The sequence below is a fragment of the Apium graveolens genome, chromosome 4, assembly GCF_009905375.1.
Source record: "Apium graveolens cultivar Ventura chromosome 4, ASM990537v1, whole genome shotgun sequence".
Taxonomy (NCBI): Eukaryota; Viridiplantae; Streptophyta; class Magnoliopsida; order Apiales; family Apiaceae; genus Apium; species Apium graveolens.
This window is the reverse complement of record NC_133650.1, coordinates 6353642-6424918: the sequence shown is the minus strand read 5'-3', so window position 1 is coordinate 6424918 and position 71277 is coordinate 6353642. Positions and strand designations below refer to the sequence as shown.

The 71277-nt window shown below is 35.2% G+C and overlaps 6 protein-coding genes across 7 annotated transcripts; 3 read left to right on the top strand and 3 right to left on the bottom strand.

The window, feature by feature from the left end:
- Positions 1 to 22152: 22152 nt before the first annotated feature.
- LOC141716620 (protein ROOT INITIATION DEFECTIVE 3-like) lies at positions 22153 to 26205 on the bottom strand. The gene is made up of 8 exons (XM_074518807.1): positions 25841 to 26205; positions 24819 to 24932; positions 24595 to 24728; positions 24334 to 24478; positions 24034 to 24236; positions 23481 to 23602; positions 22915 to 23135; positions 22153 to 22641 (listed from the first exon to the last, which is right to left on the bottom strand). Exons 1-8 carry the CDS (start codon positions 26096 to 26098, stop codon positions 22390 to 22392), a joined length of 1449 nt encoding a protein of 482 aa, XP_074374908.1. The 5' UTR covers positions 26099 to 26205; the 3' UTR covers positions 22153 to 22389.
- An 851-nt stretch (positions 26206 to 27056) lies between these two features.
- Positions 27057 to 31004, top strand: LOC141717604 (cycloeucalenol cycloisomerase-like). Its single transcript, XM_074519752.1, has 8 exons — positions 27057 to 27170; positions 27291 to 27463; positions 28260 to 28343; positions 28922 to 28963; positions 29328 to 29438; positions 29546 to 29737; positions 30134 to 30231; positions 30599 to 31004. The coding sequence occupies exons 1-8, from the start codon at positions 27164 to 27166 to the stop codon at positions 30783 to 30785; spliced, it is 894 nt and encodes a 297-aa protein (XP_074375853.1). The 5' UTR covers positions 27057 to 27163; the 3' UTR covers positions 30786 to 31004.
- An 898-nt stretch (positions 31005 to 31902) lies between these two features.
- Positions 31903 to 42112, top strand: LOC141717602 (ribonuclease J-like). The gene is made up of 17 exons (XM_074519750.1): positions 31903 to 32349; positions 33126 to 33354; positions 33723 to 33846; positions 34677 to 34733; positions 35423 to 35614; positions 35939 to 36016; positions 36376 to 36558; positions 36652 to 36732; positions 37117 to 37182; positions 37283 to 37375; positions 38678 to 38803; positions 38928 to 39041; positions 39930 to 40025; positions 40112 to 40209; positions 40291 to 40733; positions 41015 to 41448; positions 41682 to 42112. Exons 1-17 carry the CDS (start codon positions 32244 to 32246, stop codon positions 41775 to 41777), a joined length of 2616 nt encoding a protein of 871 aa, XP_074375851.1. The 5' UTR covers positions 31903 to 32243; the 3' UTR covers positions 41778 to 42112.
- Positions 42113 to 42737: 625 nt separating this feature from the next.
- LOC141717603 (F-box protein At3g07870-like) lies at positions 42738 to 44311 on the bottom strand. The gene has a single exon (XM_074519751.1). It carries the CDS (start codon positions 44005 to 44007, stop codon positions 42880 to 42882), a length of 1128 nt encoding a protein of 375 aa, XP_074375852.1. The 5' UTR covers positions 44008 to 44311; the 3' UTR covers positions 42738 to 42879.
- A 1402-nt stretch (positions 44312 to 45713) lies between these two features.
- On the bottom strand, positions 45714 to 60113 carry LOC141717601 (uncharacterized). Its single transcript, XM_074519749.1, has 28 exons — positions 59889 to 60113; positions 59594 to 59789; positions 58939 to 59054; positions 58640 to 58756; positions 58333 to 58479; positions 57834 to 58199; positions 57598 to 57752; positions 56527 to 56648; positions 56351 to 56442; positions 55693 to 55939; positions 55517 to 55580; positions 54425 to 54573; positions 54274 to 54344; positions 54014 to 54187; positions 53350 to 53421; positions 51332 to 51433; positions 51166 to 51255; positions 48699 to 48774; positions 48483 to 48576; positions 48327 to 48396; positions 48072 to 48251; positions 47268 to 47390; positions 47097 to 47180; positions 46828 to 47012; positions 46599 to 46737; positions 46450 to 46509; positions 46230 to 46334; positions 45714 to 46153 (listed from the first exon to the last, which is right to left on the bottom strand). The coding sequence occupies exons 1-28, from the start codon at positions 59982 to 59984 to the stop codon at positions 46040 to 46042; spliced, it is 3606 nt and encodes a 1201-aa protein (XP_074375850.1). The 5' UTR covers positions 59985 to 60113; the 3' UTR covers positions 45714 to 46039.
- Positions 60114 to 61090: 977 nt separating this feature from the next.
- On the top strand, positions 61091 to 63788 carry LOC141716619 (uncharacterized). 2 transcript variants are annotated; one of them, XM_074518806.1, is made up of 7 exons: positions 61091 to 61704; positions 61786 to 61964; positions 62062 to 62330; positions 62502 to 62739; positions 62844 to 63073; positions 63156 to 63275; positions 63358 to 63788. In XM_074518806.1, the coding sequence occupies exons 2-7, from the start codon at positions 61842 to 61844 to the stop codon at positions 63386 to 63388; spliced, it is 1011 nt and encodes a 336-aa protein (XP_074374907.1). In that variant the 5' UTR covers positions 61091 to 61704; positions 61786 to 61841; the 3' UTR covers positions 63389 to 63788. The 2 variants fall into 2 exon arrangements, with proteins under 2 accessions (XP_074374907.1, XP_074374906.1); XM_074518805.1 differs by having other exon boundaries at positions 63352 to 63788.
- The last annotated feature ends 7489 nt before the right edge of the window (positions 63789 to 71277 follow it).

The window sequence follows — 71277 nt, the reverse complement described above, 5'->3', positions numbered from 1 at the left end:
AACTTCTTTTCTCCCATCATCCCTTGATTGTTGGCGATGTTTCTTAATACTTTGCTGTTTCCGGAGCACGACAGCCTTTCTCTTGTTGTCTTGATGGGTCTCAACCATTACCAGAGCCTGGCTATAACATCTTTCAGCTACCTCATAGTCTCCCTTGATTTCTTCTACCCCGGTTGGGGTTGGGAACTTGATTTTCAAATGTGATATGGAGGTGATTGCTTGGATCCTGGTCAAGGCTGAGCGCCCGATTATGCCGTTGTAAGATGAGGGAGTATTGATCACGTAGAACTTAATCACATGGGTAACTTGGTTTGGGGCCGATCCAAATATCACTGGCAAGTACAAAGTTCCTTGGATCGGGACCAAGTTGTTCCCGAACCCATACAGAGGGTCCTCTCGGCATTCATTGAGCGCACGCTCCCTAGCTTCATCTGGTCCACAGTATGCTTGAAGAGTATGTTTACTGAAGATCCATTATCAATCAGCATCCTTCTCACTTCGTTGTCAAAGATATCAAGTGTTACCACCAAGGCTTCGTTGTGATTTGGGTTGACCCCTTCATAATCCTTGCTGCTGAATGAGATCATCATCTCCGGGTAGGATTGAATTGAGAATACCTCATCTCCTGAGCCCGGGCTCCTAGGGGGAGAGTGTGAGCCTCCCAGGACCACATTTACCACATTCTTACCTTTTCTTTGCCTTTCCTCTCTCTGATTTTTCTCCCTTGAGATGTATTGATTCAGGTTGCCTTTCTTGACTTGATCTTCAATGAAGTATTTTAAAGAGAGACAATTCTCAGTCTTGTGCCCATGGGTTTCATGATAGTCGCACTGCCTGTTGTAAGGCCTGCTCTCTAGGGGAGTCTGCATTGGCTTTAGAGGATAGTAGAATGGCTTTCCCTTGATCTCCTTCAGTATCTCTTCCCGGGTCCTGTTTAGTTGTGTCCACTCTGGCTCTTGCCTAGGCTCCCTTTGCTGCCTAGGGGGACCGGGATCACTTTTGGACTCTGTTTTAGGGCCCAATCTTTGGAATATTGGGGTATTTTGTACAACATTTGTTTGCTGGGTTTGGTTGCTTTGTTTGAACTTTTTCTCCTGATGGTAACCCCCTTTCGGTCGGTCATCAGAAGATTTGTTCCTGTTTCCTCCATTCCGAGAAATTCTCATTGCCTGAAGAACATCCGTTTCTTTTATGAACCGGGCTGCAATAGAATAAGCAGCGGCCAGGCTTTGGGGTTCCTTGTTTATCAATTCCACAATATATCTCTCGTTGTGTTCTGGATCCAGGTTTCTTCGAAATATGCTTAGAGCCTCCCTTTCATCGAGATTCGAAACTTTGTTGATGGCTTCCTGGAACCTCCGCATGTAGGCTGAGAGTGCTTCGTTATCATACTGGTGGATTGTCTCCAGGTGGCACATGTGCATTTCATGTGTTTTATTGGCTCTGAATCTTCTAAGGAAGGCTTCTCTGAATTCTTTCCAGGAGTGGATGCTTCTTGATGGGATTCTGCTGAACCATCTTTGAGCCCCCCCTTTGAGGGTCGAGGCGAAGAATCTGGATTTCGTCAAGTCATTGTAATAGTATATCTGAGCTATCTGTTCGAAGTAGTTGAGGTGCTCTTCCGGATCCCCCAGCCCATCGAAAGAATCGAAGTTGTAGTGTTTGAGATTTTTCTGTCGGGGGATGGCTTCTAGGGAGTGGCTGAAGGGCGTGAGGGTCTCCCCTACTTCCACCCCAGATTCTTTCTCCATTTTTCTCTGGAGCTCGTAGATCATTTCCTTGAGGTCTTTCTGACCCTCCTCTTCGTCATCAGAAATGAGTTCGGGGGTAGGGTCCCTCCGAATTCTTTTCCTCTTGTTTTAGCTAGGAGCCTCTCCTCCTCCATCTGCATTCTTTTCTGAATTTTTTGCTCCAGCTTTTCCTCCTCTTCTTTTCTTATCTTTTCTCTGATTTCTTCTAACTTTTTCTTTCTGGTTGCTTCTGTCTCCTTCTTACTAGGCTCTTTTTGATTCTTTTTTGCCTTAGCCCCAATTCGGTCGAAGACAGATCTCCTGGATTGCTGAGAGTCCCCGGACTCTTCTTGCTCATCATCTTGTTCAAATTCCATCTGAGCCCGGGCTTGTTCATCTCTGTAGAGACTGATTGCTTCAGCGAGTTCATGGCTTGTTAAGTTAGCCATATGCTCCTCTGCAACTGGAACATTGGTGTACTTGTAGTGATTTAGCTCTATGACATTTCTAGCATCCCTGATCGGGGTATGCTGTGTCAGTGGTTGCTCCTGGAAGGTCTCCCTGTCTCCTCTAGGTTCTTGAACTTGAGAGGGGTCTTGATCCTGAATATGGGTACTGGCGGAGGGCCTACCAGCTGTACTTTTTCCTGCTCTTGCCATCACCACGAATGTACAAACAACTGACCAAGATTTGAGGCTACAAATGTGGATCTGAGGTTGCTTTTTTGAAGATTACAAAAAAATTCCAGAATAACAGCAAGCAAATTTTCTGGGTTTTGCTAACAACAATACTAAACAAGAACAGCAGGCTCTTGAACACAAAAGAAAATATGCAAGCTAAAACAGTTCTGGGTTTTAAAATTACCAAGACTATCAAACCCCAGGCTTCAAGACTATCAAGATTATCAAACTCTAAACCAAAACTTAACAAGAGCGGGCTCACACAAACGTGACATAAAGTAATGAGTTCACACAAACGTGGCTAAAATGAACATTCATATTCAAGAAAGGGTTTGGTTGTTTATGTTCTTACAGTTTTGAAAGTGGACTCTCTCAAGAGTTTGCTGATGAAGATGAATCCAGGGGCACCGAGACCCAAGGATGGAGCGCCCCTCCTTCTAGCGCCAAATGATAACTCCGGTGAGCGGGCGGCTCCGTCCGACGGCGTTCCTGGACAATCTGCGCGGGGGTGAGGTGTAGCTGCTGGTTGGGCGCCTGCAAAATAACACCGGAAGGGGGGTTTGGCTCCCACGACGCCTCCGGTGTGAGAATAAGAACAGGCTTTGGAGAAGATGAAGGTATATATGTTTATGTAATTTAGAGGCTGCTATGTATGTGTGTCTATATGTGATGGCTGTTGTGTATTTTGAGTGTATGAGAGTGTGCGAGTGTAAGAGTGAAAATATTTTCCAACCCCTAAACCCTTCAGTCTTGGGGGTATATATAGCCCCAAGGTAGGGTTTAGGGGTAGTTACCTCTAAATCTGGGTCGTCGGATCTTGGGAGCGGAGGATGCCTGGCTTGGGCGAATTGCTTACACGTGTCCAGGGGAGGACCACCTCCAGAGTGTCCTAACGGCCTCTGACACGCGCCGTGCTTGTCTGGAGTGTTGGTTGTTGATAGCTGTCATAGTCACGTGCCCACGTACCCCTCCTTGGCGGGTTGTAGGATGTGCATGTATTTGTCGGGACCCCGCTCATGGCGGTCTGAATCTAGATCCGGATCCGGGTAGGCATTAGGTCCAGGCTCCCTGTTGGATCCGGATCCGGGTCATGGGATGGGCCCGAGCCTGGTCTCTCCATTTGATTGTTCTGAGAGAGGGGGGTCTCGGTCCATCGATCGAGCCTGGTATCATTTAGATCTAAGTTTAATCCTAGCCGGGTCTCTTATACCCTATCACTTTATTTAATAATCTAGCTTTTAATTGTCCCATTCCAGTTTATTATGATATTCAAGCGGCCATCCATATTTTCGAGAATCTCATTTTTCATGAACTCATTAAATATATTGAATTAGATTGTTATTTTGCCTAGAAAAAATTATCCCTGGACTTATTTCTCCTACAAGGCAATTTTTACAAAGTCATTGAGTGCGGATCATTTTCAATAACTTGTAAGCAAGTTGAGAGTGTGTCCAGGAAATTCTTGCTCACGAGGGGAAGTGTGCTAGCTAGACTATATCATTTAAATATAATATGATCCCTAAACTATAATTAGCAATTAATATAGTACATATATTAATATTTCTGATTTATAGATAACAAATTAGTATGAGAGAGATTTGGTCTCATACCTTAGCTACTGCTACAATCTATTCATGAATGTATCATTCTTATCCTATATAAGCAGCTCACTTGTAACAATTCTTACATTAATAAAAAATTTATTTTAATTATTTCACAGTCAGGGAGGACTCAGCCCAAGGCTGGGTCTTAGCCCAGGTAAGTTTTTGTAACGTTAAAAAATAATGTTATTTTTGTGTTGCAAATTTATTTAGCCAGGTTAAAAAGTTTAAAAAAATAACAAACAGATTAAGCTATCAAAATTCATAAATCTCTTTGGATTGAAGTTTGTTTGAGACTAAATGCTTCATATTTTCATTAAATATTAATGGTTCTTTTAAAGCTTTTTTTAATTGTTTTAAAAATAATTTAATAATTCCCTAAAATTCTATTTTCTACATAAGAAGTAACTTTTATTTTCAGAACTATAAATTTAAAATATTATTAAAGATTAAAGATTAAAATTATTTAAAATTATTTTTTTCTTGATAGTAATATCATTGTTAGAAAATGACTTGATAATCGTAGCCTTCTTATGCATTTATGATTAGATAATTTTTTTACCCCCCGATAATCTTAAATTTTTAGGCCGACCCCTCTTCCGAGTAACCTTATCTTTTTCTTCTTGGCCTCGAGCTTTTTTGGTTAATACTCTGCAATATCTAGTAACCTTACATGCTTGTTCATTTTATTCCGGGGCGGGTTGGAGACGGTTTAATGTCTAGAAGTTCGAACCCGTAATATATCCGAAAGCGGAGCGGGCTGTGCCGGGCCGGGCTTGAATTATGAAAAATGAATTCGTAAACAGCACTCCGGACAAGTCGGGTTGTGTTGTGTCTTTGCGGGCTCGTGGACTTCTTTTAAAATTTTTCAATATTAATTTGTTAGCCAACCATGCGGTCTATATATTCTCAATAGTTGTGCCAAAACTTTTTTATTAAATAAATCAATCAACCTTATTTTCAACCACCAACTTGCATGTACACGTACACATTTATGAGATACTTCATAAATAATATAGTATTAAATTAATAAAAAGGAAAATGAAAAAGCCAGAAGCCGCCTCCCTCCTCTGTCCCCTCTCCAACGGTTTGTAAATTTTCAAGTAAATCGAGGGGCTTCTACTGGTTTTCTCCAGTGGAAAGCCCCAATCCCTTCATTTTTTTATTCTCATTGATTTCTTTTCAATAAAACCCATTTTTTTTGGGTATTTGTGTGTCTCTCCTCTTGGAGTGTGTATCTGTCTCTCCTTTTGGAGTGTTTGTTATGTTTTTGCTTAGTCATGCTTGGGTTAATCTGGCTACTTTGAAAATGATTTATGTGGTTTTGTGGGAGATCTGTTTTTCGTGCATTAAATTTGGGCTGGTGCCGATTATTACAAGAGCTTACTTTTCACAACTAAAATGTGTTCATCTTTTGAGATCTTTCACCCTCGGCTTGTCTATAGCTGGTTTTTGGTATGTAGATAGCTTGGGTGCTTCTGAACATTGGGCTACATGTGGTGCGTATGTGAAGGTCATTTGTGATATTACTAGTTCCAGGATTGGTGCATGTATGATCGATCAGAAAACTATTTTAATCTTTTTTCATTCAAAGAATCGTGAGATTCATGATGTTAAACAGTCTGAAAACATAAGCGACTATTTGCTTAGCTCGTTTATTTGTTTAATCCTGGCTGTGTTTTTTTCGATGTGAGTTTTGTTCCTATTGAAATTAAGTTGTAATTTTGGTTGATGCAATTTATAAAAAGCATTTTGTCAAAAAAAAAATAAAAAGGAAAGAGAGATGGAAGAGCAATTCACGATCTCAATTGAGCCTAATCATTATTATATATTCAAATATAGTATTCAATTTAATACTATATTAAATTTTCGTAAATATAATATATTATTATATATTATTATATATTCATAAATAATATAGTATTCAAATATATTAAATTGAATTATTATTTAATACTATGAACAAGCCTGATTCCCCGTCCAAGTGGCCACCTCTGTTTGTCATTATGGTCATCCATGCTCGGATTCACTTTCATGTGCAGAGCTAGTCCCCCATGGTTATCGGATTTAAATTTAATCGCCTGATTTAACGTGAAATGTTAGAAAAGATGGGCTAAATTAGAAAAAAAAACAAATATTAAATTATCAACAAAATTACATGAAATAAGAAAGATTGAATATTAATTTATTTCTTTTATACGACTCTCATTGCCCGGCCTTGAATATCAGTTCCCTATATCAGTTCCTTTCTTTTTCTTTCTATACACAACTCTGATCAACCGACCATTCCAGCATTCATTCCAGCATGTAGAAGTATACATGACTTATATTTTTAAGGTTTATTATTTTAGTTTACTCTAATATCTTCATAATAGTATTATATGACAAATAAGCTAAATAATAATTAATATACATTGTGAAAAACATTTTTATTATATCTTATTACCCGTGCAAGTACAACCATAATAACAGACACCCGCACCTTTTTCTTTGAAAATCACACTCTCACTCTTATTATATCGTAATATTCATGCAAGTGCTGGGGAGATTTGTCATATAATTTGAACATTATTGTTATATCATGTTAATTGGTCAGAATTTTGTCATAAAAAAGTCATGCTTGATCAAAATCTGTTATATTCATCTTTATAAAAAGAATTCTTTAGGATATCATATTTGGTATTTTTAAAATTAGTCCTTAATTTTGATACATCTCTTCTATATATAATAGTATTTTGTGAGAATCGAACTCGAGTTGCATCATTTTTCTATACAACCTCGTACCACTATACCATATTGTCACATGTGTTTTTTATCATACACATAATATGTAAGTGTGCTAAAAGAATATTTTATTTACTTTAAAGATAGCTACTTGAATTCCGCAAAAAAATGATAGATACTTGAATATTTGTACAATTAATTTTAAATAACTGAATTCCAGATATAAAGTTAGGCATAGTACATTAATGGATTATTATCTTATTTATTATTATTTTTAGTTTCAAAATATATCTCATATATTTTTAACATGTTTTTTATTATGAAAAGTAATTAAAATGTACATATATAATTTTTAAAGAAAATATTGAAAATAGAATCGCCTATATATAAATAATCTAGATTGGTATTAAATATTTAGATAAGTTTGAATTATAATGAGTCAATGAATTTTAATTTATTTTGAATTTGAAATCAGAATTTGGCAAATTATTCAAAAAATACTCGAAATTTGACTACATGACTAGCCGAAACACATTGTCACATTTTACGTTTAGTAAATTTAAATTAGAAGTTCGACGAGAATATCTTACCAATAATGTAATTTTTTTTGATATCTTATATTAATATAAATTAATGTGTTTGAGGTATTTATAGGATCAAGTCAATTGTTTATTTGTATTAAAATTACTAACTTCACTAGTAGCGCAATATTGTTTTGGGACTTGTTCCGATTTTAAAAATATTTAAAATTTGATATTAGATAAACAATATTTATTGATCAAGATAATATTATACAATTATTTTGAATTATTCAAATAAAAGTTATATCTATACTATATTGTAGAATTTGATTCAATACATTTTATACTATTTTAAAAATATATATATTGTTCAATAATTTGAAGGAATTAACCAATTCAACTAATATTTATAAAACTTTATCGATTTGAAAAATATTTAATTTTCGGAGAATAGTATACAATATTATCAAATTATTATATGAAGAAATATTAGAGTTGTAATGAAAGAAATTTAAAAATAGTTTAAATAACAATATAATTACAATTTTTGCTTCAAATTCTTGAAAAAAAATCATGAAAATCAATAATAAGTCTTACAATATATAATTTATTTTTATGCTACATGATTGATACTCGGTCGCGTAAAAAACAGATATGGATTGTTTGTCAGTGATAATGTGAATACCATATATAAATTATTGCAATTTATTTATTACATAATTTTAATTTTTGAATAATTATAAATACATGTTATTTAAGTAATCAATTGCCTCACTAGATATTAATAATGATTATACATGTACATAAATAAGATATTTAGCATATAAACAATTGAAACCATCGTAATTTCCTAAGAAATGTAACATACGATAATTCACATGCTAATATAGACACATATAACTTAATCTTATTTTGTTAAGAGTAGTGTAAAAAACTAACATTTTTCCAAACATACATACGTTAAATTTCAAAAACTAACATTTTTCATTAAAATCAACTTTTATATTAACAATAGTGTAAATTTTATATTATTTTATATTATGATTGCAAATAATTCTGAATTCAGTTATTCATTTTTTATCTTTTTAAATTGAGTAAGTTAATTGTAAGTTAGTAGAGAACTCAATAATAATATAGACCAGATATATAGTTTATTTAAATAAAATTCAAATTTTTTGGTCAACTCTATATTCAACATATATGTTAATTTTTAAATTTTTCTTTGTAAACATACCAATGACATTCTACATACTAAGTTTATTTGTTTCATTTTAAACGTACACTGACTACCATGTTTATATTCATTCATTAAATACAATTATACAACAGAAATAAGAATATATATATATTTTTCTTAATGAGAAACGTTGTGTAATTTAGTAATGTCTTGTATGAAAATGATACACAGATAAATACGTTAGACATTATGCAATATTTACAAATAAGAATATAACTAAAAATATTATAATTGCATGCATAAAAAAACTCTAGAAAATAATCGGTGGCTCGCACGGGTTATTATGCTAGTTAATTGATAATGAATGACAATCCGTTTGTTTCATTTACTTTTGTGTCATAAATGTCTAAGCTAAACCCAAACTGTTAAGTATTCGTTTCGTTTTCTATTTGTATATCTTCATGTAATTTGAAATTAATAATAAATAAATAAATAAATATAGTATTATTTGAATATTAAATTTTTACTAGTCGAGTTTAAGTCATTAAGTCGTAAAAACTTAGAGCATTCAAGTCTAGTGAAATTTAAATATGAATAAATATTGTATCTATTTTTTTGTAAACATTATATATAAAATATTATTTTAAGATTTATATGTTTTCATATTATTTTGATAAATTTAGGGTGTAAATTCATTTCAGATTTTAAAAGATCGATAATAATCCATGAATTTAAAAAGATTTTCGTTGATTTTAATAATTCATGAATTTTGACGGAGTTGATAAAATAATATTGTAGAGTCATTTTATGAAAATTTTCAAAAATTCTTCAAATCTCTTGTATTTTAAAGAAATTTCAAAAGATTAAAAATGAACTAGCAAATCCATCAAAATCCACCACATTTCCAAATAAAAAAATATCACGATTTTTTGAATACATCATATTTTGATGTATTTTTAAAAATTCAAATTGAATTCCGCCAGGTTTTAGTAGAGTTTTTAAAATCTAAATTGAATACACTCAGATTTTAAAATACATTGTCTATTCTCTATTGAATACCATCAGATTTAAAAAAAAATTAAAATTCAAATTGAATACCTCTTGAAATAAAGAATCCAGAAAAATAATTTAAAATCGTGAATGAATGCACCCCTCTTATTTAAATATTTATTTATTTTGTTTACTTTCGTTTCATTCGTATACCGAAGGATAAATTCAAAACCGACACCAAATTTATCCGTGTACTTTCTGTTAGAAAATGAATAACACATGCGGGGGGAGGGGTGAATGTGTTTTACTGTTTCTAGGCTTTTCTTTGAAAGTTTTTGACTTGGTTGACCAAAGTAAATTTAATCTTGTAGAAATGTGTTACTGCAGGAATCTAAACATGCAAGAATAAGGAACACAAATCTTTTCAAAACTCACTTAATTTTGTATTAAAATTAAAAATATTTTGCTACAAAATTTCTAGGCTTTTTGATGTTAAAGAGCTTAGCTTCTCCTTGAGAGTGTTACAAGAAATTTTTATCTAAATTATTACAACTGACTAAGGACCAGTGTTAACTTTATAACTCAGTCAACTGCTGGTTTACACAGTGTGTAATACGACATGCTATTAGCTTTTCTAAACTGTCACTTATCATTTCTATTTATAGAAAAGCAGGTCTTCCATTTCTGGCTTAACATATCTTTAGCATCCCGTATTCACTTTAATCTTTCTTTGTCAGTTAATCTTTACCATTGATCTTGCACATTCTTCAAGCTGCTTTTTGTAGACTTGTCAATCCAGCTGTTGGATTGTTTATTGATTGTTTATCTTGGATATTGAACTGATCTGCAACCTTGTACTTTGAGATTTGTACATCGAGATCTCCAGTTTAGGTCTATTGAACACTTGACATCTCGATAAGTATATTGTCTTATCGAGATCTCTAGTACTCTATATTTAGTTTGGCTTGTAGATGTCTTCAGTTCTCTATAAGAGAATTTTGGATTGTCGAGATCTCTAGTCTTCACATTTTCACTTTGACTTATCGATAACTCTTAGTTCTCTAGTGGCTTCTTGACTTGTCGATTTCTCAGAGTTCTCAAGTCAAATTAACTTGTCGAAATCTCAGAGTCCTCTAGTGAATTTTAACTTGTCGATATCTCTGAGTTCTCTAGTGAATTTTGACTTATCGATATCTCTGAGTTCTCTAGTGGAACTTGACTTATCGATAACTCTGAGTTCTCTAATGAATGTACACTTGTCGATAACTCTGAGTTCTCTAGTGAAGAAATGACTTGTCGATATCTCCAATCTTCATGTCTTCAATTTGGCTTGTCGATATCTCACTGAGTTCTCTAGTAGCTTTCCTGACTTCTCGATAAATCATTTTGGAGTTCTTGAATGACTTCTCTATAACATTAAATCTGTGACTTGTAGAGATCTTGACTTAGAGTATTTTTCTCCAAACAGATTTATTCAACTCCAAGCTTCTTCCAAATTCTTCTGAGGCATGATCTTCTTGATCTTCTTCCAGATAGAATCCTTAGGCTTGATACTGTTTTAGGAAAAAGACTCCAGTCTGCTCCTTTGCACTTTTACAGACTTTAAGTGTTACAAGTACAAAATACAAACTAAGACAACAACACAACTTACTTAGGGTTGAAACCAAGCTTAGCTGATTACCAAAAATAACAGTTCATTAATCTCCTCCTTAAATCAGATGTACATTTATCTTGCTTCATACTTTGATCAGGGACACTAATGATATTGTTATCTTCGGTGATCTTTGACATCATCACTTACATATTATAATATCCCCCAACTTGTTCATTATGAAATTATGCACAAGTTCTGATAGATGATGTCAAAACTTTAACTAAATGCATAAGTAATCTCTCCATCTTGTCTTCTTTTGTGAGTTGCATTTAGATTTACTCTTCTCTGAACATCCATCCAGTTGTTTCTCTATTTCTGCATAGTGATATATTCTCCCCCTTTTTGATATTATCTTCAGGTAAAAAGATCCAGCTAGATGCACATTGTTCAAGCTTTTGTCATTGTCCATTTAGAACAATATCTGCAGCTTTAAGCTTCAGTGATATCTGTAATGAGTCCATCAAGTAGAATAGGAATTTTACTTAGATCTGCAGAAGAAGTCTGTCAGTAATAAAAGTCCTAAGCTCTCTGTTCTTTTGAATAAGTAGTCTCACTACTTCTTACCGCACTAGTCTCATAACTTTTAATAGTCAGAGTTTCCTCACAAGGATTACTAAATCCATACACTCATCTAACTCTCCTTTTTCCAGGAAGGATCCCGCCTCTCTTATTTTCTGTTTTTCTCTCAATCTTTTCTCTCATCCTCACATGAAAGGATCAATTGTTGTTTGACTTACCGAAATAAGAGGTGGCTGAGAAGAGTTGTCTGTGATCATATGATTAGGGGTAAACCATATAGGTCTAATTATACTCATTTCATCAGAAGAGTGAATACCAGCTAGAGGTTGTGAGATGGATGGTTCATCAGAAACACCTGTGACTAGGGTCACAGTTTTACTCACAGAATGCTTTGTGGTTTTGACAGTGTGTTGTCCTCCACTTATAGTGGGAACCTCCAATTGAATTGGAGGGGATTTGACGGGGTAACTGTCATGTACACCAGCCTCAAACCCTTGTGTGTCTTGCAACACACTGGCACTTAAATGTGCTATACTTGCCTTTCTCATGACATTGTCATAGGCAATTGTACTTCTAGCTTTGACTGCTAAGGCAGCTTCTGCTAAAGTTATGAGGGGAGTTGTTCCTTCTTGAGGAACCTCCAATTGAATTGGAGAGGATTTAGATAGCTCCCACTCAGGAGTACTACCCTCAAATCTTTCAGTCTGTGAAGACTGTTTTGCACATGAAGGTGCATGAGAAATATTCATGGGATCTTCAGTGAAAACTGATGGATTCCCAATGTTTGTGGTGGTTCTTTTCTCAAACAATCAAAACAACTGAAGAACAATTTGAAATTTCTGTTCTTTTGTAAAACATGTTTCTTTTGAGAGTCACCTAAGTGGGATTGTGTTTGTGTTGCTGTGCCTGGGTGAACTGCAGTTTGGTTTTGAAATGTTTTAGCTGCAGTTTATCACAAATACATTTTGATTGATTATTTGAATTTCCTGTTGTTGTCTGAATAGATTGTGTTGGACCTGTAATGCATTGAACATGTGTATCTTTTTGGAGTTTATTTAGACATATGCATTGTAAGATATTTAGTTGCAAACTTTATTGCAGAAAAGATAATAATCAATTTAGATATAACCACATAGCAATCATTACACAAACAAAAGAATGCTTGAGAAGAATTAGAATTTTCATTGATAATGGAAACAGAGTACATTAAGATAGAGATTTCAACAAGTAAATCCTAATCCTAACTACTCTAATTTCTGCTTCTTCTTCTCAGTCTCTATCCTCCTTGCCCGACGCTGGTAAGATCTGGACATGAAGTCTGTAAGAGAAATGATTATCTCCTGCAACTCCAGAGCAGCAAGACGTTGCTGCTCAGCCACCATGGCACGTCTCTCCTGCTCCAGAGAGACTTCTCCCTCAAAGAAAAGGAAGTTTATCTGATCGTCCCACGAGAGTTCGTCAAAGACGTCTAGTGGAACATCAAAGGGGCTGCATACGATCCCTTTGATGCGGACTTGAAGTCCAAAAGGGTAATAATAGACCTTATTGTCAGTCAAGTGATGGGCTGGAAGATAAACACCGTTGTTGAGCGTGTGAAAAACAGGGGCAACCATTGGAGAGAGATGAACAATAAGTGAGTTTTGAGGTTAGGATATTTGATGAGAAAGAAAGTAGTGATGAATAACGAAGGGCAAATGGATTGAATTTATAGAAGGAGAAAAGAAAGGAACCAAGAGACTCTTGAGCTGCCCGGTTAATAAGTGTAATAATCACACAGAAATACTTTACGAGTATCTAGAGAATTAGAAGTGACTAGTTACTATTCCCCATGCAAGTACTCAAGAATCTTAGTTCACTTTCTAGGTTAACTATTCCCTATGCAAATAAACAAGTACTCCCTACACAAAAAGTAATCCTTCCTATCAGCAAAATATTTCACTAGCTAACTCATCAAAATAAATACTGATAAGGAATTATTTTGAATAAATTCAAAACACATAATTAGCATATAGTCAAATAAATTTAACTATTATCAACATTCTCAAAATATCATATATAATGTACTAGTCTACTTACATTAAACTAACATATTCCACATTTAAGAAAAAATTGCACATAAGCACGTAAATGTGTCAATAAGTCTGAGTAATTATAAACAAAGTATGTCAAAAGTATTTTGCTGAACATAATTTATGAGTTAAATTATTTCAATTGTTCATACTTTTTGCTCCTTTTGATATGTTATTTATTAACTTCATATTTAGGATATGAATTAATAAATATTCAGTTTGCTTAGAATTTTGAGAAATTCCGAGTTAAAATATGTATCGAGAAGTCTGGGTATTATAGTAAAAGTAAGTGACTTGTCGAGAACTCAAATATAGACATTTGGAGTTTGTCTATCGAGACGTCATTTTAAGAAATAAAGTACATATCGAGAAGTCATTTTTAAATTACTCTTTTAGAGAACTCAAAATTGACTTATCTGGATGTCAAATAAATACCCAGTTTGTCCAAGAGGTGGACTGAATTAATTCTAACTTTTATTTAAACAAGTTCAAAATAAAATTAGGAAAAATTTTCCAAAAGTATTTTACCAAAATAATTTATTAAATTAAATTATTTCAGTTCTGAGTTATTGATAGGTCAGAAATTACACTTGTAGAGAACTCCGTGAATTAACATTACTAGAGAACTCTACAAAGACTTATTGATAAGTCATATTAAGCCTATCGAGAAGTCACTCGAGAAGTCAGTAATTGACTTATCGAGGACTCACTCGAGAAGTCCTAAAATGATTTGTCGAGAAGTCAATTTGACTTATCGAGAACTCAGTTCTCTATATACTTTTAGTTTATGTAATTATGCCTTGTGTTAATTTTACATATTAAGAATGTAAATTAACAACTGAGCAGTTTACTTAGAATTTGGAAAATTCCAAGTTGAATTTGAATTTGAAATACAAATATGTGGAGCTTTCTGAAATATTTATAATTCATATTTCAGTTAACTTCCAATTAAATCAAATTAATATTGATTTACTGGAGATTAATCTGCTGCAAAAAATTAGCTGAGTCCTTTGCTTAGGATGAAGAATTAAGCATTCCAATTTCACCTACAAGTCTAGTGAAAGTTGCTTCATCCAAAGGTTTTGTAAAAATGACAGCCAATTGTTTTTCTGTTGGTACAAACATGATCTCAATGGTACCATTTGTAGCATATTCTCTAATAAAATGGTACCTTACATCAATGTGCTTTGTCCTAGAATGATTAACTGGATTAGCTACTATAGATATAGCACTAGTGTTGTCGCACATAATAGGAATTTTATGTAACACTAGGCCATAATCCATTAGCTGATTTCTAATCCAAAGCACTTGAGCACAACAACTCCCTGCAGCTATGTATTCAGCTTCAACTGTAGAAGTTGATACAGATTATTGTTTCTTGCTATACCAGGACACAAGTCTTTGTCCTAGAAATTGACAGCTTCCATTGGTACTCTTTCTGTCAACCCTGCATCCAACAAGGCCTGCATCTGTGTAACCAACAGCTTCAAAACCAGTTCCCTTAGGAGACCATAATCCCAAGTTTGGAGTCCCCTTCAAGTATCTAAAAATCCTCTTTAAAGCCATCAAATGTGATTCTTTTGGATTGACTTGAAATCTTGCACATAGACATGTTGCAAATATGATGTATGGTCTATTTGTTGTTAAGTATAGCAATGATCCAATCATCCCTCTGTAGCTTGAGATATCTACACTATTGCCCTTTTTATCTTCATCCAACTTTGTTGCATTAGATATAGGTGTAGATGCAGGTGAAAAATCAATCATACCAAACTTCTTCAATAGATCCTTGACATACTTAGTTTGGCTGATGAAGATACCATCACTTCTTTGACTGACTTGAAGTCCAAGAAAGTAACTCAGTTCCCTCATCATACTCATTTCATATTCACTTTGCATAAGCTTGGAGAATCTTTGGCAAAGCTTCTCATTAGTATAACTAAAGATGATATTATCCACATAAATCTGAACTAGGATCATATCTTCACCATGTTTCTTGTAGAAGAGAGTCTTGTCTATGGTTCCTCTAATAAAACCATGCTTCGGTAGGAAATTTGATAGTGTGTCATACCAAGCTCTAGGCGCTTGTTTTAGTCCATATAGAGCCTTGAGTAACTTGTACACAAAAATTGGAAATTTTGGATCCTCAAAGTCAGGAGGTTGTTGCACATAAACTTCTTCTTCTAGCTCACCATTCAGAAAGGCACTTTTGACATCTATTTGATACACTTTGAAGTTAGAATGTACAGTAAATGCTAGGAAAATTCTTATAGTTTCAAGTCTTGTAACTGGAGCAAAAGTTTCATCATAATCAATTCCTTCTTCTTGTGAGTAGCCTTTTGCAACCAACCTTACTTTGTTTCTGGTAACCATACCATTTTCATCCATTTTATTCCTGAACACCCATTTCGTTCCAATAATACTTCTATTCTTTGGTGCATGAACTAATTTCCAGACTTTGCTTCTTTCAAACTGATTTAGTTCTTCCTGCATGGCAGATATCCAGTCAGGATCCAGAAGAGTTTCATCAATTTTCTTAGGTTCTACTTGAGACAGAAAATATGCATGTAGGAACTCATTAGCAGTTGTACTTCTAGTCCTCACACCAGCAGTAAGATCACCAATAATTGCATCTCTAGTGTGACTCCTATCCCACTTCCTTGTATGAGTTTGTTGACTTGTGCCTTCATTATTTTCTTCAATGTTGGTATGACTGCTGGATCCTTCTTCTCTTTCTCCCTTTGAGTTTGTGCTCTCAAATTCAGGTGTTTGAGATGAGTTTCCATTTTCATGATTTTCCTGTTGAGTAGTCTCTTCATTTAATGTCTGTTGTGCATCAACTTTATCTTCTCCATCAGAGTCACTATCAATGTTGAGATTTTCAAATACCAGGGCTTCAGCTTCATTATCATCAAGGCATCTCAAGCCTGGACATTTGTCATCATCAAAAGTCACATATGTGCTCTTCATAGTCTTCTTTTGATCAATCACATAAACTTTGTAGGTTGTCCTTTCCAGTGAATATCCCAGAAAAATTGCTTTAAAAACCTTTGAGTCAAATTTTCCCACATATTCAGAGTTGTCTTTCAAAATATAACACTTGCTTCCAAACACATGAAGATGTTTTACAGTAGGCTTTCTCTTAGAAATGATTGAGTAAGGTGACTTGCCATGTACCTTGTTAATGAGATATATGTTCTGAGTATAATATGCAGTGTTAACAGTCTTTTCCCAGAAACTTGTTGGCGACTTGGCATCTTACAACATTGTCCTGGAAGCTTCAACAAATGTTCTATTCTTTCTCTCAACTACTCCATTTTGTTGAGGTGTCCTGGAAGTTGAGAATTCTTGAACAATGCCTTTACCTTTGCAGAATTCACTTAATGTAGCATTTTTGAATTCTGTTCCATTATCACTTCTCAATCTTTTCACACAATTGTAATCTTCAGCATGTTTTTCTATCTTCTTGATGTGCTCAATTATGATGTGTGGAGTTTCATCTTTAGAGTACATGAACTATACCCAAGTGTATCTTGAGAAATCATCCACCATCACAAGTGCATATTTGTTTCTTAAAATTGATAAGACATTCACTAGCCCAAATAAGTCCATGTGAATAAGTTGCAAGGGTGTACTTATAGAATTCACAGTTTTTGACTTGTGAGTAGATCTTTTCATTTTTCCTTTCTGACAAGCTTCACAAACTTCAACTTGAGCAAATTCCAGTTTGGTCATGTCTCTTACTAACTCCTTTTTGACTAAGGTGTTAATTGCCTTGAAATTCAAGTGAGACGGCTTCTTATGCCATAGCTTGTTTTATTCTTCTGATTCCTTGGTGTAAAAGCAGCAAATATCATCCTTATTTGTTGAGTCCAAGTCTGCAACAAACAAGCTTCCTTTCCTTGCTCCTTTTAGAGCAACTTCACCAGTTCTCTTGCTGATAAAAGTGCATTCTTCTTTGTTGAATAAAACTTCAAAACCTCTGTCTGCAAATTGGCTAACACTGAGTAGATTCACTTCAAGACCAGCTACTAGTGCTACATCATCAATGACAATATTTTCAGAAACAATCTTTCCATATCCCATTGTGAATCCTTTGCTGTTGTCTCCAAAGGTCACCAATGGGCCAGCTTTCTCCTTAAACTGTAATAACATGGCCTTATCACCTGTCATATATCTGGAATATCAACTGTCAATGATCCATATGACTTTCTTCACTTTATCCTGCACATAATGAGATTCAGGTATGTTTAGTGACCCAAGCAGTGTTGGGTACTTTCTTCTTGTTAACAGATTTAGCAGAAGTAGAGTGAGTTGTTTCAGATAAAATAGAGTTCAATGATTGTTGTGCATTTTCCCTTTCTGATGTAGACTCAATTTTTGTTTCTTTAAGGTCTACTCTCAATTTGTGGCAACTCTTCATCACTTTCAAATTGCAAGGGATGCAGTCAAACTTATCATAGAATGAGTAGGGATCATTAAATCTGCTTCATTGTATTTGCAAGCTCCTTCAGTTGGCTTACTAACAACCTTTTTACAAAGATGAGTTAGATGATTTGCAGAGCCACATTTTTCACACTTCTTTCCAAGAGCATCTGCAACAAAAGCCAGATCATTACTTTTGTTTATCCCTATTTTCCCATTTTTATTTTTCTTCTTCTTTCTTGCATCTTCAATCTTTATTTCTTTGACAGGAGTCTTGGTGCTTTGATTGTCCATGAGATTTTTTTCAGCCATAGAAGATTGAGTTGAGTTTGCATTTTTCTTTTCATTATCCTCATCTGCAATTTATTGCTTGATAATCAATTCTTCTTCACTGAAGTCTACTTCACAAGCCTTGAACACAGGTGACCCAACCTTTTTCAGCATTGCTGGAATATTTTCATTCTATGTTACTTTTTCTTTGTCCCTTATGTTCTTCTTTTTGCTGTTCAAAACATCATAATCAAGACCAATAGCAATGTTTGCACATGGTTTGATTTTCTCATGGTACTGACCAACCAATTCAGATACATTATTGAAGGACTTCAACTTTACTTCATTTTTCTCTAGTTTTTCCCTTAGCACAGCCTCAATCTCATTTGCACACTTGAGCTTGTTCTTCAGATATTCATTTTCTTATTTCAAAGCTTCAAGCTCCATTATCAACAATTTAGTTCCTTGTTTTTCATTCTCAAGCTTCTCATTCTTGTGTAGATGTGAAACATTTCCGTGCTCATCTTCTCAACAGTTTTCTTATATTGATTCACATTTAAATCAGTGATGGTAAGAGCTGGTACCTGTGATTTAGATGAGGATGATTCTCCTTTCTCCAAGGTCATGAGTGCATAGTTTCCAAGTTCTTCATCTTCATCAATTTCATAGTCATCCCAACTTTTACCTTCTGCAATATAATCTTTACTTTGCTGTTTCTTCAGAAGAGCTTCATACTTTACTTCAAGTTCAAGATAAGCTTTATCTTTCATTGCCTTCTTGGGTTTCCTGCATTCTGTAGCAAAGTGGCCCAGTTCATCACAATTGAAGCACCTTATCTTAGATCTGTCAACAGATCCAGTTTTGTAGCCATTCTTGCTATCAGAATTATACTTTCCTTTTTCCTTCCAGCTGCCGTCTTTGTTGAAAGATTGTCCTTTATTCTTGAAGTATCTTGGCTTCTTTACTCCAATATTAGAGAATTTCCTAGCCAAATAGGCCATTGACTGATCTAGCTCATCCGGTTCTTCAAGAGTATAGAACTCATCTTTTTCCAGTTCCAGAATGACTTGTTCCTGTGAATCATTTGTTCTTTGCTCACTTGTTGAGGCAACTGGAGTTTGAGATCTTGGTTTATCATTGGATGTTTGACCTTCATTTACAATTAAAGCACTTGAGCCATCCACAACATATCCTTGATCAGATCTCAATGATTGTCTTTGAATCATCTCTAGTTCATATATTTTGAGAATTCCATATAGAACTTCCAGTGTTATTCTGCTCAAGTCTCTCCCTTCCCTGATTGCTGAGATTTTCTTTTCTAAATGATCAGGAAGAGTAAGCAAGAAATTTAGATTCACTTCTTCAGCTTCATAGTATTTTTCATGAAGTTGCAAGTCATTTATCAGCTTATTGAATCTTTCAAACACATCAGTAATGCTTTCCTTTGGCTTAGCCATGAAACCCTCATACTGTGAAATTAGTATCCTTCTTTGATTAGATCTAACTTCCTCAGTTCCCTCACAAAGTATCTCAATCTTTTCCCATATTTACTTGGCAGTGTCATAATTGACAATGTTGTTGTACATTACATTGTCAAATGACTCAATCAAAATTAATTGTAAGCTGCTATCCAGGAAAACTTTCTCTTTTTCAGGATCAGTATACTCAGCAGGATCTTTTGGAGCATAAAGAGCTGGGATAATCCTGTCTCCATCTGTAGATTCCTCAATTCTAACCGTAGGGATGAAGGGTCCATCCTTGAGGATCTGAATGTAGAGCGGATTGACCATCCTGATAAACATCATCATTTTCTTTTTCCAAAGAGTATAGTTAGCTTTGTCAAAGGTATGAATTTTGATGCTACTGATTTTCTGTGTATTCATTTTTCCAAGATCTTAAATCTATTTACTTTCAGATTTTGCTCTGATACCACTTGTTAGGAAATGAATAACACACAGGGGGGTGAATGTGTTTTACTGTTTCTAGGCTTTTCTTTGAAAGTTTTTGGCTTGGTTGACCAAAGTAAATTTAATTTTGTAGAAATGTGTTACTGCAGGAATCTAAACATGCAAGAATAAGGAACACAGATCTTTTCAAAACTCACTTAATTTTGTATTAAAATTAAGAATGTTTTGCTACAAAATTTCTAGGCTCTTTGATGTTAAAGAGCTTAGCTTCTCCTTGAGAGTGTTACAAGAACTTTTTATCTAAATTGTTACTGACTGACCAGTGTTAACTTTATAACTCAGTTAACTGCTGGTTTACACAGTATGTAATAAGACATGCTATTAGCTTTTCTAAAATGTCACTTGCCATTTCTATTTATAGAAAAGCAGATCTTCCATTTCTGGCTTAGCATATCTTTAGCATCCCGTGTTCACTTTAATCTTCCTTTGTCAGTTAATCTTTACCATTGATCTTGCACATTCTTCAAGCTGCTTTTTGTAGAATTGTCAATCCCGCTGTTGGATTGTTTGTTGATTGTTTATCTTGGATATTGAACTGATCTGCAACCTTGTACTTTGAGATTTGTACATTGAGATCTCCAGTTTAGGTCTATAGAACACTTGACATTTCGATAAGTATATTGGCTTATTGAGATCTTTAGTACTCTATATTTAGTTAAGCTTGTAGAGGTCTTCAGTTCTCTATAAGAGAATTTTGGCTTGTCGAGATCTCTAGTCTTCACATCTTCACTTTGACTTATCGATAACTCTTAGTTCTCTAGTGGCTTCTTGACTTGTCGATTTCTCAGAGTTCTCAAGTCAAATTAACTTGTCGAAATCTCAGAGTCCTCTAGTGAATTTTAACTTGTCGGTATCTCTGAGTTCTCTAGTGAATTTTGACTTATCGATATCTCTGAGTTCTCTAGTGGAACTTGACTTATCGATAACTTAGAGTTCTCTAATGAATGTACACTTGTCGATAACTCTGAGTTCTCCAGTGAAGAAATGACTTGTCGATATCTCCAATCTTCATGTCTTCGATTTGGCTTGTCGATATCTCACTGAGTTCTCTAGTAGCTTTTTTGAGTTCTCGATAAACCATTCTGGAGTTCTCGAATGACTTCTCTATAACATTAAATCTGTGACTTGTAGAGATCTTGACTTAGAGTATTTTTCTCCAAACAGATTTATTCAACTCCAAGCTTCTCCCAAATTCTTTTGAGTCATGATCTTCTTGATCTTCTTTCAGATAGAATCCTTAGGCTTGATACTGTTTTAGGAAAAAAACTCAAGTCTGCTCCTTTGCATTTTTACAGATTTTAAGTGTTACAAGTACAAAATACAAACTAAGATAACAACACAACTTACTTAGGGTTGACCCCAAGCTTAGCTGATTACCAAAAATAACAGTTCATTAATCTCCTCCTTAGATCAGATGTCCATGTGTCTTACTTCATACTTTGATCAGGGGACACTAATGATATTGTTATCTACAGTGATTTTTGACATCATCACTTATATATTACACTTTCGTGTATCAAAAATGTCTATTCAAATCCGTAATTTTTGTGTCGTGTTATCATGTTATGTACAAAATTACCGACTTTAACGGTGATTACATTACAAGGTAAAATGAAGATTTTTTTAAGATACGGTAGAATCTTGATATGAGTGAAGTGATCCATCTCATTCATTAATTTTATAACCAATTAATGAAGAGACATGTTGCATTTTGAGAACTAAGAAATTTTGAGAAAATTTTCAGACAATTAAGTTGAATTCCGAGACATTTTTCATTCTAAAATGTGATGCGTGATAAGACTGATAAACTACTAAATTTGCGAGAGTAATTTGACATTCTAATATCCTGACATACCAGCAGAAATCAAATGCTGTAGACAGTAGTACACTGTAGTTTCATACCTTAAAGGCAAATATCAAACAGCAGTAAATCTGACAGACCAAGGCCCAAGAGGCCACATTAACATACAAGTTATTCATTGGAATTTTTATTTCTGCACTGCATATGCAGAGCAAGAGTACACAGCTCAAGTATATATGCCTGGCAAATGCCACAATGGACTCAACCTTGACACTGTGTCCCCCCTACTGCGTCTAACAGAAAACCGTTTTCCTTGATCTTTTTCTTCTTTGGCTCCTCTGTAGGCGATTCTGTTTCCTCGAGCTCTTTAAGCCGATACTCTGCAATATCTAGTAACCTTACCTGCAATTGCTTGTTCATTTTCATTGTGTGCTTTGTCATTGTTGTAATCCATGCCCGGTTCCCCATGTTTGTATCCACTTTCATTTGCAGCGCTTCTGCTGTATTGTCCCCCTATCCAATATAAAATTTAAATAATGACTCGTCCAAAATATTTAGCTAGATGATGAAGATGTGAGCCGAGCTTGACTTAACTAGTAGGAGTATGTTTAAGTCAAATTTTACGAGAATCTATGATAAATTTAATCAAAAACTATTCTGTTAGATGATATAAACAATTTCATAAGCATGTCAATGTGTGTTCAGAAGCAAGATAATGCTAATTAATGTGCATCAAATTGGGATGCTAGATAAGCATGCAGACACACAAATAGACACTGAGAGAACCTGTAAGTCAGAGATCTGTTGGCTTAGTAGATTAGTGCTGCAATATTCTTCCACGACTTCGTGTTCTCGTGAAGGTAGAAGAGTGGCCATTCCATTGGACGCGGGAGATGTTTGAGAGTACTTTTCAAGCAATGAAAAACGCAAGGAATTGGATGGTCTTTGATGGCTCTTCAAAGGAACCAGTGATGATTGAGGCATCACTAGTAGATTGGATATGGCCCCTGGATACAAAATTAAAGTGAGATTCTACACATCAAATCTACATGTAATGTGTATACTAGGATTATATGACAATTGACAACAATGAAATCCCATGAAAAAAAACATTTCTTGATTTTTCATCTGTATATAATCTCAGTTTCGGACTTTTGGATTCTAAACTATGCCTTATTAAGTTTGCTTCCTATTTAAATTCTACGCATAACCAGATGCATTTAATCTTGCTAGTCTGTCCATGATCTTGTCGAAACAGATTAGTGATATGCTAGTACAATGAAGACCTTCCCTATGAAATTGACAAAGGTTTAAAGGAAACAATGAAATGAACCATATATCTAAATTTCTACCTTTTTGATGTTCAAAGGTTCTAATGATCACCCAATTGACAACATCCCAGAGGCAGGCAGTGCAGTCCTCAGATGCAGATACGAGACCCATTCCACAAAAGGTCATTGCAGTAACTGATTCCCTGCATGATCGAGAAATTCATTCTTTTATCTTTAGATATAAATATGCTCTAACATTAATAAGCAGAGTAAACTATAGGATTCCAGTTGTCCTACTGCTCGACTCTTCTTAACTCCAGTGTGTTTGAGGACTGCTGATGTTACATGTGTTCCGTAGACTTGGTGTATCAATATAGTTAAGCAAAAAAACAATTCACTGATGCTTAAACGCATTGGGAACTTCTACATCATAACAGAAGTTTCTCTTTGTTAACCAAAAGATCCGACATGCTAATCTAGATAGTACAAAGATCTGATTTTTTCCCCTTCTATGATATGCCAACTTACTAAGCTTCGTATGATAAGCCAACTTACTAAGCTTCATATGATATGCCAACTTAATCACCAAAAAATCCAGGCTACTCTAGATTGTAAATTATGGAAACCAGATTACCTGTGCCCTTTTAAGACTATTTGTTGATCATCAGAATTGTGGCAAGGATCCTCGAGCAATCCAACTTCAAATGTGTTGACAAAAATCCTTCCATCTGCAGTTCCAGAGATTAATTGTCTCTCTTCTGGATCAAGGACACTTACAGTTATAGGAATAGTATAAGTTCGAGTTTGTAGAAGTGTCCCGCTAAATATGTCCCATGCCTGAGTACAAATGAAGTGTTAGTGCTATATGATAAAATCCTTACAGCACAGCTGCTAATGCACAACATAACCAATCACTTCTTCAAGTAAAGCAAACCTTGCATGTGCAATCAAGAGAGCTTGACACGAAAACTGAATTTAAACCGCATGATGAAGTTAACAGACCAGTTACCGAGGATGTATGCGCTGTCAGAAAACTTAGTACAGAACTGCAACTTTCACTGTCCATTGTATCTAGCAAACTGTCAAATCGTATCATTATGAATTATAACAGTGCATAGGCACACCATTTTCATTGCGAGATGCAAACACAGTGAAGTAAACATAGATGGGGAATATTATGGTTAACTAGCAGTACCTAATCATTGACCAGACAACAACCATCCCATCTTCAGAGCCAGATATGAGTAGGGAACCGTCATCAGAAAACACCAAACATGTCAACGATATATTATGACCATGCCATGTCTTCAGAAGTTTCCCAGTTGTTACCTAAAGAACAGAACAAAAGGCGGCATCATGAGCCAGGTAAAATTGGTATACTTAGTAAAGACCAGTCTGATTGCAGAATGTTTGTAGTACCTCCCAAAGATACATATTCCCCGAAGGAGCTCCACCTGCAAGATAAATTCCATCCTTTGTGCTGCAAAGTGGTCCAATAACTTCCCCTGTGTAGCTACGCAGTGGCGCCTGAGTCTGAAATTAACTTTTTAGCGTTATGTACAAATTAACAAGACACGAATGATAAATCAAATTGTTTCGGATACAGCTGTCAGTCTGTGACCGGCTTTAACAGAAGTCAATACTCTTATGAAATTAAGAACACAAATTCCATTTCTTAACTGCTTCTATTACCATGTTCCCCTTTGCACACTCTCAACTTACAGCTATATGAAAATCATCATAAATATTTGTGTCGAAATCTACCTTATTCTTGCTTGTCAATCCTACACAAAATATACCAACACTTCTTTTAGAGTAGTGCTACGTATTCCAAATCCGTTCCCAAAATTTGTCCCAAATGACGTGACATGATATTTGTCACATTTTAATTTGTGGACGCATATGAATGCACGCGGAATCCTATCAGGAAAGTTACCAAGTATTACCCTTCCATATCAGCATTTATGAACAATTTTGGGAACCGTTTTGGGGACTCTAGCATTTCTCCGTCTTTTAAAGTAAGAAATCCAAACAACTATCAATATATTCAAATCATTTTTAAGCCTGCTGTTACAACAATTCTACTTTGCCCTAATCATATGATCAATACAAGGGGTAAATAAAGTACCAAATTCTACTCAATCAAAGAAAAATGCTATAGGTCCAAAACATTCAGCAAAGGAATTGGACCATGTCTAATTAATTATTCCGTCAATCATATACATTGTCACTCTCGATTCATCATTGCTACGTCATTGGTTCACAAAATCACTTCTCGAATCAACAAAAATAAAAAATAAAAAGATACCTCGTTACAAAAACCGATCAAATTAAACAAAAACACAAATCAAATCAAAACAAGTAACATATCAACAACAAATACCAAAACCGAATAATTCGACGAAAAATAAATACTAGCAATGGGAGTAAGAGTGCAAGACCTTATTCAAGGACCAGGTAAAAATGACACCACCAGCAACACAACCAGGCCTATGAATCTGAGAAGCAACAAGGTACTGATTGTTCAAACAAGTGACACCGAATCGCGGAGAAGCACACGTTGGTATGTGCAGAAACCGATCTCCAGTTTCAATGTCCCAGATTGTGAGTCCAACACCTAAATTCCTGTCACCACACACCAGCAGACCTTCCTTCATTTTGTCCCCCTTTGCTTCTGTCTCAGCTAAACTGTCCTGCATGCTGACCAAATGACAATGTATGTTACTGTGTGTGGTGACAACAACGAGGTTGCCTGCCAGGTGGCACTTAAGTTAAAAACACATCATGCTTTTAGTGTGTGTCTCGCAAAACAAAAAAAATGTTTGCTGACAATGTAAGAATTTATTAGGTTGACTGTGAAGGGATATATGGATTTACTACAAAAGTGTTACTAAGTTTATCTGCTGCTCTTTTATGGTCAAAGATTTTGGATTCAGATTCCTGTTCCACACAAAATTAATTATTATATTTAAAAAGAAAAAATTGGAGGAACTAGCTTACGATCTCAAGATAATTCTTTATTTTGATCGAATTATATTTACATAAATTTTTTAATAAAAATGGAGGAAATCGAACGTCAAATAAATTACAATGTTACGATATTAAAGGTACCTGTCCATTTCGAATTAAACCAGAATGGTTGTTTAAAGGAAAATAAAAGAAATCGGGATTCAAATAAACCTTCAAATTTTTCCATCGTGTCAAATTTATCTTATAAATAAACTACATTGATTTACATTTTAATCTAATTTGAATTTAAGCGATTAAAAGTAAAACCAGTTACAATGAAGAGAGTCAAGTCGAACTTGTCCCATTACGGATCTGAAATCAATTTATTTTGAGGATCTAGGTGAATGTTTATGTTTAATAATTCATGGAATAAAATCCATTAAAAGATTGGGCTTTCATCATTATAGTTTAAATTAAATAGTCCACCGAAGAATAGTATTTCTACGTCCTACTCACTTCTTTATATCGAGAATAGTGGCTCTACACATATTTTGATACTCTTATAAAAATATACTTTTCTATTTTTTTAAATAAAAACTCAATATTCAAATTTTAATATATATATATATATATATTTAAAATAAATTATGAAATGATATTTTAAAATAGTCTTAAAATATGGGATAAAAAAGACCTTAATGAAATGAGTGGGAAAGTGGGATTATCTATTTGTAATTTGGAGTAGAGTGAAGAGTAGACTGAAGTAGCATCTTAGCAGTAACCGTGTCGGAGCTAAATCAAGATCCGATTGCAATATGGGCGGTAATTCTCATACCAATCCTCTCTATTCATCATCATTAAGATCATTCACCTTTTCTTTATTACAAATCTCAGTCCATTATATTAATTTCGTTTTTTATATATTATTTATAAAATTTGCAGTTAATAAAAAACAAGCATCAACAAAAACAGCAGCAAAAGATAGTAAAACTAGTAGTGGTGTGTGGTTATCTACGAATCCAAGCAAGAGATGGGGAGAATTATTCTTCCTTCTTTACTCTCCTGTCTGGCTCACTCTTTGCCTCGGTATTATCGTCCCTTACAAGCTCTATGAGGTACTATTTCTCGATTTTTGCTTTTGAAATCCTGGTTCTCGTAATCACATTCTCGATAATGATGAAGTAATGAGCAAGTAGCAAGTGTACTTAATTTATTTGATTTATGTATTGAATTATTTTAATTATATTACAAGCTCTATGAGGTACTATTTCTCTATTTTAGTCCCGACTGTTTTGAAATCCTGTTTCTCGTAATCACATTCTTGATAATGATGAAGCAATGAGCAAGTGGCAAGTGTACTTAATATATTTGATTATGTATTGAATTATTTTAATTATATTACAAGCTCTATGAGGTACTATTTCTCGATTCTAGCCTCGACTGTTTTGATATCCTGGTTCCACAAGTTGTGCACATTACTTGTGCATTAACTGTTAACTCTACTAGTATAATTACCGGAATTGTCTTCATACCACATTTTCGATTATGACGAAGTAATGAGCATGGAGCAAGTGTAGGTAATATTGATGTATGTGTTGAGTTAATTTATTATATCTTGAGGTTGTGAGAGTTATAGTAATGCCTCTTCTTATTCCGTTGAATTAATGATTTTCGATAATGATTGAGTAATGAGCAAGTAGCAAGTGTACTTAATGTAATTGATTTATGTATTGAATTATTTTTTTGTATGTTGAGATGTGAGAATTATCGTAGTGCCTCTACTTGTTCCGATGAATTGATGATTAGAGATTTTTATGCTCATGCTAACCAATCTCACTTTTTTACGGATATGTATGGTAAATAATACTGAATGTAAAAGTCCTGATGGTGTTTATTATTGTTTATTGACAGGATTTTATGGAGTTAGAGTACTTATTAGTGGGATTAGTTTCGGTGGTTCCTGCTTTTGTGATACCGTTGTTTCTTGTTGGAAAGGTAAATTTCCGGATGTTTTTCCTCTATGACCTGTTCTGGATAAGTGTATGATATTGGATTTGGCTTTGTTTGTGAATTGTAAGGTTGAGAAATAAGTTCTTTGAGACATGTTGGTCAACGGGATATGTTAATATCCTCGAAACTGGAATTTAGACTTCCAGACATTATCATTTTTCTTTATACCTGAATTGAAATATAGACTACCGGCCATGTTTGTTTTTCCAACTTGCCACATTTTTCTGGTGGCAAGTGCTGAAGAAATTAAGCGTGCTACTTCTATTATTCTCCTACTTTGCGTAATGATTATTCCACATTAAGATTAGTTATCATTTGAGTTAGCAAGCAGCTGAATATCAGCTTTCACCTTAAATCATGAACTCAGTGGTATTTTTCTAAAAACTGAACTGAATGATTCCTTCAGCATTTTTCTAAAAGAATAGCTGTGGAAAATTTGTATTGCTTCTTCTGTGAGAATTTTATTGGTGTTTCCTTAGTTCCTTGTTGTGATAGTTACATGCCTATCTGTGCATTGCAACCGATTCTTAAGTGCTTAGGCTTTCTCTCTTTATTTTCTCCAGGCCGATAGCTATCTCAGTTTGAAGGATCGCTACTGGGTTAAGGCAAGTGTTCTTTAAAAAAATTCTACTTAAGCTTGTTATGGTCAAAAGTTTTATCGTGCCTGCTCTTCCTTTTATCACGTATGCAATTCCATGGGGCCAATGTGTTCTTTAATATCTAAATTTGGTCTAAATTTCAAAGTAATCAAAAAAGAAATCAGTTCTAACTTTGAACTATAGTGTAACGAAGTATATATATTTATTAATGATACCAACCTTGAAATAGTTCAAAAGTCAGTCTCAGAAGTTAATTTGTAAACTGGCATGCCAGCACACCAGTATATTTTATCACTTATTTCATTGTCTTCGGACTGAATTAGGAGCCATATGCATTTAGTCCAGAGTAATGAGATTACATTTGCTGCAGGCCAATGTTTGGATAATTATCTTCAGCTATGTTGGAAACTATTTCTGGACACATTATTTTTTCACAGTTCTGGGTGCTTCATATACCTTTCCATCTTGGAAGATGAATAATGTAAGTTCGATGCTTTTATACTTTCCTGCGACAGTTGGATGTCCTTAATAAGTAATAAGCATGATTACTTGGCTTTAGTAGCATGTTTTAATTTTTGCCCCTTGTAGGTACCACACACAACTTTCCTTCTGACACATGTGTGCTTCTTGTTCTACCATGTTACATCAAACTTGACACTACGTAGGCTACAGCATGCTGTTGCCGGCTTACCAAAATCAGTTCAGTGGGTCACTAAAGCTGCATGGATTTTAGCTCTCTCATATTTCATAGCATACCTAGAGACAGTAGCTATTTCAAATGTAAGTTACAGTAAAGTGTATGTACCGGTATCTCAATTGCATATACATAAGTTAGCTGTAGGCTAACTTAGATTGAAGCTTCTTTTGCTGACTCATGCATTTTGCCCTGTCCATTTTCATTTGTTATGAAAGTGATTTATGGTACTATCTTATTGATTTTATTTCATCACACCGGTGAATGGATTTTTGCACTTTGATTCTCTTAATCCCGGACTCTAAGAATTGTGCATGTTTGGAGGAATATTAGAAAACGTTGAGAACCTAAATAATTATAAGCATGTTATCTTGCTGTACGGCCGTGCAAATGTATGTGATATTATAATCTAGTAATTTGAATATGCAAAAGAATGTACATTTATATTCCTCTTACATTGTTTTTCATTTGAACATGTGCAGTTCCCTTACTACGAATTTGTAGACCGGGCATCCATGTACAAAGTTGGCTCCATATTTTATGCAATATATTTTATTGTAAGCTTCCCGATGTTCTTGAGGTAAGACAATTTCTACAATGGACTGAACTTTTTTCCTACAAATATGTGAAGTAACCTTAATTGCTGGATTATCCCAACCTGATCTACTATAATGCTTATAGACTCCTGATCATGCTAAATTTTTGTAGGCTATGGAAGCCTCATTTTTTAAACAGATGCGATCCATGATCCCTATCTTAGACTTGTATCCCATCTGCTTCTTCATAAGTGAATGTTTTACTTCAATGTGCTATTTTAGTGCAAATTTAAATGAAGTTACATGTTATATTGCATTCTTGGTATGCTTAAATCAGTCTCTAACTCTCTATTCCAAGGTGGATATTAATTTTAACGTCTTTTATATTGATGGTGATTTTTCTGGTTCCAGGATCGATGAGAGACCTGGTGATAAATGGGACTTGCCAAGAGTGGCTGTTGATGCTTTAGGTGCTGCAATGCTCGTCACAATAATACTTGACCTGTGGCGCATTTTCTTGGGTCCAATTGTTCCACTTCCAAATACAAAGCAATGCCTACAACCCGGGCTACCATGGTTTCCTGGACATGCTTCATAGACGCATATTCACATCACTGACTCATTTGGGTTGCTTCGCTATAGAATCTCTAATGTGGGTTCCCCTGCTGATGTAATTTTATAATCTACTAAACATCACCATGTTTGTATCAAAAACAGGATAGCCAAAGGATACATCAAATGTTGTTATTGTACTTTTTCCCACTATTTTTGAATTTGAGAGACCGATGAGGTTAGCATGTACTGTATTTGTAAGTCATCCGTGTGTTGCCAAATTTATGTTGGTCGATATCAGAAGGGACTTGTACCGAGCTGCATCTGCCCCGTAGGAACATCATATAGAGGTGCATCTGCATCTGCTCTATAAGACCACTAACCCCCCTTCTCCAGTATTGCCATGAGTTCCCCATAATCTCACACGTCCGACATCAACACGAACGGAAAATGCGAAGTCTGCAAAATTTGTAGACTTTTCAAGTTATAAATAGTTCTGTATGTAAGTCCTGATTCTTAGTTTTTCTTGAGCTAGTTTTTTTTATGACAAATGGACCAAAATATTACTTTACATTGTGTAGCGTTTGGATAACAATCCAAAATGTTACACGATTTAGCGTTTTGTTTTATTTTATTTTATATTTTTAAAGGTAAAAACGTTACTTTATATGACGTTTTGCTGCTTTTGTACCAAAACGCTATTTTATATAATGTTTTGCGCATATAAAAAAATAAAGTGGCAAAATACTATACGAAGTACCGTTTTGGATCTTTTATATAAATTTTACATGATATATCGTTTTGAAATGAGATTTAGGGTCATTATTTTCAGAAATGGTATTTTGGACCATTTTTAACAACAAAATGACATTTATGACCATTTTTTTTACAGTTTTTCGATTCTCATTTAAATCTGATCAATACATGCATAGGTGAGCCAATGAATTTGGTACTGAGACCTTAAAAATATCTTCTTATATCTGGATGCTTACTGAGAAAGTGAATGAAAATGAAATAGAGACCACTTAAACATGGATAAAATCATAAAATTGTAAGTCCATATATTTCAAGTTGAAGACTTGTAGAAACTAACAAATTTGGATTTGTAGTATTGCGGGAAAATAAAATCCAGACGAAATAAAATTTTTCTGGTCACGTGACCTAGACTGTGAACAATTGAACTTGCTATCTAGGTCACGTGCTACTCATCCTGAGACAACAACTACCAAGGCTCTCAACTGATAAGAGTACTTGCAGTTGCAAACCTCTCCTGTCTTCTCCTTAAACCCTCACACACGGAAAGAGAGAGATATATAGAGAGAGAGAGATTGAGAGAGAGAGAGATTGAGAGAGAGAGAGAAGAGAGATACACACAAAGAGAGAGAGACTTAAGGGTTCAGTTTGATGGGCCTTAATCTTTGAACCTCTCCAAACGCTTAAGCATTTCTAGTTATAAAGTTAGTTTCTTGGGAAAACAAACAAGACCCAGATAATAATTGATAAAATGGCAGCCTTTAGTGCCATTTCACTTTATCCATTCAAGATTTGGCACACGCCTACCTTCAGAAACTCTCCCATTTCTTGCTCTATTCCCTCTACTTATCTTACAGGTTTGCTTTCAATTTCCACTCTATTTGTTTTTTTTAATCTTTTTACTTGCAATTATGTATCAAGAGTACTTGTTTTGAATATATATGATACATGTTATGGTAGTTTAACTATTCAAGAAGCTTCACAATTAAAATGAGTAGGTGGGGAGATTATGTTAAGTTACCAAGTTTTGTAAAGCTGTTAGGTGTTTTGAGATGAGGTATTGTATGCTTATGTTGTTGGGGGGTAAAAAGATTAACTTGAGTTCGGAAAGTCCAAAACTTGGGTCGAAATGCTTTGGTGCCAAGTGAAGTTGTAGCTCTGCCAAATTCGCCAAGTGTTAAGATGAAGGCTTAGTATGTATTTTATGTCTAATTGTTAATGAGATTTTTTGGCTGCTTTTGGTTTAGGCAAGTGATTGAATTCCAGTTGATTTTAGTTGATTTTGATACGAATAGTAAGACTATTATTTCCTGGTTGCATAATTATAAGATGATAGGAAGGTTAGGGCCAATAAAGGAGAAGTGCAGACAACCTTATACTGATTAAAGTATATTAAGAACAGGCAGATAAATTCATAAAAGTGTTTTGAATGTCGGGGTTCCTGTGAATTCCACTACCTTCTCAAAAACCTTTTATTGCTAATTCTTAGTCCCGTAGTTACAGTTCTTATATGTGAAAGTTGATTAGATCAATTATTTTTTTATCAGTTCTGCTCTTTGAGATAAGAAAAATTGTGTTTCAATGAAATGTGTAATTTTAAGATAATAGTTTCTCGTAAATGGTATCATGACAGGTACAGATAGATCCAAGGCTCCTCGTAACAGATCTGGAAGAAGGGAAGGGGCTGGAAAAAGTATGGAAGATTCTGTTAAACGCAAAATGGAACAATTTTATGAAGGAGCTGACGGTCCACCGTTACGTATTCTTCCAATTGGTGGTCTGGGTGAAATTGGGATGAATTGCATGCTTGTTGGGAATTTTGATCGATATATTCTGATTGATGCTGGTATTATGTTCCCAGAGTAAGTTCACCAAAAGTACATAATATTTAATCTCTACAGAGGGCATAGCTTGACCTTTTCTAGCTATCTGTCTGTATCTCTAACTGCGTGAAAAGTTTGTTTTTCCTGTATGGGCTACATTATTTAGAAGCATGTCTATTTTTGAGGTGCAGGGGAGCCTAAAAGCTGTGTTGAATTCTTAAATGCAATTATCGGTGCCCCCACCATCATTTAAAGGCCTTTATTTGTTTACTTCTTGTATACATATCTCCTAATTCACTTCCACTTCCCACAGTATCATATATGCTACAATGTCTTTTTAAATGTAAAGCTGCTTCTTTAGAACTCAGGTTTCTGATCTTGTTTGTGCCTTCTGTCACATTCATTAGCTGTGATGATCTTGGAATCCAGAAAATTATACCTGATACAACATTTATCAAGAAATGGAGACACAAAATTGAAGCAGTTATCATAACACATGGGCATGAAGATCACATTGGTGCATTGCCTTGGGTAAAATTTTCTTTCTTGAGTATGTTGTCTCAACTTCCATTAGTGGACATATGTATGTGAATTGTGGTGATCCAATCGTATAATTTCTGTTTTTTTTGATAGATTTACACACACTTGCACGCGGTATGTTGTACCTACTTTGGATGGTACCTGCTTGTCGTTTATATGCATATTTCCAAGATAACTGATGACATTTATGCCAAGATTCACTGTTCGAGTCTTCTAGTCTTGCTAAAGTCTATGTCACTTCTAAGATTGAGAGTTCTTTTAACATGGTTGTCTTAGTGAGATTATGGTAATGCTATACTGGCTAGCAGATGGTCTGAGTCTCTGAAGAGGATATGAAAATGCAAATGTCATGGTATTGCAACTATCTAAACTTATTCTTTTGAGTGCAGGGCTTGGATAGTTTTAGAAACCGTCATTTTGAAAGGAAGCAATTTACCCTTTACTTTGAAACTTTGTGTCAGAGATATATGACAAAAAGAAATATTCAGCATATTCTATTATATGAAAGGTGGCTACGAATAGAGCGTGGCTTGATTAAGATTTTATTAAGGGCAGCTGCTTGCTGTTCACTGTGAAATTGCTAAGCTCTCTATTTATGTTTGACTCGTTTCATTGAACCATTATGTCCTTGAGTCATTATCGAGGCTTCTGCAATTAGAATTAAAGACTGTCCTGGATGTAGAAGAATTAATAACTTTTTGTCTACAATTAATTTTGCTTCCTTGACGTTTGTTTTTCCGCTAAATTTATATTCTCTTTTGCATCTTAGAGTTTCACTTTTATTGATGTTCTTCTAATCAGTTTCCCTGCTATCTACACAGGTAATACCAGCTTTAGATTCAGGCACTCCCATATTTGCATCCTCATTTACAATGGAGGTTCGTGACCCTATATTTCATGTTTAACATTCATTTCAGTAACACAAAACCATGATCTAAAGATCCTAAAGGGTCGTTCAAAATCCTAATAGGTGCTGCTCTTCGCTACTAATGTTCTTCAGAAATTTAATGAAGGTTAAATCATAAATGCATGTCTAACTTTGTGTCAATATAGGTTAAGCTTAATCTTAGAATGTGGAATCTCATCGACATTAACTCTTTATATCCTGTCATATGGTTTACTATTCTGTAGTAGTATTATACTATTGTTGTAGGTACCTGAAATCACAGCACTTTGTGGTCCTTATTTTGTATCACTGGATTTCAGCTGATAATATTATCATCTTGGCCTTGATTTCATGTAGTGTATGCATTTTATCCTTTCCATTTGAATGATATTATTTTTAACTAAAATGTATGTTATCATTGAGTCAACATGCCATTAGAGAATGCTCTGTTGCAATTTTATTTCTTTACTGTATGGTATCAGCTAACTTGTTGTACTGCATTACCAATCAGATGCTTTTAAATGACACTTCAATATTACATTTTACTGATCGTAGATAAAGAAACTAGAAAAGACTATATAGGAGAACATACATGGATTAACGAATTTTACCTGCATTAAATTGTATTTAAAACATATGTATTGGTGCATTTTTGTTGTTGATTCTTCATGGTTTTAACAGCTTATTAAGAAGCGGTTGAAGGAGTTTGGGATCTTTGTTCCATCTAGGCTCAAAACATTCAAAACCAAAAGGAGATTTAATGCTGGTCCATTTGAAATAGAGCCTATTAGGGTCACCCATTCCATCCCTGATTGTTGTGGACTAGTTCTCCGCTGTGCCGATGGAACAATTCTACACACAGGGGACTGGAAGGTAATTATTTTATGTCTTCAGGTTATGTTGTTTTCAAGGAATATACTCTAAGGATCGATTCCATTAGATCTTTGTTTACCTAATCACTTTTAAGCTCATTCCTGGGGGGGGGTCTATATAACAGTCGCCACCCCCTAGGTATTGTTGATCCCCATGAAATGAACTAAAAGGTAGTAAAATTTAGTTCATATGATAAATCAAGCAAATTTAAGAAAAAATTTAACACTAGCAGTCCAATAGTCCAAGGATTAATCATTCTTTGAGACAACATCGATGTTAGTGGCTGTTTACTTATTAAACTTGATATTAATTTTTATTGAACAGATAGATGAGTCACCACTGGATGGGAAAGTTTTCGATCGTGAAGGTTTGGAGGAACTCTCTAAAGAAGGAGTAACGCTGGTAAGTCTGCGGATAAAAAATACTTCTGCTCTGATAAATTACTAAATGCATGGGAAATTAGTGTCAGTTAGTAATTCTCAAGTGGAGTCTTATCTAAACTATGACTTCAGATTAACTTAAAAGGATGGAAATGTTATTATGTTGTCATCTGGTAATTTTGTTCTGCAAATCATGTTTTTAAATTTATTTTAATGCTGTTCAATATGAAAGTGTTCATGCTTCATCTTCGATGTTTGCCAAAATGCACTGCTACATTTAGTTGAGTAGTGCCACATTATGTTTTAGAATCTATGTTGTACTTGTACCGTTAGTTTTTCACATCTTCAATTTTATGCTTCTATAACCTTTTTACTTTTCAGATGATGAGTGACTCAACAAACATACTTTCACCTGGAAGGACCTTTAGTGAAACTGTTGTTGCAAATTCACTGTTGCGTCATATATCTGCTGCCACAGGAAGGGTTATCACTACTCAGTTTGCATCAAACATCCATCGCCTTGGAAGCGTGAAAGCTGCAGCTGATTTAACAGGCAGAAAGTTGGTACATATACCAAATTTTTTGCAGACCTTTATGTTCCATGTTATCCTTTTTATTTTACACTTTTAAGAGAAATAAATGGGTTTCTTCATAAAGGTTTTTGTCGGCATGTCCCTGAGGACGTACCTTGATGCTGCCTGGAAAGATGGAAATGCACCAATTGATCCATCAACTCTGGTAATGATCTTTAAATTGTATTCACCTCTCCAGGTTTATTAAACTCACGCACCCATGTTGCCTCTGTGAAGGCTTGTACCATCAACTGCAATAGGTAAACAAGGGCGGGGGCTATCTACTTTAGATCAATTAGCCTATGTTAAGGAAGGCATTTGGCATATGTAGCAATTTGAAATGCTGAAAGTATTAAAATCTAGTGACAGTGTAAAACACAGTAGTAGAGATTATTCTAGCAGTGTGTTGTCTTCACACAAAGATGTATCTGCATATGTTTTTTAATGTTTGATTGTGTATAACTATTTGACCCACCACCTGGACAATGTTTATATATACTTTGGCCATCCACTTCTCAGCCGACTTATATTAATATTTCATATGCTGTAGGTGAAAGTAGAAGATATGGATGCTTATGCTCCTAAGGATTTGCTAATTGTGACGACAGGCTCTCAAGTAAGTTTTTGCTGATATATTGAAGTTGACTTGTCCTTTTACAAAACAGAGTACAATTACTGAAACATATTAGCATTAATTTACATTTCTATTGTGTCAGGCAGAACCACGTGCTGCATTGAACCTTGCTTCATATGGAAGTAGTCATTCACTCAAATTAGGCAAGGAAGACCTCATATTATATTCTGCTAAGGTAATTAGATTATTTCTCTAATATTTATTTATGACATATAATTTTGTAAATAAGTTTTATTCCTGATAAATAAAAATAATTAAGTTGTAAAAAATGCATCAAGGACATGATTGTTTGTAATTCTGTAATCTAGTTTTATTTCTGATGTTTAAAAGTAAATAGTTGGAGAAGTTGCATTGAGGACATGTATGTTTGTCGTTTTTTTGATAATTATGAATGAATGTTTGTCGTTGTCAGTGTGAAAGGTAGCTGGTTTTCTGAGGATATCTGTAAACAGTGAAAACCAGCACTCAACTTGAGGGATTACAACCTTACGACTTGTCACAGCTGAACGAAATGATACCAAACTTATCTATCGTATGTGATGTTTTTCTTTCCAGTTACACAAAACTTTGGCATTAGGATGACTAGAAAGTGTCTTCTGTTCCAGATGTATCTATATTTAATCAGTCGAATGCTCCTCCAGCACCTGTTCCTAATCCCCGTTCTAAGCTTCTTATTTTGGAAGACCCTGCGATTTTCATATATAAGAATAACTGCACGTATGTGTACAAATTTCAAAAGAACCTGCAATACATAAATGTAACTTTGTATATCCGTTCCAATTTCTATAGTTTCTGCATTATATAACCAGATTGCAGTATTTCATATATAAATGTAACCAAGACCGTGCATTACTATGTACACCTGTTTTAATTTGAGAACACCAACTGTCAGATAACCAGATTGCAATTTTTGTATGTAAGTATGACTAATATATCTTGTTGAGTGATTTTCACTCAACGGCCCCAACGGGTTTGCTTCTGGCTGGGTGACCAAATAGTTATAGGCTTATAGCGGATCTTTTTGGTATTTCGTCAACTTGAACAACTAGAACTTGACACAATTGGAGTTGTGGCTTATTTTCTAGGGATGTTTCAGCTTAATATAGAGCCAGAAATTGAAGTTTGAAGAACGCCATGACCAATGTATTTTGTGGAGATATCATATACTTGAATGTGGTTCAAAGGCAATGCCAAGGAAAGAGTACCTCTTTTCTTGGTTGTGTATATATGAACTGGTTGTTAGCTGTTTAAGAATCAAAGTTACCACCCTGGACAAGCCATTGGGTAGGAAAAGAACTAGATGTCTAGTTCTCTCTGTTGGTGTCAGGTTAATTTGCTACTCCTGAGGCAGCTCAGGGATATGCTTCTCATCTGTGTTATTTAAAATGCTGTTTTTTGTTAGAAAAATTGTATTGTTTGAACCTTATTCATTGGAATGTATGGTGAGTACAATAACTTATTCAGCATTCTTAATTAGGTGATCCCAGGTAATGAGACTCGAGTTATGAAAATGATGAACCGCATAGCAGAAATAGGATCAACTATGGTGATGGGTAAGAATGAGCAGTTGCACACATCTGGTCATGCTCATCGTGATGAACTGGTGAGATCATGATGCTTATTTCTTTTAATTTCCAAATGTGGACTTGAACGTTTTAAATACTCATATCTGTTTTTTTCTTGTAATTGAGTTAGATGAAAACCTAGATTTTTATTTATTTTTGAAGGAGGAAGTGCTCAGGATTGTAAAGCCGCAACATTTTCTACCCATTCACGGTGAACTTTTGTTCCTGAAAGAGCATGAATTGCTTGGGAAAGCTAGCGGTATTCATCACACAACCGTAAGTTTTATAATTTCTGTTTTAAAGATCTTTTTGACAGTGTTCACGATTTTAATAATTTAATCGCCATATGCTATGAATGTATATGGAAATATCAGTATACACGTGATGCATTTTGTCAATGTGACGTTTCAAATTATCCCAAGGCATCTATTAATGGTGCAACTGTGATACTTTCAGGATTATTATAAATTTAAATAAACATTACATTAACTTTTGCTAAATAGATTCCGTAATTTTCTCTGTGATGCGAAGTTTAATTATAAACCATGTAATGGCCATACAAGAATCGGAAAAATGAGGACCAAATGTCAATGTAGTCATCTTTTCTGCGGGATATTTTTGCACAATTAACTTTAAAAAATACCTTGTATAACCCTTCTATATATCATAAAATGCAAAAAATAAATAATCAAGAGGATAGAAAAGATTACCCGGGAGTTGTTTTGCCAAGCAGGAGAAATGTATACTGAACTTGGAGATCTTCTGCAGATACTTGGCTCGCCTCCTTGCTAATTTCTTTAATACATAAAGATATCAGATAAATATTTATGTATGGGGCCTGTTGCACTTCCTCTTTTTCCTAAAAAGAACTTGTTTCCATGAAAAAAAACCCTACCAATATTGGTACCCCTTTTTTTGGATTGAAAACAATCACTTCTTTCTTCTTCTCTTTTTTTCTGAAAAATGCCGACAAAATGGACTATGGGAATCTTGTTTCTTTTTTTTACTTACTAGTTGCAGGATTGCTACATTTCAAAAGTACCATTTTTAGTAAGAATAAACTTTTTCATAAGACAGCAGGACAATGATTTATTGTATTAATCACATATTGTAACTACTGGCTTTCCTTATAGAGTTTTTTTGTCACTTCTATCATCCTACCAGGTTATTAAAAATGGTGAGATGCTTGGGGTTTCACATCTGAGGAACAGGAAAGTGCTCTCCAATGGTTTTATATCTCTTGGTAAAGAGAATTTGCAGGTCAATAAATGTTTAATATTAGTCCCTTATTTTTTTTCTTTTTTGATATTAATAATTTTCTTATATAATCTATTCCTCATCTGCAGTTGATGTACAGTGATGGTGACAAAGCGTTTGGTACCTCCAGTGAACTCCGTGTTGATGAGAGATCACGAATTGCGACAGATGGTATTATAGTTGTCAGGTAAAATTTTCGAGTTATCAACAAGTCATACTTTGCTTTCTTTTGTTGGTAGCATAATAAAGCTTTAATTTTCTGTTGCAGTATGGAAATCATACGCCCTGAATCTACTGATGGTGTTGAGAAAACCTTAAAGGGAAAGATCAGAATAACAACACGTTGCTTATGGCTTGACAAAGGGAAACTCTTAGATGCTCTCCATAAAGCTGCACATGCTGCACTGTCTAGTTGCCCTCTAAATTGTCCTCTTGCCCACATGGAAAGAATTGTTTCTGAGGTTTTAAGGAAATTGGTTAGGAAGTACAGCAGTAAAAGACCTGATGTAATTGTAATTGCTATAGAAAATTCGACTGGGGTACTTTCCGATGAGCTCAATGGAAGGAAAACAGGCAAATCAAATATTGGTTCCCAGATACCGACATTAAAAATAGGGGCGGATGAACATGCAGAAAAGAGACGCTCAAGTAAAAACAAAGAGGAAAGCAAAAAAGAACTCTCTGTAGAAACCAGTGCAAAAGAATCTAGAGGTTTTGTACTTGTTTCTTTCTGTGTAGTGTTGCTTCCTTTCATGCATTTTTACAAGTACTTGGAAGATTGACCTTACCATCCAATATAATTCAAGCTTCAGGTCGCAGACCCAGTTTGATAAAAAGAAGTTGATATACGTACTTATCATTCATTTTCTGTATGAACTATTTCCAAAATTATTCTAACCTGTTATATTAAGAAGTTGGCTCTGTAAAAAATTATTTAATGCAGGTAGTTCTTACAAACTGAATATTCATCCTTTGGTTTCTTCCACATGCAGATGATGATGAAATTGAGGGACTTTTATCGGAGGAAGACTTAACAGCATCTTCGAGCTTAGCTAAGAAGAATTCCGAGGAGTCGGATGATTTCTGGAAGTCATTTGTCGTACCAGTAAACAAGCAGGAACAAGATAGCGAAGGTGTAATTACATCAGAGGAAAACACAGATAAAGTCGAGATAGCAAGCAATGAAAATGATTCTTTTGACATGCCTCAGTTAAAATCTTCAAAACCATTGAAAAGAAACAAATGGAAACCTGAAGAAATTAAGAAACTCATAAACTTCCGCAGAAAGTTAAATAGCAGATTTCAGGTTGTAAAGGGACGAATGGCCCTCTGGGAAGAGATATCGGCAGATCTATTGGCAGATGGGATTGTTCGAAGCGCAGGACAATGCAAATCTCTATGGGCATCTCTGACTCAGAAATTTGAGGTTTGTTCTCGGTACTATATAATGCTACATCTGAAATAAGGTTGCTGGTATCTTCAGCTACATTATATACTATTAGATCAGTTCAAAATTTCAAAAGATAGGCGTGAAAATTCCTGAAGTAACACTTGTATTTTCTTGCATAAGATCATGTAGGGCCTCAATTTTGGGGTCCTTGTCATTAAATCTCCTCTTTGTAACCTGTACCTTACTAGAAAACGTAATGTTGTGAACAGGAATGTAAGAATGATGAGAAAAGGCGGAAGAATTGGTCCTATTACGAAGACGTAAACGATATATTGACCGAGTTTCAAGACGAGACTAAAGAATGATTGAAGGTCAGAGGTACGGCCCGTATGGGATTCTCAAGTATTAGGGTAGAAAGGTACACTGCTATTTTTTTTAAAGATGAACTTGAAAAGAATGCCTACCGCAGAAGTCCAAAATATATGATTATTTAGCATGATATCTCTATCTACAGATGCTATAATATCTTTGGCAAATATCAAAATGTGAAAGTTGATATTGCTGTAGCCCTTTCAGTAAATTAGGAAGTTAGGATAATGATCTCGTAGAATCTTTCTGTACTTATATCAAAGCACAAGCCTTACAAAGTCCCCTCATTTTGCCCCATTATGTCTCAATTGTTAAATTAATTTTTCTTGTATTTTTTCTTGCATGTGTTAATATGTCTGTGTGTACATGTATATGTGAGCAGGTGTAAAAATGTTTATATGAATTTGTATGTAAAGGAGAAGTTCAACATTAATGTACTCATGAATATGATAAATAACCCTAGCCAGCCCTTGTCATTGACAAAAAAAGGTTGTTTTTTCTCAAAGACTGGTGCTGCAGGGATCGGGATGCTTACGATTCATCCCAGTTACTTGCAGAACAGTACTTTGATGGAGCATCGTACACTGCTACACAAAGGTTTAATTTAGTGAACGCTTTGCCAGCTAAGGGAAACTGCAGATTGTCAAAAAGAACTCGCAACTCTCAGCTCTCTCTCCCTCCGGGATGTGTTGAGCATTAGGCTCTCTATGCTAGGTACTTGGTAGGGCATGTACCTAAGACATCCCTACTTCTTTAGCCACAAAAGATGTGTCAGAGTTGTCCAAAACTGTCGCTTACTTCAGTGATATACTTGGTAGGTGGTTTGCTGATCAGGTCCTAAATCATTTCCTTAGAAGAACTGATCCACTTAGATTGGAGTATAAGATTAATTACTTAATTGTACTAATGACTATGAGCGTAAACCTACAGTCATTAAGATACGAAATTATCGGCACAATAACACATCGTTGCTAGAAATTTACAGCATTCACATAATCACAGTCTTCAGCAAAACTATCAAGTATAAACTAAGAAGTAGAAAGATGACAACTTTGTGAAAGACTAGTAAGAAATCAATTAAGCACAAGAACTGTAGTTCTAAACCTTCCCTACCACGAAACTCTTGAGTTTGATAAAACTCGGGACATGAATTATTGCATTAGGGACTCTAACCCTGTTAACATCTAGAGTTTGCAAGGTTTCACTCCCTGGCTGATATGTGAACCCAGAACTTCCAGTGCGGAATACTATAGTCCCGTCTTTCAGTACTGTTAGAGGATGAACAAGACCTGTCAGGATACTCCTGGAGTTATCTCGAATAATTATTTCTCTACTCCAATTTTCCTTGATTCTGTAATCCTTCATCACCCAAATGACAAGTTCAGAGTTTGACGTTCTATCACACACACACAAGCACGCTCCCAGCAGTTCCAAGCTCCTACGAGTAACGCTCCCACCAACCTCAGGTAATGCAGTTAGTTGATGCACTTCTTTCTTCAAATCAAAGGTACACACCCTTCCACTGATAATGTCGTTCTTTTTATGATAAACTAACCAGTGAAGGTTGCCATTGACAAACATAGCATTACAACTTCCATGCCAACGCAGATTACCCAGAAACAGACCTTTTCTGCCACCATATATTACGAAGGGGACACGTCCTAAGCTTCTCCACACACCTGTTCCGAGTGTATAAACCTTACACCATGTATAAACCTCGCCACCTAACATAGGAAAATCATCCTGTAAGAAGCATACAACCTTGTACTCATTGCTGGCTTCAACAAATCCAAAGCCATGAGTTTCAAAAGCGTATGATTCACTTTTGTTCTTGTGAACCGGAAGCTCTATGCACTCTTGTGTAACTGGATTGCATATAAAAGTTGCAGAAGAATCACACCACTTCGATAAACAGATCAACCCATTAACCGAACCATTCAACCGATATGCATTATTCTCCAGGCCAAGTCGTCTCAAGTCCAGTCTAATCTGGGGGTGACGGTAAATATCACGATGATCAGATTTTTCAAAAAGTTCTACAACTTGAAAGATCATTTCTTCGGGCCTGATTAGAAGGGCTGGAGGTGATCTTGATAGGTGCAGGTTAACAAAATAAGATTGTAAGAGTAAATTGCACCATCTTTTACATAAACATTTGCAGTGGAGTATTGTCTTGATGGGAAGCCTTGACAGAATATCAGCAACAATCTCTTCTGGTAAATCCATGGTCCAGGACTTGTTACTGCACTTCTTTCATCAAATAAAATGCAAATTCTTTATGTAAGGGCTACATACAATTGTATATAAAGAAAAACATTCAGAGGAATAAAAATGGATTATGCATAGTCCACATCAACAAAGTATCACATAAACCCCCTACATTAATTTATGTGGTTATAGGTACAACTCTTTTGTGAACCTCAAAAAAAGTAGAAAATCATCATTTTTATTCAAAACTTTATGTTAGGTTTGCTTACCGGCTTTAGAGCTTCGCGTTTGTGGGACTTCTCTTGCTTAGACATGAACATGTTTACACCACCATATTGTGGATATCGTATTGGAATCGGAGAAAAATATTATTTTAGCGAAGTTATTATTTTATCGATTATTATTTTATCGAGATTTAACTGTGGTTATAGGTACAACTCTTTTGTAAACAGCAAAAAAAAAGTGGAAAAACATCCTTTTGATTCAAAACATTATGAAAGAAACTGAAAAGTAAAATAAATAGTTTGCTTACCAGCTTTAGAGCTTTACGTTTACTGAAATTTGATTTGTGGGGCATCCGAGACTTAGCTTGCTTAGACATGAACATGTTTACACCACTGTATTGTATTATGGTTTAGGGTTTAATGTTTTTCTTGTAATTGTCATATATATTATATTGAAATTATGATGAACTTAGCAAAAAAAAGAAGATGAAATTATGACGAACATGCATGTTATGTATAGGCTGTAGTTGAAAACTGCTGAAACAAAGTAAACTGAAATGGTGGACTTAATTTTGAGATTAATGAACCGTAACATTAGGACTTGCTAAGGCACAAATTGCTAAATAAACTCTCCAGCTAAAATAGTGGGACTAATTTATGAGATTATGGAAGCTAATTAATAGGAACTGCGTCAGTTACGTTTCTAGACATGGGTCAATTCTCCAAATCAAGGCAAAGTTTCTCTAGTAAAGCCTGAAAACCTAGTAACAGGGAACACAATAGCATATACAGTTGAACTTGTCTAAATTATTTTATCGGGAGTAAAAACACATTGGCTCCATTTGGTTGGTATGGGAAAAATATTATTTTCATAATATTATTATTTTATCGATTATTATTAAATTACAGTTCAGCTATACGTGTACCATTTATCTGAAACATGGTGGTAAATTTGATCGTATAATAAAATGTGGTTCATAAGCAGTTCAAAATTTTATTAGAACATGGTATTTTTCTGCTGTGATTAATTGATTTGCAAACCCAGTCTGATTTGAGAATATTGAGGCGGCAATTACACCACAACAGTAATGAACCAAAACTGTTCGCCATTTTACGTGTAACTTTAAGAAGTGTTAAACATATAAAAAAAATCAAATATTCATTTTTTGTCTTTATATTTAAATTTAAAGCTATTGTTTGGTTAATATATTTTTCAAAAAGAAATATTAATCTCATAACAAAGTACTTCAAATAAGATAGCTTTCGGATACAGTCATTTTAAAAAACGATTTACTTATTACAAGTCCAGAGTCTGGCGTTAGTGGCGGATTATTAAACGACCAGATAAAATCAGTTCAGAGAAGGTTTTTACACAACACGCAGAAACAAAAATAACAAGTAAAAGTACAGAGAAGTTGTGAGCATATAAATATCGATATGATTTGGGCATTCTAGACAGATTACACATATTTATCATTGTGATCACCAAAAAAATGATACTAAATTATAAACGAAGAGCGCTGCTTCCTTTTTTTTTTTCCTTAATACCTTAAACATAATAATGAGTCCTCGTGGTTTAGTTCCAAGAGACGGGGAAACAAAACTAAGTTAAGAACAGACATTCCCGAGTTAATGGGGGAACGACTACCCTCTACCTTCATACCAACCATCTCGAGGCTAACTTATAGAGGTTACTATCTCTAAATTCTACTGACGTATACTTAATTGTACATACCAAAATGGCTTCACGACAATAGAGAGCAGATTTTTGCCCGAGCAGATGGAAATGGTGTAGGGAAGTCAATACTTTGCACAGATAAGAGCCTCTACATAAAGTAACTGAGAGCTTTCTTCCTTCTAGAACCCCCTTCACCATACATTTCATTCCATTGTTGAAGCTCGGTCATGTTTTGAGACTCTGATGAAACACTGGCACAAACCTGAGACAATCGAAAGAACAGTTTAGTTTAATAGAACAGCCAAAACAACAATACTACTCATATGCTATACTCTTACCTGTTCATGTGCGTTCTTAAAGTCGTCCATGTTTAAAGGACGGATGTCTGCACTACTACTGAGAGCTGGAGTAGGTTTACCTTCTGCATGAGCAGCAGATTGCTCCTGTCATCAATTACAAATGATGAGAGTTGGCTATGTACACAGTTAAACAGAGGCTATATTCCAATACTTCAAAAAAAATCCAGTTTGTACGGTCATAAGCTTTAGTACTTAATACCTTTTTCTCCTTTTCCAGAAGCTCTCTGATTGGGCGATGTGCAGCAGTCACACACAGATTCTGCACCATTGATGATTGATGTAAGAGTCACATTTCTTTACAAATACCGAAAATTTAATGGTTTCTACTTTCTACATGCAAAATACAACCTTAAGGTCACTTCCAGAATACCCGTCAGCCATGTTAGCAACTGAATCCAGATCAACATCAGCAGACAGGTCTTCTTGTGCTAGTATAACCTTCAAAATTTTTGCTCTATTAGAGGCATCCGGCAGATCAACCATCAACCTGCAAAACATATAATATTACAGAATTGTAAGTGACAAAATTCATATCATACTACACAACTAATTTCTGAGAATACATAACAGATAATACCTTCGTGGAAGCCTTCTTATAACAGCCTCATCAAGATCAAAAGGCCTGTTTGTAACTGCTAGCACCAAAACTCGTTCTGTATCTTTTGTCCGCAAGCCATCCCAATTTACCATAAACTCATTCTTCATCTTCCTCATAGCCTCATGTTCCCCGGGATTTTCCCTTCGACCCAACATGCTATCAACCTTAAGAAGAAGAGTTAGGCTGAGTTTAGTAAGTCAAAATAATTAGCTTCAAAATAATGCTGACAATAGTTTTGAGAAGCGTACTTCATCTACAAATACAACACTCGGAGCAATTTTACTGGCTAAAGTAAACACAGCTTTCACGTACTTCTCGCCTTCACCAAACCACTACATTTAAAAACATTAGAGTATATTATACTTTGGTAGGTGAAGATCATTAAAAAAAAAGTAATAGAAGCCATAACTGAACTAAACCTTGGAAGTAATGCTTGACATGGATATATTGATAAAGTTTGCACCAGCTTCGGTAGCCACGGCCTTTGCTAGCATAGTTTTTCCTGTTCCAGGAGGCCCAAATAGAAGTATACCCTTGCAAGGCTGAGAGTAAAGCAAGAACAGTAAGATTTTACTTCTGATTAAAAAGTACATCCTTCACTTGATTTTACTTCTGATTAAAAAGTACATCCTTCACTTGATGCAACAGAAAAATGTTACAACGGTTGAAGCAGATAAAAAATTATTTTATATCATTCACAAATTTGCAGATATAACTGTCGTTTATATTCTTGAAAGGAGATCTCCAGATATACTGCCATGGTCTGGAAAGACTGAAGCATGCAGAGTGGAGAAGACCAAGTTTATTTACCCATACATTACTAAAAAAAAATTAGGATCTTAAGGAGTAACAGCTGATAAATAATAAACCTATTTTAGGTTAGGCTCGGACATGCGGTGTTAATGACTAAAAAATACTTTTGATTCACATATAAACTAATGAGAAAGTTGAGAACATCAATCAAACAAACAACTACATATATCCATCAACCTTCATATTTTTGTTGAAGCGCAAGGCCAAACCAGGTCATAAATTTTGTAAAAATGAATTATATAATATTAATTAATTTAGTAGATACAAAATATTACAAAATTTCTACAGATAAGATTAATACAATGAACCAACAGCTAGATGCATATAAACTTAAGCATGCACAAAAATGTTTGTATCCATACAGCTCTATGCTTTCTTAATATGAAATATAAAGTACTAATGCAAGTAACCTTGGTTAATTGACCCTTGCAGAAAAGCTCAGGCCTCTGTAGCGGGAGCATCACCAACTCCTTTAATGTATCTTTAACATTTTCCAGAGCTCCAATATCCTCAAATGTTACACCAATATCATTAGGCGGGATGACCTCGGCTAGAAGTTTTTTCTCAAACTCATTCTCAGTTACAACATCCTAATATGTCAAGAAACTCAATTACTTCATATGGAATATTAAAATATGATAAGTTTGACAAAGTAGAATAGTAACCTTAAGTGACTTCTTCAAGTTCTTGGATTCATTCTGAATAGACTGAAGAATTCCAATTCCATATTGAATGCTGACACATACAAGATGATGTTTCTACTGTTAATATAACATCATGTATATAACATTAAAATCTGAAGAAGTTTGACATTTCATTACCTATCACCTGACAAAATGAGCCTCGCAGCAGGTTCAGCTTTAAAATTTTGCATTAAGTGATGGCTCAAAGCCCATCCCACAACCTTCTCAGCACCTTCATAATATATAAACTCATTATTGAAGTCAACTACTTGATATTAACATAATATAAGAGAGCAGATAACAAATTTTCTAACTTTGAGCAGAAACTGATCCTCAGAGTAGCAGAAAACTTACTCTCATTTGTAAGTGACTGTTCTGTGATGCATAGTGTTTCAAGTGTATCACATTCCAACCCACAACGATGAAGCACCTAAAAATTACATAAACAAGTGAAAGGTTATTTATAATTTCTTAAATAGTTAGAAAGCAATTGGCTTATTAGTCATGGATCATACAAAACTATAAAATTTGGAACATAATTCATAATATTAAGCATATAACGAGGCTGGAGAAAGCATCCATGTAAATTTGGTTCAGTTATACAGCATGGTCAATGTAAAGGTGATGCTTTTGGTTTCCTGACAATGTCTTACTAGTGTTACGTTACTGCTGCTCTGCCTATGTCTAATAAGATTCACCAAATTACCCTCTTTCTTTCGCGGACTCAGCTGGATGTGTCCAAAATGGATCTGTTCCCAACTGTCGGACTCGACAATATTTAGAAAGATGTACATGTTTTTGGCCTAATATTAGTGTTCTACTGTATGTGCCCATGTCCAGGCAAGGAGTGTCTTAACCGGTATTTGAGGCAAAATAAAGAGTTGGGGTAACAGAGATTACCCTTTACACCAAAAAAAGGAGAAAGAGCAACAGTCACTGCATGCTTATGTTGAGTTCCCAAATCCCCTCGATCAATAATTCTGAACACATTTTTCCTAGAGAGGTACTTTGTCACTTTAAGAATAAAGGTCAAGGCCTCACGGGAAAGTGCACGTTGTTGCATTGCCTGTATGTGAGGAAGTGTTTTGGATTTCTACTTCTTACAAACAACATATCTCCTTCACTTCAACTAGGTTTCGGTATAAGATGAGATAACCAACCCCCCCCCCACAAATGAAGAGTGCAGGAGGGATTCTGGTTTATTTGGTATAGTGAAGATGCAGATGCCTTTAGTCCACGGCTTAAAGTTGTTGTTACAGATCAGCTGCCTATTTTTTTGTTGTTATCACTACTGGACCACATATTGTTTTGGTTGACAGGTAGTGTTATGTATATTCTAGGCTTTAGTCTTGTAGGGTTTTCTATCCCTGTTTATACTTAATATAAGATGATTATGTTTTCACATCTTATAATTAGACATTCTGTTTCCCCATAAAAGTTGTATTCAATTATCTAGTGAAATTAATATTTTTCTAATTTCATTTTTGATTTGCATGCCTGCATCAATTATCGCTTCCAAACAAAACGAAGACTGGTAAAATCAATGACAGATTTTTCTGTCGAAGGTACCTCCAGTCTAGAATCAGTGGATGGAAAAATCGTTGAATAAAAAAATATGATCCAATTAGGGGTTCCTCCTAACACCTTTAGGTTTTGGAAGAGCTTGTTACTCGATAGAAAGCTTTGGCAAGAAACGATTTAGTTGTAGTGTGAGCAGAACTATGCGTACCTCTTGTTGAATTTTTGAAACCTACCGTCTATCGACTCTGTAAAGTTATGTAAGGACTATGAAGGTTCTTTCCCAGAAAGCTAAGAAGCAAGGATACGGGTGCGGGGATAAGGGTGCGTAGTGCGGGGATACATTGATTCGGTAAATAAAATAATATGGGGATTCGGGTGTGGGGATAAGGTACATATATTTATTATAAATATATTATGAAATCTATTAACAAAACTAATAGTTTTATGCAAATTGCATCAAATACATCATGTAAGCATCTATAAAACGTGAATTTAAACTAAAATTACTTATATATGTAGTATAAATATTAAAAAATATGTATTTTAGTTGAGAATTTTTGAGAATTTTGAATATCGGAATATCCCCAAGAATCCGAGTATCCGATACGGGGGTGCGTGAAAATACGGGGATTCGTTGGGTGACCGAAGAATCCCTGCTTCCTAGCCAGAGAGTAATACCCTCTAACTTTTAATAAACCTCCTAGTGGAGGTAACATATTTTCATTCTAATGACTTGACACTCCCAACAAAGGAGAACAACTCACTAGCTGAGGCCCGTCATAGACTTCCATTAGCTAGACTGAGAACTCTACTCTCAATGGACCAAGTGTTAAAGTTTTAGCACATTCGTAATCTCGGGATGATGCCTACCTTCTATTATATCTTTCTTATGTCGTTTTTTCTCAAAATACCTCAGCCAACTATAGAGCCACTGTTACCTGCCTCGAGTCTTTCAATGATGAGTGGAACCCACTCCAAAAGCTACCTTTATGGACTACTGCAAATCTAAATTAGTTGACATAGGTTTACAAGTGAATTAATGTACTCTTTTGCAATTCTGAAACCACAAAGATATGAATTTTTCTTACCATATGCAAAAAGTCACAAACTATAGAGGCCTTTAAATACGGCCATTCAATATTCAGATTAGCTTGCTATAATTATTAAGAAAAAGCACATGGAAGGGCATAAGTGTGTAATGTCTGTATAGTTTGGTATCATACTCTTGGAACCACAATGTGAAACAGGTACATCTTACAAAAACTGGGTAGCATAATACTAGTTAGTAATATATACTTACAGTGCGTAGGCAGTTCAAATTTCCTTTCATTTGAAGGGTTTCGGAATCACGGTCTAACTGCCGCTTCCAATTCACAAGGAGAGACTCATCCTGGAATGATGCATAATTATAGTCAAATACTGAATCTTGAAGAAGGCAGGTGAGGTAAGGCAATGGAAGCACAAACCTGAGGCATGTGAATAGTAACTTTATTAGGAAGGAGTCTTGTAAGGTTTTTAGTTGCTTTAGCAACCTCCTTCCCTTTATCATGCATCCGTCCAAAACTATCCTGTGAACAACAAAGTCTAATTTAAGATCTTCAACATATAAGTGTGGAGCAATGGAAAGAAAAAACAAGTCTAGTAAGAGTAAATCCTCTAGACACGTTTCACATGTTTGCAAAGATATGTCATTAAATGTAAGGTTTATATACAAAAATTTTAAAACATTAACATTTGAAAGGTTCCACGTACAGAGTTTAATTTACACTTAATGAGATAAATTCTGAATGTTACTATTAAATGTTGAAATTTGTGTGTGCCTACTGATGTGAGCCTGTCACCAACAATAAGTTCTAAACTAAATTCCATGGCGGGTTCATATTCAACAGATGTAAATAACTCCTGGAGCCACAGGGTTAACTTTGAGACTAAAATTGATTCATGTGCCAGAGTGAAACCCAATCAAACTACTAATCAGGCCCAGTGACCATATGGGAGAACTGCGAGGAGCCAACCCTAGTACGAGAGGACTGGGTTGGGCCAACCTATGGTGTACCGGTTGTTATGCCAATAGCAGCGCCGGGCAGCTAAGTTGGTATGGAAGAACTGCTGCGCCGCGGGAAATCCTTCTATATACAAGTTCTCGCCTCTGAAAGCGTCCTTCCTTCTCAATGCCCGGGCATCCATCCAATGCATTCTTTTCGATCTTGTACCCTATGTAGGCTTGCTTCGCATAGGCTACACAAGCGGTACACTGAACACCAACCCAATATTTATTCAAAAAAGAAAGAATAGCAACTACGAAAACGACAAGCAACTACATCAACTGAGGGGAGATAGAATCGGTAGTCTCGTTCCTAGCGGTTCTAGCTCTTATTCCCTCTCATACGATTGAGGAAAGTGTTCTTTCTCTACGAAATTCTAAGTGAGGTCATAATAGTCCTTTCTTTCGAAGTAAACTTTCAGCATCGAATGAGAACTTCTCTAATTAGATCCATTTTGTTTTGTTTTGAAAAAGGATTGAAACATAGTTGGGGGGGAAACTCTTGCTTTCGAACAAACAGAGACAGAGACAAAGGCAGCAGTCTAGCTTTTTCCTTTTGTTTTCGTCTTTCTACTTTCTGTCAGCTATAACCAAGTTGCTATTTCGGGGTTAAGGAAGTTAGTTGTAAGTCGCGTAATCCCCCTGCCTCCCTTGCAGTCAAAACTATCCTCTAATACTCATAGCAGAAAGCTTCCATGCCCTATTCTCTATTATGGAAAAGGAGCGAAGGCTAGCCTTTCCAGTTTCCTCGATCTTGGTTCTTCCCTTATCTCCATGTCGTCTGAGATTGCGCCTTTTCTCTTGTCTGACTCAACCACAGACAGGGAAGATTGATCTGAGCTCGTTCAATCAGGGAGGGGGCCCTCTTCCTTGTTCCAGTGGTGTGGTCTCACAATCCTGTCAGCGAGAGTCATAGTCGTTGGGAAGCAGAAAAGGATTGCTTTTCAGTGGACATAAGGGCTAGATCCCGATAAAAGATGCCCGTACGGTTGTGGTTGTTCAATTCTATCTTTTTTTTTCTTTTTATTCTTTATCTTTCTTTTCTATTCATCATGCAAAATAGAGGAACCCCTCTTTTGTTATACCATCAGGGTAATGATTCATCAACCTGCTAGTTCTTTTTATGAGGCACAAACGGGAGAATTTATCCTGGAAGCGGAAGAGCTGCTAAAACTGCGTGAAAAATAGAATGAATGATCACAGTGTCTTAGCACCTTTTCTTTACTCGGGAAGAAGGCGAGTAGTTAATATCTTAAATAAGTGTGTTTCTAACGAATGCTAAACCGGCCTGGCGTTGCTTGATTTCGCGACCAGTTGATGGCATAATTTTCTGAATATATTTGCTGCATGCTTATTCAACAATGCATATCAACAGTTACATAACTAAAAAACAAGGCTTAAAACTGTAGAAGTTGCCAGAAAAAGTAAAGTATCTATTACCGGAAAAGCCAAGTCAAGCAGAGCAGAGTGATGGCTGCCAAATTTAGTAAAAAGTAAACCACCAGGATGGGACTGCACAATAACCAGGTTTAATTCATTATACAAAACATCATGCAGCTGACAAAATAGTAAAGGTAACTTTTTTTTTCTTCAAAATAACTATCACAGGGCACAACCAAATTAAGAACCTGTTGTAAGCAAATCAGCCTCAAATCTTAGTTGGCATAGATGAGACTAAAAAGATAAGAGACCTTTTTAATCAATAATAAGAGATGACACGGCGATTTAATAAAATTTATTTTTAGTTAAAAATCTCACTTTACTAGAAGTCTAGAACGCGCATGAAAACTTGGTTTTTACTTCAGGCCATCTTTAATTGCACTTTTTTATTTATTTGCCAATTTATTCTACTGTTTGAAACTACAAAGAACAACTAATCTCAACTTGTTAATATTAAGATGACCAATCATCAGGTAGAATTAACAAAAAAAATCTTCAACTTGCACAACACGGATATACACACCACACTTCAAAGCCTTCACAATTCAATTTAAACCCATACAAACGGCCATAAGATACATATATATGTAAAACCAAACACTTCACCCCTCATAGCCTTCATCTTAAATCTAGAACTACCGAAGCAACCTTGCGCAGAGCTTACCTTTTCCTTGCGATTGTCCCCATTTGTTTGTGAACCAATCACGATAACATTATCGGGAAGCCTTTCAAGTTTGTTCCTGCATAATGAATATGTGTCGGCGTTTCCTATCACAGACTTTTCCACATCTTTAATGAACAAGATCAAAGGAGAACTCCTGCTCTCGCTAAATACGGCCTAATTCAGTAAATAGATAATTTAAGTAGTGAAAGCATGACACAATTTTAACATTTTGTAGAATTGTACGGAAAATTTATCCACACCTCAAACAAAGTGGTGACAAGTAATTTGTTTAGATCTTCCTTGCTAGTACTTTCCAGATAAAGATCCTTGGCTACAAAAAGACGAGTAAATTATTCAAGAAAAACAGTTTTATTTGAGTGGAATGAAATTAAAAGAGCTAACAAAAATTACCATTGCAGAAGTATCCATGACCATTATCACACAAACCAGCAAAATCGATGCCATCAGGAATAGGTTTATCAAATCTTACACCAATTTTAGACGAAGGATTGTCTTCAAAGGGTAATACAACCTTGCCTTTATATCCTGTTGTTGGACCCCTGATGATTGATGTAAGATTAGAGCATAGTATGCAGAAGAGACTTAGGGTACATATAATAGCCACAAAGTGCAAGGAATCATTTAGCAAACACAAAAAAGAAGTATAAGGAGTCGCACAAAGATAAAATTTGATATTTGATCACCCACACAAAGAGAAATAAAATGATAAACACTGAATTCATGCAATTGTAGAAATTTTTTGTCAGCATTGCCCAAATAGGTAGGATAACTATAACAAATATTACCCAAATATACAAAAAAGTAGCCTCCCATGTATCAATGTGAAGCAGTCGCCCGCACATCATGACAATAAACAATCTAATTGACAGTAAATATGAGCAGAAGTACAACTAAGTACATGTTTCAATATAATTATAATGAAAAAATAATCAAATATCTTCAAGAAATGACGTTGCAACACCGCCCTAGTTGATAGGGAAAAGAAATACCAAGGAACTCCTACAGTTTCTAGTATATAATTTAGTTTAGTTTATATAGTAAATATATAAAACTTTGATTAATTTTCATTGTCATTTATATATATATTATTCAATTTCTGTTAATTGTAGTTGAGATTCTTAGAAATTATGAGCTTCCTATTATTCATATAAAGGTTTTCTAATTTTCGTATATTTAAAAATATATTAAGGTTTACTTGAACACATTTCTACTAAAAATACTTCACTGCACAAGAATTATGACAACAAAAACCAAGTACAAAGGGCCCCACAAAAAAGGAATTCCCCTTATAATTTCTATATACAAGAAAAAATTCACAATAGATATGACCTGAACACAGTCCATGCAAAACCACTAAAAAATTTGGAAGAAAGCAGAACCAACAGTGAACACCTGACATAACTACAACATGCCATTCCTACCATAAATACAGAGAACAGAACATATTTGTATAAACATTTCCCGGATAGTAACATATGGTACCTTGCATGAGATGGTGTAGCATATAGGCTCCCAGAGACAGCACCAATGAATCTAACTCTGTCACCTATGAAACACAATTCCCTGAAGTATTAAATCCAGAAGAAAACTAAAGATGTCCTTTAAATTGGCATGAATAACTCACCAAATTTTTAATGTAAAATGGGACAGGGGCATACCTGCTTTAAATACGTGGTTCTTTAATGTTCCAGCAGGGGAGAGCATAGTTTCGGTCTTCATCTTTATTTGCGTTTCCAGGCCTTTTGTAGAAGGAACTTTAGACGTTTTTGGGGTATCCTCTTCGACAGATGAAGTCCCTATGCTCTGAGCAGCGACAGAAGCTCCACAATTTTGCTCGGTATTGGTTTTAAATTTCTCAACACTTTTATCTTCTTTCTGATGTTCAGCTTCTTTGGCAGATAAACCCTAAAACAAAGATATTCATCGACTTAATATACATGTTTCGCTGGTACAACCTACTGTAGCACAAGAACAACGGATTCTTTAAATGCACAAAACTATTAGACTTAAAATCAGTTCTGTGACTTCTTACAATATTCAGTCTTATTGGCATGACTATATGTTCACACAAAACTTCAGTTAATTTTGTGATGAAGGGTTCCTATAGCTTCAAACTGTCCAGCATTTTTAAATACCAAAATAGAGAAATCAATGTGTAATGAGAAATTCAGAACAGATTTGATACGTAAAACTTGCTTAAAGGTTGATGAATCCCTAAATCCTGAAAAGCTGGATATGCAAGCTTAAAATAGAAGAAAAATGAAGATGACCAGAGTTGAGAAACTTCTTATTCATTTACTAAAGGGAAAAACATACTCCTAAGATAGAGTGGCTATCAAATACGAGCAATTTGGCATCATAATAGTTAGCAAGTGCCTTTGTCAACATCTCCTGGTAAATCTCAGATCCTAGAAAGAAAGCATAGCAACTGTAAGATATAAATAAAAATATAGCAACTTGGTACAAGTTCAGCAAAATGATGGGCCAAATACCTGCAGGACCAGAAAGCAAGATTCTAGGATTTATTGTAGGAAGCTTAGCAGTATATTTGACTTGTTCTTTGTGCTTTAAGTGTATATAAGAAGCTGCAATAAGTACATCTTTTGTATTCTCACTGCAGTGCAACAAAAAAATTAATTAGTTCAGGGTTCCAATAGAACTCACCACTCATCCAAGCAACACAAACATCATAACTATATAATAAAAAATAGATAATAATAACCAGTCACCTGCAATGAGGAGACCAAGAAACCAAATTCTACATCACATATACAAATTATCAACTATGGTTAACAGACGTAGTACGAACCCATTCATATTGCAGAACTTGACAGAAGTAACAGTTCTAGGTATTTTTAAATCAAGCTGCAATCCATTGTGTACTTACGTAAAACTCATTAGAATATATCAAGTAATTGAGTTCTAACATGTAACTGATAATTGATGCAAAAAGAACCATTTGCTCTCTGCATAACTCTAGTTCCACCTGTCATGGCTCCGGACTTACTAGTCGCAGACAACTACCCAACCATAAAATAAACATGAACCGATATACCTACTCTCAAATTTTAGGTTCACAACGGATGCAATATATATACATATGAAAGTTCTGCTGACATACATGAAAATCTCTATATGAAGTTGAATCCTACATTGTATACATGACCAACTTCACACATATCATTACAAATACAATCAAGTTATAATGCAATATGTGTGTGTATATATATATATATATATATAAAGGGCTGCTTATATACATGAAAATCTATAAATGAAGACGGCTGCACATTGATACTTATGAAGTTGATTCCAACATTTTACTTTTGTAGCTTCAGCCCTCCACCCGACACACTTGCACTCAAGCGAGCAGTCAAGCTACATGAAAAGGGTGTTCTTGTTTAAACATACAAGACTTGATATCTTCAAGTTATTAAAAGATTTTAAAAACACACTTCTGGTCCTCCCACTCCGTACACATCTCACTAAACAATTAATCCTTTCACTTGAATTAATTACCATCACCTGTAAGTAAATAAAAAAAATTCATATGGATTTGGTACCTTAAATAATATGGGAAGTCGTCAAAAGTCACCATAACATCACGTCCATCAAGGATTCCTTTGTATATATCATCTTTAAAAATTGCATATTTCAAAGAGGTTGCAGAAGAATGTGAAGGCATTGAATCCTTAATCAAATCTTTTTCTTCTGTCACCTAAACGAGATCAGTTGACCAAAGTCAAAACATTTTATAGCTAGAATCTGACTAACAGCCTAAAAATCTATTAAAGCTTACAATATTTGTCTCTATGCCTCCGTCCATGTTGCAGTCGGAAGAAATAATCTTTGCGGTTGCTCCAATATCAACAGCACTATCACTATCAGCATTTGTAGAAGAGTTTACTTCAAGGGCATCAAACTCATCTTCATGAACAACTGGAGAAGGGGGCAGCTCAGCTGTTTGATATGTTTTACTAATATTCTGAGCTGTAGACCTTATCCGCGATATATCTTGTCGCATGCTCGACAATTTTGCAAGAAGAGTAGCACTAGCTGCTGAAAGATCTCCCTCGCGCTTTTCCGCTTGAATTAGTTTGAAGTTTGTGCCACCAACTAATGATGGCGCTTTAACAATTACATCACACATTAGCTGCTGGAAAATCTATAAAGTTAGATGTTAAAGAAATCAGAAGTGCATAAGAGATGGGACCAACTAAATGTAGGGAGATTGGAGACCCCGAGATCACATCAACAAATTAAATAAACTAACACCTAAGCAACAAGAAAAAGGATACATAAGCATGCGCACCCAGCAAACCAAAGACCAGCTCATCTCCCGAATTTAACTCACAAGTAGCATTTTTCCTTATGGTCTTTCCATTAATTTGAAAAAATCCCTTGCCGTTCTTACCTTCAAGTACGGCAACAACACTGCTACCACGCTAATCATTTCATAAACAACAAAGAATTAGATCAATACACAATGCTTTATTCTTCAGAATACCATATGATACAGAATAGAGAAAGATACAGTCTAATCCCAAAGTAAACTTAACCGTGCAAATGAATGATTTGCTATTAGCTTATACTTCAGGAAAATACCTGTGTAAGCTTGATGGCACAGAGAATTCCACTTATCGTATGATCGTTCAGCAAAAGATTGGCATTATTGCTTGTCCCAATTAAAAAGTTTGTTGTATATACACTCATGGTCGGGTTCTGCAGAAAACATTTACTTAATCAAACACTTCATAACGACAAATAGAAACAGAAATCTCCCAGAAATAGTTGAAAAAGAGTATATAATGTCCCTGTTACACATCATCAAATAATTAAACAAAAACATCAACTTCTACTGTGTATAAAAGGCCAATTACGAGTCTACAGTTCAGGTACATTACCAGCTGATTTTGCGTAAGAAGCCTACACCAAGGGGCACTCATGGTGGAACACTGATTCAGTTTCCACGAAGTAAAGGAACTCTTCGGCATCTCTACTATAATTGGTGTAGTACCTTCTAAAATGAAAGAAAAGTAGACCAAATAAGATTCAGCACTCCGATTATCCACAAATAACAGTAAGACACAAAACACTTCAAAGGTAAATTTAGCATTCCAAGTATTCACAAGTAACAATAAAGCCGATACATTCAAATATAAATTTAAATATCAATCCAACAAATAACGCCTAACACATAAAACAATTCAAATATTTACTTAGCATTCCAATCATATACAAGTAACATTAAAACATGAGACACTTCAAAAAAAATTACATTCCAGTTATCAACCAATAACACTAAAACATAGAACTCCGAAACTCTCCACATGACATTAGAACAAGATTACTTCAAAAACAAACTTTACATGTCAATTATCCACAAATAACACTTATATATTTAGCAATCCAATTATCCACCAGTAACAATAAAAAATGATACAAAATATCACACTTCGATTATCTACAAGTACCACTAAAACAAAAACTCCGAAAATAACGAAAAATGCATACACATATATCACAAAATTAAACATGCAAATATAATGACTGACTTACCTTGAGCTACTGGAGCTACCGGTGTGGCGACAGATGTTTCAGCAGCAACATCAGGCTTAGCTTCGCTAACCGCCTCTTTGGCAGCGACTTTCGAATCACCTGCAACGCATTCCTGCGGATCCGCCTGCACCGGCGACGCTAGTTCCTTAGAATCATCAACAGCCGTCGATTTCTCCGAGCTCGAAACCTTATCGGCCTGAAATTCAATCAAATCAACACCACAATTCAATCATAATTTCAATTGAAAACATAAAATCAATAGAAATGAAACAGAAATTAATGAAATAAAATAAACCTTTTGGCGTTTCGGCGACGGAAGCTTCTCGTCGGACGAGGACGATCTCTTGTTGCTGTTGTTTGAGAGAGATCCACTTCTCCTCGTCGACACCATTTTTGCGAAGACGAGAGAGAGAGAAAGAGAGAGAGAGAGAGACGAGAGAGATTATGAAAAGGGGGATATTTTATTTGTACTGATACTTTATAGTTTCATTTCTGTTTGTGCGCATTTATATGAGAGTGTCATTTGTATGTGAGGGTCTCTGAGCAGGAGAGGGGTTTGTATAGGAAACGTTTTCATTTAACGCGTATTTTAGCTTTGTGAAGTGTTCACTGGCTAATATGCGCTGCGGGAGAGTGGCTGGCTGTTTAAATTACTGCCTACGTGGCATTTTTTTACTTTTGTGTGTTTAAATAATTATCTATGTGGCATTTTTTAAAAATAGTTATGTAGATAATATGTTGACTTAATTGCACTATGATGGCCTGAGTTATAATTTTTTAGCACAAAAATTGCTAAAATATAAAGTTAAGCGCCCGCATGACACAACTTAAATTTTTTTAACCATCGATTGCATTCCGTCAATCTCAATAACGGACGTTATATAACTTCACAGTTTAAAGTACTGACTGGGGGTAAAAATGTAAAATTGAACGTTGTACTCATATAACCCCTCTATTATTGTCTCTCCCTCCTAAACTAAACCTTAATTCCCCCCAAAAATCGATCACACAAAACCCTAAAACTAACTAAACTGTAGAAACCGTGAAGACGAAATTGGAGCAAGATGTCGTGGAAACTGAGGCCCAAGCAAGATGAAGAAGCATTCAAACCCTACCAATGTCCACAATATATAGGTATGTACTTTTTCTCTATTTGCATGCGATGTTTATGTATAATTAGGGGTTTTTTAACAAGATGTCATCATAGTGGGGGGTTTTGCTTAGTAAGATTTGTAATGTTTATGTATAATTTGAGTGTTTTGCTTAATAAGATACCAATGTCTTTTTTGTTAGTTATTTTCCTAGTGTTTTATAGTGTCCTTTTTTGTTTACTGTATAACTATGAATTATGTTGATGCTGTGTTAATTATCTTATTTGCTAGTGTTGTAAAGTGTAATTTATGACTTATTGTTAGTTATTCGTGTTTTTTAAGTGTAATTTAGTTATCCCAAATTAGCTAGTTAATTTAAGTAAATGGGTTTATTTCTCAGATGCTGAGCTTTTTACAATTAAAATATTTTATGATGGTAAAATGGAGGAAAATCCTAAGAGATATAATGGAGGTTATGTGGTTTATGTCGACTTCTGTGATTCTGATGCTAGTTGGCCTGTTTCTACATTCCACAAGAAGATTTTTAATGACTTGAAGTGTGAGGTGTCAAAGTATGCAGTGTATAGAGCCAAGAAAAGAGCTCTGATCAAGATCAATGGGACTGCTGCAGCACAATATGCTCAGGTGTGGGACAATGCTTATGAATTAAAAAGGGTGCTTCCTGAGACAACAGTTAAAGTTCTTACTGAAGATCCAGTATCTGGGACAGATAGGGGTAGGTTCATGAGATTGTATGTATATTTGGGCCCACTAAAAAAGGCATTCACCCAGTTCTGTAGGCACCTTGTTGGACTAGATGGGTGCCATCTCAAGGGACCCTATGGTGGCCAGTTATTAGCTGCAGTTGGGGTAGATGCCAATGATGGCATGTACCCCATTGCATGGGCTGTGGTTGAATAAGAAACCACTGAATCTTGGACATGGTTCTTGGAATTACTGACTCATGACTTGAAGATCCAAGTTGATGCTGAGTGGACCTTCATCTCTAACAGACAGAAGGTGTGTGCATAAATATGCAAATGTATTACCTTGCACTTCTATAAAAATGTCTATATTAATATGTTTTTTCTTATTTGATAGGGGCTTATAAATGCTTTGAAGGCCATATACCAAATGCAGAACATATATTATGTGTTATGCATTTGTACCAAAATATGCATAAGGAGTTCAAGGGCATAGCATTAAGACAACTTCTATGGAAAGCTGCTAGGGCATCAACAGATTGGGAGTTTAATCTCCACATGAACAGGATGAAGGAGGTACCTTATACATTTTTCAATTAAGTTCAATTATGTTCAATTATGTTCAATTCTGTTCAGTTTTAGTTGCTTGTAACTTGTTCAATTATGTTCACAGATTGCACCAAAATGTCATGACTGGCTCATTGCAAAACCCAAAACACAGTGGATAAGAGCTGCTTTTAGAACAAATGTTCATAGTGATATGTTTGTTAACAACCACTGTGAAGTATTTAATAGCAGTATCAGGAAGTACAGAGACTTACCTATCATCACTATGTTTAGGGAGCTGCATAAATCAGTTATGAAGAAGATTCAAGTTAGAAGAGACAAATTAGCAGCCAGGGACACTGTGATATGCCCTAGTGCACTAAAAAAACTTGACAAGTATGTGGCTCTATCTTGTATCTTTCCTGCATCAAAATTAAGATTACTATTATGGAATGCACTCAATATAGACCATAATCTATAGATGGGATAAAAATGAGAATTTAATGCTTATTTAAAATTTAAAATTAATGTTAGGTATAACTGTTGTCCTATCTTTAAATGTCCTAGGTCAATACTGTATGCTGGTAATTGTGTTGTGTCCTGGTCTGGAGGCACCACATACTTAGTCACTTGTACAGATGGTGGCCATGAGTTAGTTGTTGATTTAGAGAAAAAAAGTTGCACTTGCAGAAAATGGAATCTGACTGGGATTCCTTGCTATCATGCTTGTGCATGCATAGCCATTAGGCATGATCCTTGGGAGAATCACATGCATGAATGCTACAGCAAGGACATGTACATGAAGGTAATTGATAGATTTTCTTGCATACAGTTTCCTTTATTTTTGCTACATATAGAATTTGTTTTTTACACTCTAATGACCAAATTAAACTGGTTTCTTTCAAACAGTTATACAGCTGTTTGTTGGAGCCAATTGTGAGTCCTGAATTTTGGGAACAAGCCTCTGAGCCAAGGCCTTTGCCTCCAGCTATAAAGACACCAGCAGGAAGACCAAAAAAAAGAGAAACACCAGAAATGATATTCCTGAAGATGCCACTAAACTCAGCTAGACTGGGACAATTGTTAATTGTACCTACTGTAAGGCAAGGGGTCATAACACTAGGACTTGTCCTTCCAAGGTACTTATCTTGTAATTCATATATATGGTACTTATATGGTTATAAGTCAACAACCTAATGGTCTGTTATATTCTAATTATAGAAAAATGATGCCATTAAAAAAGCTGCAGAACAGGGGACATTGCCTAATATTGCTAAGACTACTTGTGTGTGCAAAACATGCAACCAACCAGGGCATAATTCAAGGACCTGTGCACAGAAGGTAAGGCTTACTTAAAATCAACTTAAATACATTAGATTTAAACACAAACCTACTTATAATGCATTTTCCTATGTAGAAACAGCAACAACATCAAAATACCATCCCCGAGATGATGCATCAGCATGAGAATGATAGACAAGCTGGTGACACTCAAGCAAGTTCAACATCTGCCTTTGCTCACCAGGCCAGGAAGGAAACTCCAAAGAGAAAGAGATGAATTAATGAGAGACGTGATCTTTGTTCTGTGTTTTTTTGTTGGCCTTGACAAGAAACTTTGTTTTTAGATCTAATATTGGTGACTATATTTATGGCACTTGATCTTTTTTGTTGGGGATATAGGTGTGCAGTTTTAAGACACTATTTTTGCAAGTCATATGGTTGTTGGCGTATGTAATAGCTAGAATTAATGGCTCCAAGCCTTACAAACTTGTCACTAGATGCTACTATATGCTATTTTGTGGCCAACATATACTATGACCGAAATTTTGAATGATGCTAATGGAATGATATCAATCAAGCCTTTTCTGTGTTCATAAAAAGTGTGTATGTTTATCTTTTAGTGCACATAACTATAAGTTAACAATTGCAAGTATTCACATCTACAATAACATTAATCAAACATCTGGTTTTACATCTTCAACATGAGGAATATTACAAACTAACATAAAGCATAATAACAAGAATAAAAACAGAAAGCTGATCTTCCATCTTCTAGCCTCCAGTTTCACCCTCTCCACTTCCATAACCAGATTCCTATACCTTACGCACCCATCCACCCACCTGAAAAAACCATAGCCGCGACTGCCTAGACCACACCCAGCAAACTTACGACCTGCATTTACATCCGTGCGAGCAATCCTTTCCACGGCCCAATTTCCACAGTAACACTTATATGCCATGATTTTCTGCTGAAAGCTAGTAATTTGTAAGTGTTTGAGTATTTTTTATCTTATTCAAGTTTAGAAATTCACTGTATGTGTAATATATAGACACAGGTCCATAGTGCAGAAAGTAGCCGTTGCAATATTTTAATCCTGTTATACCCCTGGCGAGTTAACGTCTGTTAGTGAATTCTGACGGAAAGCAATCGGTTGTTAAAAATATTAAAGTTTGGTCATGCGGGCGCTTAACTTTATATTTTAGCCATTTTTGTGCTAACAAATTATAACTCAGGCCATCATAGTGCAATTAAGTCTAATATATATGTTTTATACTTCTAATATAAATATTTGACAGCATATTCAATTTAGGTTTTGGAGATCGATAATGATTCATGAATTTTAAATGATTGTTTTTAATTTTAATTTAATGAAAATTTTAATAAGTTTATAGAAAATCTTGTGAGTTTTGATGATTTTGTAGAGTTTTTTTTAATAAATTCTTCAAAATCTTATGATTTTTAGAGACATTTTAAAATATTGGAAACACGAGAAAAGTTAGAATTTTCAAAACAGATGTTAGATTATTATCGAATATTTTATCTTAAATGAAATAGACATCTCGTGCATATATGAATCCAAGGGAACAATAATGTGTCGAGTGTCATTTGAGAAACGATTTATATCTCAGATTGGTCAATGAACCAAGAGGCACATATCAAAATCTTCATCAATCATTTTTGCGACCCGTTTGTATCACTTAAGTTGATAGTAATGACACGACCGTTAACCCATATGTGTTGACCCGACAGAAATTAGTTTGACACTTACGTGGCTATAATAGTTGAAGCCTACGTGGCCATCAAATATACATCAACCTAATAATAACTGTATTAAAATATAAATCAAGTCTATATGTATAAATCTTTGTCAATGTAAGGTTATAAATTAGGGTTTCTCAAGTAAAACTTATAAAAACTCCATCTTTTGGGAACCCTATGTCACAAATATTGAAAGCTTCGAGTACAGGGGACTACGATACCAGGCTTTGTAATTATAGTAAGAGAGTTCGAGTTCGTACATCATGCACAACAAAAAATCCTGGTAGATGTTGGATTTTAATCGCAGCGGAGGCATGGTAAAACACTTTTACACACATAAAATCCAAATAAAAGCATATAAATCGTGGTAAAAACGAGGGGATCGATTACTAACCTTTAATATGCGATCCAAAAGTAACGTTCGGAGATCCTTAGCAGCTGCTCCTCAAACGTGAAGCACTCCACCGGTATCCACCAAGAAAACGACGTTAAAGAGGAGAAGGAGGTGGAGAGAATTTGGTTTTCTAAAACTTTTGGGTTTTTGGGTTCGAATAAAAATAGGGTTTATAATAGTGTATTTATAGGCAAAATTTTCAGCTGAAATTTTCCCATAAATATTATTATTATTATCCCATTTATTATTCTCATTAATAATTAAAACACCTTTTAATTATTAATCATTTTTCTAAATACTTTAGAAATAATTCTCTCTCTTGATTTAATTTCCAAAAATTAAATCATTTAATTAATAATATTAAGAACTTTTCTTAATTAATTTATAATCAATTAAATCTCATTTAATCAATTATTAAATTTGCCAATTAATTATTTATTTCATAAATATATAATTATTAGCCATTATTAATTAATTCCTCCACCATTAAATCATTCTCTTTTTATGGTGTGACCCTGTAGGTTCAATATTAAGCCGGTAGTAGAAATAAATAATAATAAAACTATTTTATCATTATTTATATAAATTCTCTAATTTATTAAATATGATTAATTAATTAATCACATTTATTCTACATCGTGAGGGATACTTCTCAGCATATCGCGACTATCCGGATAATATGAATTCACTGCTTAGAATAACAAGAACCTATTCAGTGAATAATTACCGTACAATAAACTCCTTCTACCCTATAATGTCCCGATTAAATACAAGGCATGGATCTCGTGTCAAGCCTATCTAATTCAATCACTTGCTTACCATTTATTATGCGTAGTTCTATGCAAATTAGAAACTCCTTTCTAATTTCATTCACTCTGGCCAGAGATTCCTGAACTAGCATAAGTGGATCAGCCTTGAACATTCGCTTCCTTCACTGGAAGGGGTAGATCCTTTATTGATCATACACTATCTTCGTGTACAAATTCCTATACCCAGTAGAGCCCTAATAATTGTCCCTGGAGACTAAGAACTAAACCAAAGCATAGTTCTGTGTACACAAGATGACTATGATGACCTCAAGTCTAAGGATACTTGTACAACTATCACTATGTGAACAACTGCTGACACGTGAGTGAACTCCATCAGTTGTTCAGCTGTGCGAGTCATGTTCAGTGAACTTATTCTATAATAAGCACCTACATACTAGCTATAGTGTAACCACACAAATGTCTATGAGAACAGACATCCTTCATAATGAAGCAAGCATAGTATGTACCGATCTTTGCGGATTATTAATTACCAGTTAGTAATCCTATGATCAGAAACTATTTAAGTTTAGAGTTATCATCTTTTAGGTCTCACTATTATGATCTCATCATAATCCATAAAAAGCTTTACTCTAAACTATGGTATATCTTATTTAAACACTTAAATAGATAGAGCCCGTAATAAAAACAAAACAAGTCTTTTATTAATATCAATGAAATCAAAATAGATTACATAAAAAGTTATTCCTAAATCCTAATACATGATTGGACTTAGGACATATTCCTTTCAATCTCCCACTTGTACTAAAGCCAATCACTCTGGTATCTAATACCCATCTTGTCTTTATGACGATCAAAGTGACTCTGAGAAAGTGGCTTTGTGAGTGGGTCTGCTACGTTGTTATGTGTGTCAACTCTCTCGACGTTGACATCTCCTCTTTCAACAATCTCCCTAATCAGATGAAAGTGCCGCAGGATATGTTTGGAATTTTTATGAGACCTAGGTTCCTTGGCTTGTGCTATTGCTGCGTTGTTATCACAATACAACACAATAGGCTCTTCGACGCTAGGAACAACTCCTAACTCAGAAACAAATTTCCTCATCCAAACAGCTTCTTTTGCAGCCTCACTTGCAGCTATATATTCTGCTTCCGCTATGGAGTCAGCCGTTGTCGACTGTTTGGAACTCTTCCAACTTATCGCACCACCGTTTAGAGTAAACATGTACCCTGACATGGATTTGCTATCACTCTCTGATTGAAAACTAGAGTCAGTATAACCCTCTATTTTCAACTCAGATTCACCGCCAAAAATAAGAAAAATGTCCTGAGTCCTTCGCAAGTACTTAAGGATGTTTTTCACTGCTTTCCAGTGGTCTTCACCTGGATTGGACTGATATCTGCTCGTCACACTAATTGAATAAGCAACATCAGGCCTTGTACACAACATCGCGTACATGATAGATCCTATTGCTGAAGCATAAGGAATCTTACTCATACGCTCTCTTTCCTCAGGTGTCTTAGGAGACATTTTTTCGGAAAGGGACACTCCATGACTCATCGGTATGAGACCTCTTTTGGAGTTTTCCATGCTAAACCTTTTAAGCACTTTCTGGATGTATGTACCCTGGGTAAGACCTATCATTCTTCTAGATCTATCTCTATAGATCTTCATACCGAGAATGTAGGATGATTCTCCCAAGTCCTTCATGGTGAAGTTCTTTGATAGCCATACCTTGACTGATTGCAGCATCAGTATATCATTTCCTATAAGAAGTATGTCATCCACATACAATACAAGAAATGTTACCGCGCTCCCACTAACCTTCTTGTAGACACATGGTTCATCCATGTTTTTGAAAAAATCAAACTCTTTTATTGTCTCATCAAAACGGGTGTTCCATCTACGAGAAGCTTGCCTTAAACCATATATGGTTCGCAGCAGCTTACACACTAGGTGTTCATTTTCCTTGGAAAGAAAACCTTCCGGCTGTGTCATATACACTTCCTCCTCAAGTTCCCCATTGAGGAAGGCCGTTTTCACGTCCATTTTCCAGATCTCATAGTCATAGTAAGCAGCAATCGCAAGCAAAATCCGAATTGATTTTAACAGGGCTACATGCGAATAGGTTTCATCAAAGTCAATCCCTTGTCTTTGATTAAATCCTTTTGCCACTAGCCTAGCCTTATAGGTCTTCACCTGGCCATCTGCTCCAATCTTTCTCTTATATACCCACTTGCACCCAATAGGCTTAACACCTTCAGGCGCTTCAACCAGAGTCCATACTTGGTTGGTATACATAGATTCCATTTCGGATTTCATGGCACTATGCCATTTCTCTGAGTCAACACTACTCATAGCCTCATTATAGGTCTTAGGGTCGTCTTCATCAATGATTGACAACTCATTGTCATTCTCAATGACAAGGCCATAATACCTCTCAGGTTGGCGAGACACTCTCTCTGACCTACAAATGGGCTGTTCCACAGAAGGTTGTTCAGTCTGAACAGGTGTTTCCACTTGAACCGTAGTAGTTTGTGCTTCTTGAACTTCATCAAGTTCAATTTTGCTCCCACTGTTTCCTTCAAGGATAAACTCCTTTGCCAAGAAGGTAGCATGTCTGGAGACAAACACCCGATGATCGGTGTAAAAGAAATACCCTGAAGTCTCTTTAGGATATCCCACAAAACTACATTTTACGGATCGAGATTCCAGCTTATCTGGGTCAACTTTCTTGACATAAGCTGGACATCCCCAAATCTTAACGTGTTTAAGACTCGGTTTCCTTTCTTTCCATATCTCATATGGAGTTTGAGGAACAGATTTGAAAGGCACCTTATTCAGTAAATATGCTGAGGTTTCCAATACGTAACCCCATAGGAATACTGGAAGATTCGCATAGCTCATCATGGACCGAACCATGTCTAACAGAGTTCGATTTCTCCTTTCAGATACCCCATTCAACTGTGGAGTATATGAAGGAGTCCACTGGGAGACTATACCATTTTCTTTGAGATAATCTAGAAACTCTCCATTCAAGTATTCACCACCTCGATCTGATCGAAGAGTTATAATACTGTGTTTGGTTTGTTTCTCCACTTCATGTTTATATTCCTTGAACTTTTCAAAGGCTTCAGACTTGTGTTTCATCAAATACACATATCCGAATCTAGATCTATCATATATGAAAGTAATGAAGTACGAAAATCCTCCCATGGCTTGCGTAGACATTGGTCCACATACATCTGTGTGTACCAATCCTAGCAAATCTGCAGCCCTCTCTCCATGTCCACTAAATGGAGATTTGGTCATTTTACCCAATATACAAGACTCGCATGTAGGATATGATTCAAAATTTAAGGGGTCTAGTAACCCTTCCTTATGCAATGTCTGAAGTCTATTTTCACTAATATGACCTAGCCTATAGTGCCATAAATAGGTCAGATTTTCATCATCTCGTTTTCTTTTATTAGTTTGTTCAATCTGAAGTAAATCATGCTCTACGTCACATACATACAGACCATTATTTAAAATTCCACGTCCATAAAGAACATTATCTCTAAGGATAGAACATTCATTATTCTTAATAATAAATGAAAAACCATCCAAATCCAACATAGGGATAGAAACAATATTCCTCACGATAGAGGGAACGTAATAACAATTATTCAAAATAATAGTCTTGCCCGTAGGCATATGTAAACTAAATGATCCTACAGCTATGGCCGCAACCCTTGCTCCATTGCCCATACGTAGAATCACCTCATCTTTTTCAAGATTCCTACTTCCCTTTAGTCCTCGCAACGAATTGCAAATATGAGAACCACATGCGGTATCTAATACCCAAGTAGAAATTTGACCTAGTGACATATTAACTTCGATCATGAACATGCCTGAATCAGAAGCGGTAGTCTTACTACCCTTCTTCTTCTTCTTCAATTCTGCAAGGTAAACCTTGCAGTTTCTCTTCCAGTGCCCTAACTTGTTACAGTGAAAGCATACAGCTAAATTAGGATCAGTCAACTTGTGAGCATCTAGTATGCTCCCGAGTGATAGTGCAGAAGACATAATATAGTAAATCTGTAAATGATAAACACATAAAAACACTTAGCAAATATTCGATTTCATTTTAAAAACACTATATGAATCGGGTCTTTATTCATAAGTGGCTCCCACTAGTTTACCTAATTTATTCAACCCCCTACGTGAAACATTAAGCATTCATAATGCTAGTGGGAATAGGGATCCTACATTCCATTACACAACCCCGGTTGTAGCACGAACCGTCATGTAATGTTCAATAGGCAGACAACTCTTGTCAATTACATCTTATGTTATTCCCTAATCAAACTTTAGCCTCTTGAATAATTGAGTCTCGGCTGTGGCACGACAAACTCAATATTCTAAGTCAAGTCTAACCCAACATTCGGTACAGTTGAATCAGTCCCCAAAGGCCCACGGCTGTGGCACGTACCGACCTTTAGATTCTTATTCAATGTACACATCTCTATTTAATAGACAAGTATTTCTTATTTCGAAATCAAAGCCCTCGGCTGTAGCACGAACCGACAATGATTCAAAAATAAGAACTACTTTTCTATCATGTTGGAAGGCTATGACCGACACAAGCCCGTTGTGTCATTGGCCAATTACTACTTGATATTATTTAATTTTAGAGGGATTATATTACGTTACAATCATAATCATATTATAAAGAGATTCTTCCTTTTAAATTAAATATTTCAAATCAATAATCAATAGTCAGATGATTCCCAGATCGGGTGGAGCATTGTCAAGAGGCGTCACTTAATAACCCTTTCTTACAGATAGAAATCTGTTGTTGACAGAATCATCCTTTCTCTCATATCGAAAATTCATATTCAATTATGTGTTTCATAAACACAAGAATCTCATGATTGTATTCATAATATTGTTATTAAGGTTATGAAACAATTTCACTATACTAGGTTGTCTAACAAACGCCTTATGTTCATTCAAGTTCACCTAAATCTATCATCGCATGATAAACTAAGCATATATCACATATATCAACATGAATAAACATCAAGGTAGGCATATTACATCATCTAGCATATTGGTCTAAGCATTATACATCTCTATGTATCACATGAAGCATTTAAA

Excerpts from the sequence above, each read along its gene's own strand:
- LOC141716619 (XM_074518805.1), top strand. The coding sequence starts at position 61,842 with ATGCATTTGTACCAAAATATGCATAAGGAGTTCAAGGGCATAGCATTA. Across the intron at positions 61,965-62,061 it reads ACATGAACAGGATGAAGGAG|ATTGCACCAAAATGTCATGA; the intron begins GTACCTTATACA and ends TTATGTTCACAG. Across the intron at positions 63,074-63,155 it reads CTAGGACTTGTCCTTCCAAG|AAAAATGATGCCATTAAAAA; the intron begins GTACTTATCTTG and ends TTCTAATTATAG.
- LOC141716620 (XM_074518807.1), bottom strand. The coding sequence starts at position 26,098 with ATGCAGGACAGTTTAGCTGAGACAGAAGCAAAGGGGGACAAAATGAAG. Across the intron at positions 24,479-24,594 it reads GTTGTCTGGTCAATGATTAG|TTTGCTAGATACAATGGACA; the intron begins GTACTGCTAGTT and ends ACGATTTGACAG. Across the intron at positions 23,603-24,033 it reads ATAGTCTTAAAAGGGCACAG|GGAATCAGTTACTGCAATGA; the intron begins GTAATCTGGTTT and ends TCGATCATGCAG.
- LOC141717601 (XM_074519749.1), bottom strand. The coding sequence starts at position 59,984 with ATGGTGTCGACGAGGAGAAGTGGATCTCTCTCAAACAACAGCAACAAG. Across the intron at positions 54,574-55,516 it reads GCTACACCATCTCATGCAAG|GGGTCCAACAACAGGATATA; the intron begins GTACCATATGTT and ends ATCAATCATCAG. Across the intron at positions 46,154-46,229 it reads TTAAGAACGCACATGAACAG|GTTTGTGCCAGTGTTTCATC; the intron begins GTAAGAGTATAG and ends CGATTGTCTCAG.
- LOC141717603 (XM_074519751.1), bottom strand. The coding sequence starts at position 44,007 with ATGGATTTACCAGAAGAGATTGTTGCTGATATTCTGTCAAGGCTTCCC.
- LOC141717602 (XM_074519750.1), top strand. The coding sequence starts at position 32,244 with ATGGCAGCCTTTAGTGCCATTTCACTTTATCCATTCAAGATTTGGCAC. Across the intron at positions 33,355-33,722 it reads GCTGGTATTATGTTCCCAGA|CTGTGATGATCTTGGAATCC; the intron begins GTAAGTTCACCA and ends CACATTCATTAG. Across the intron at positions 40,210-40,290 it reads GATGGTATTATAGTTGTCAG|TATGGAAATCATACGCCCTG; the intron begins GTAAAATTTTCG and ends TTTCTGTTGCAG.
- LOC141717604 (XM_074519752.1), top strand. Across the intron at positions 28,964-29,327 it reads AGGATCGCTACTGGGTTAAG|GCCAATGTTTGGATAATTAT; the intron begins GCAAGTGTTCTT and ends CATTTGCTGCAG. Across the intron at positions 30,232-30,598 it reads AGCTTCCCGATGTTCTTGAG|GATCGATGAGAGACCTGGTG; the intron begins GTAAGACAATTT and ends TTCTGGTTCCAG.